This window comes from Amia ocellicauda, chromosome 3 (genome assembly GCF_036373705.1).
Source record: "Amia ocellicauda isolate fAmiCal2 chromosome 3, fAmiCal2.hap1, whole genome shotgun sequence".
Taxonomy (NCBI): domain Eukaryota; kingdom Metazoa; phylum Chordata; class Actinopteri; order Amiiformes; family Amiidae; genus Amia; species Amia ocellicauda.
Genome location: NC_089852.1, coordinates 45,709,955 through 45,782,043, shown reverse-complemented (window position 1 = coordinate 45,782,043; position 72,089 = coordinate 45,709,955). Strand labels below are relative to the sequence as shown.

The window sequence follows — 72,089 nt, the reverse complement described above, 5'->3', positions numbered from 1 at the left end:
ACCTACCATTAAAATTATAGACTGATCATTTCTTTGTCAGTGGGCAAACGTACAAAATCAGCAGGGGATCAAATACTTTTTTTTCCCTCACTGTAAAAACCACCAAGAAAAAATAAACATCCACTCATAGAAAACTTTGATATCAAGCATGTAGATTATTGCAATTATTTCTGATGCATTTTCTTCAAAATATTGGAAACCAAATATTATCGTAATGAATTCTTGTAACTATGTGTAGCGTTATGATGGGTTATTTTGATAAGGGCATTTTAGCTCTGAGCTGAAGCACTGATCCAAAGAATACCTCTCCCCCCAAAGTTATCAGATTTCCTTAAAGCGTGGGACTGGTTTACATCAAAGTGACAGTCTGGGAGGATAGCACCGAGAATAGGCCAAATAGTTTGGAATCCTGTTGTGAGATGTCTGGGGAAGGGGGCCTGTAGGTAATAAAAACTCTTTGAAATGGACGAGAGCCGAAATCCAGACACAGAGCTACGAACCCGGGCCAACCGGCATTTCCAAAAGATGGCATGGATTGACATCAGTCATAAATCAGGCCCCCTCCAATAGGACACTGGGGGCTGAAACCGAAATCCAATCTCAAAAACTCAAGAACCAATCACCTATTGATCCGACAGACGTATAAAGGACAGTGCACAGTCTCTCTCTCTCTCTCTCTCACCTGAACCAGAAACTCGCTGCCACAGCTCAACCTGTAGCTCTGTTGCCCGAACCGGAACCAGAAACCAACCAAGTCTTTGCCAGCAACAGAAGAGTTAAACTGGGAGAAGGAGATTGAGCCGTACGAAGAATTCTTTTAAAGGATTTTATTAAATAAAGAACTTTACAGACTGCGCATGCCCGCCTGTGCCCACCTGATCAGTGGAGTTTTACAGCTGGACAATTGACTAAGTCGACTGTATACGAAAGTGTTCAGTCATTTAAATAGCTATTTGAGTCTTAAGAAACTTGACCGTTGGAACGAACAGGGCCCTGCTTTCCTCAAAGACTTTGTCTTCAAGTAACTATGGTGGAAACCCTGCTTACAAAGAAGATTTTGTGCACAACCTTGGAGCCTTCAAACCAGTGGAAAATCTGTTTGGAAAAGACTCTACATTCGCGAAACCCCAACTTCCAGGTGCATCGACTGAGTGGAACTTCTTGGACAAAGCCGAACCGGACTGCCTTTGTTCCAAACCACACGGACCTCGTGCCGTGTGCTGTTATCTGAGCCCGAAGACAGAGAGGCCTCTCTGCGACAAAGTTCAGATAAGTTTAACAGTTTGGAGTTTGTGATTCATGACATTTGAGAAATCAATTAGAAATGTTAATCTGTGATTCATAACTCTAGAATGTGTAATATCATTTAGTTTTCTTAAATATAAATGTGTGTTGCATTAAACTGTTTTGTTGATAATGTTAGAAATAAAATCTGTCAACGCTGAGAAATATCTTCTCATTCCTGTTTATCTGTTTAGTCTGAAATTGACACAAGTTAATAGACACCAGATTATAGGTGGCCCTGCCTATCCTTAATCATTGAATAATTGTCAGTTAAGGGAAATTGTGGTAACAAGTAATGATAGGATCTTTCTCGGCACCTAAACGAGAATGAGACTGATATATATATAACGAGAAGTTACCTGACATAAATACTAACCTGCGTAGTTATTTAATGTCTGACTAACAATACTAATGAGAGACTCACCTTCGTCTTACTAACCAGTATTGTAGTCAATGTGTTTATAACCTTTTTTGTTAACGATTTGTGTGTTATCATATGCGATCCCATGGTCTTTGATTTGGTCACGGAAGTGATTTGTCTTTGATTTGTTGATCTAGAGTTGAATTTTAATTAGTTTTTCCCTTTTGTATAATTAGTGTAGTGCTACATTTAGTCTTTGTTTTTGAATCAATTTGACAATTTATGTCTTTGGAATTGGTGTCTGCGTCCAATTATTACAGAAATTGAGTTCTACAAGCTTCCAGGATTCGTGATAAGGTGATGCTATAAATTCACTTCTTTAATTGAAATGTATAAGTGTACCTTACGCTACATATGATAGTACAAATTAGTCTACAATGTCACATTTAAAGTGTTGAAAGTTTGTGAAAAATTAACCTTAATGCAATATTTGTAATGCTTTACATTATGCTTTATAAAATGGTGCATCAAATGATGATACAGTCTCTGTCAATAATCCACTCAGTGGTGACAGTCTACTACTGGCTAAAATCATTTACCAGTTGTGTGTCCTGAGGCCAGTTGTACTAACAGGATCAGAAAACAGGATCGGATCATGAAAAAGCATTGCACGAAGCAGATCAAGATCCGGCTCTGCTGATTAGATTTTTTGATCTGATTATTAAGCAGCGTGTGCAGCAAGCAGTTTCCTATTGACATGAACCGGCTTGTCAGTCTCTGGTGTGGCTATTTACCACTCTAATGACACAATCATAAACCTTTCACAAAATTATACTGTGCTATTGCTGATTACTTATTAATTAAATAAGCTTAGCTGTTCACTACATTTCCGAATGCATGTTAATGTCATTTTGCTTATCATTGCCACTGGATCCGACATGATCATTTGTAGTCTGTCACCCAAAAAGTTTTCCGTCAAGGACAGAGCACATTGGATCCGTTAAAACCTCACAAAGTACACAGCCTTTGCAGTTTCTTGCACTGGTGTTTGTTTCTTTAAGTAGAAAATTATATAATAATAATTAGCCAATCAATTTTATTTATAACACGCTTTTCTCATATCCAATAGTCAGTCAAAACAGACAAGATCAAACAGGCAACACAACAATAGCCACTCAAGAGTATTAAAAAAAAAAAACAACTTGCAACTAAGAGTAAGAGAGATCCTTAAAATATATTTTTTTTTAAAAGGTGGGTTTTAAGAAATTTCTTAAAAGTATGGAGTGTAGGGGTGCTTCTCAAAGTTTTTCCCAGCCATGGAGTTGCTACAGTAGTTTGCAACGGGGGTGCTGGAGAAACAAGAGTTTTACATAATTTTTTACAAGAATGTAAATAAATATAACCCTAACCGCACACAAACTACACCTCCCCATAAAGACACAAAAGCAGAATTCATGGTTCAACATTATATTGTTTATTTGAAAGTGCAAATCTTTGTAAATAATGTAAGTCACATTTTCGTTCATTTCGTTTTCATGCTTAACCAGACTTGTCTACATCGATAACGTTACCTACTATTTGCTGAAACCTGACGGCTGCAAAATATCTCAGTGGTAAACGCAGCTTCAAACATTTTGGTAACGCATAACTGCACTTCGATGTAGGTCCTAAAACAGGATCAATTATAACTGTGAGGTTAAATATGCTTCATGCTGTTAATCTATTCAGGTTTCATACGTCTTCCTCCCAAAAAACCTCTACAAGCTTTTGCCTGTCTTTAAATACTTGCGGTCTGTGTGTTTGACGCTGGCGAACTAGATGAAGTATACAGAGTTCTTGCATTTTAAAAAGTCGGAACAAGCTCTGATCCTGCTCAAAAGCAGGATCATTTTTGAGCTCTGAGCTCAGATTGAGCCCAGATTTGTTTACACAACTGAGATCAAGATCAAGATCGGATCTAGATCCTGGAACTGATCCCGTTAGTACAACCCACCTCTAGAATGCTTTGTCACAACATGGGTCAGGTAGGGGTGATGTGGTGGATTTACCATCTTAATTCCAGCTTTATCAATTTACTTATATAATTTCTACAGGTCTATTAAAATAAACAGTGAAATAGGATCACAACTTTTATAATTACAGGTCAGAGAAAATCAATGAGAGGAAACAAGTCTGCAATGAACTCCTCAAACTCCCAATAATACATTAGTCAGGCATCTGTTCTTTTACATCAACGGCTTTTCCAACATCCCACATGTGAAGTACTATTACATTTTCCTTTGCTTTGTTTATGCTGTAACTGTATTAGGAAATGTCTTCATCATGTTCATTATATACATGGAGCAAAGTCTTCATACTCCTAAGTACATTGCTTTGTTTAATTTAGCTATAGCTGACGTGTGGCAGCACAGCACTTATTCCTAAATTAATTGACTCCTTTCTCTTTGATTCATCACTTATGAAGCCTGTTTGGCCAACATTTTTTTGTGCACTTCTTTAAATTCATGCAGTCACTTACTCTTCTTGTTCTGGCCTATGACAGGTTTGTTGCAATGTGCTTTCCACTGCAATATCATGTCATTATGACTAATACTGTGATGATTGTGATTCTAGCTATACTGTAGATTTGCACTGCAGGGCTGTTAATGACAGCTGTGAGTTTGATTACTAGACTTTCCTTTTGTTCATCCATTGTGATAAAGTTATTTTTGTGATCACAGACCTACTTATCGTCTCTCCTGTAATGACAATTCCCTACGTAATATAATTGCAAATTTCTGTATCATAATATTACTTTCTGGACCATTAGTTTTGATTCTCTTATCTTACTTGTGTATAATTTGTGGTGTTACAAATTGCATCAAGGGAGGGGTGCCTTAAAGCAATGAAAACCTGCACCTCCCATTTAATTTTAGTTGCAGTGTTTTATCTTCCAATATCTACCACATACATTGCTGCAATAACTTCCACTATCTACCCAAATGCCAGGATAATAAATACATCTGTCTTCCACCATTCCACCCACATTGAACCCAATTATTTACACATTAAAGACAGAGGAGATTATGGAGGCAATTAAAACAATTTACAAAAGAAATAGGATATCTGGAACCAATAAACATATCACCTAAAATAAAATAACTATCTTAAAACAGCTTGTAAAATATATACTTGCATGCACCCAATTGCACTATATATTACTAGTAATTGAACAGACAAAATGCTAAGACTTCATTATAGTATCCATTATAAACAATATATTAACATGTTATTAATTGTTATATACAATTATTGCAAATTATAAATATATTACTTTTTTGCTATATGTTATATATTTAATAGCATAGTTTATAACAGGTATTATAACATTACATTTACATGCTGACATCAATCTATTATCATTATTTGCTCACTTATTTAGCAATCAACCAGTTGGACACATGGGCAACATCTCCATCCATATTTAAGTACAGGCCAGGTGATGTGGCTAATTTTTCCAGTTCTTCTTGTTGTTTGAAGTTTGTCAAGGCTGCCAGTGTGCTTAGGCTTAAAAGACACTTTAGTTGTCTGGAACAAAACTGGAGACTTTGTGAGTCCAATATGACACAAAAACATCAGGGGAAAAAATAATAATACAACCACAAACAAGATTGAACAACCTGTTCAAAGTACAACTGTTAAGAGACTCTTCAGAACAAATCAATATATATTGTGATAGATTTTAGTTAATTGATGACTCTAAAATCATCCCGGATAGACAGAATCTTTGGGATCCTCATTATAGATAACATTTGCATACCTTACGTCCTGCTGAATGCACTTTATGTTTATAAACTGTACACTTCTGCTTAATTGTATCTTGTTGGTTTTGTCAAGACATACTATGCACATGGAAGAACGTGGGGATCTCTTGTTCACTTATTGCCATTAAAACACTTACCTTAAATGCCTTTTTGATCTTCCTATTTGCTAATAATTGTACAACAGTTATGCACTGTATAGCAGAGGCAGTTGGTGACTTTTTTGACAGAAGAGGCGCGTATCAGGGAAAAACAGACTGCAGGTTAATTACATTTAATAGTCTATGGGCCTGATATTCAAACTGTGCAAACCTTACGATTATCTAGCCCTAGATGTCTACTAGGATATACAAACATTCTATAATGGCCTTATTGAGACTTTATAGATCTATTAGGACATCTATGTTTAGTAGTAAATTACTTTAAGCACCAGCATTATTTCAGACCAGCTTTAATCCAGCATACTCCTGTGCCAACCTTCAACCCCATGTATGCACAGCACCCCCCAGAAGACAGAGGATCAGTGGGTGTCCTGAATCCAGCGGTAGTTTTTGGATGAATTTAAAGGTAGAGGTACAGTAACTGGTCTAGCAATACCACTCAGTTTCCACTCAGTATTCTGCTCTGCCCTTCTTTTTAATGCTACACATGTGTACTGCGGTCTTACCTACATAGGGCAGTAATAGTATCCTAATAGTAGTCGCAATCACGTTCTTTCTACGGCACACTGGTAGTTGGTTAAAGCCATGCATATATGAATTAATCTAATGGAGCATCATTTCCTATTAATTAGGAATGAAGGGGTTAATACATATAAGGTGTTTATTGCTTACATTTACAGAATTTGTTCAATTAATAGACTAATTTATAAATTACTTTAGTAACACTGACAAATGCATTTATAAAGTTATAATTAAATATTTTGTAATGTGCTTTATAAACTAGAAATAATGGCATTAATGAAAGTATATTTTCATGTTTGTAACTTATTTGTTCATTCCTAATAAATTAGTTCTTCATTACCTATTAAGGCTTCATAAAGTATTTATATTGGGACCTTATTGTAAAGTGCTACGAATATGCATTATATTATTATTATGATTATTATGTTTATTTTAACGTTTTGGTATTCTAATTAAACTGTTAATTCTTAGTGTAGCAGTGCCTCAGTTACATAATCGGACAAGCCGCCTGTATAGCCATTGAATATTGCCACCACCAATCAATAAATCTGGTTACTTGGAAAAAACTCAAGTCAAGCAGAGACTTTCTTCAGAAGTCGTACCTTTTAATATTTTCATGGCTTTACAGAAATATATATTAAACAAATCACACCATCTACTGTGTTTTCTCTTTTCCTACATACATGCTCAACCACCTCTATCAGTAAATAAACTTCACATCTCTCTGGAGTACAATCAGTTAGTGTACAGATCATTCTACACTGCTTCCCCCATGTTGATTGCTGTGTAGGGCATTGTTGACTTATGTTTATAAAAGGCTGTGGTCTTAGACCTCTAAAAAAGGGATTTGAACCACTGGCAGAGATATAAGAGCAAGAGCAAGCTGAGAAAAATGTTGTACTTAATATTGTTCTTGTTTTAACAGAAAAAATAGGTGGCATTTATTACAAATTTACAGCACTTAATCTGACCTGTGTATGGCTATAATTATATTTTGGTGAGTATCAGAGACATGCTTTACTGTTCTATTTCCTTTGGCATTTAAATCTGGAATGACAAGAATAATATTTAATATTCTTAAAAAGCAATTATGTATGTGAAAGATGGACAAAACCTCAAATACTTGCTTCAGAATTAAAAAAAAATACCTCAGTTTCACAAACACCACATATTGTATTCATTTTGTATTCTCTTCCTTCCTCTTTTTAAGTAGTGCAGTTTCTATTACCCTTGAGTTTAAGAGTTTAAGAAAGGAGCGCTGTCCTTATGCATCAATGTGGATGCTGTTTAGCAGACTGAGAAAAATACAACCAAACAGGAAAACCATTTCCTGATCTTATTCAAATTTATTAAAGATATGTTCCAGACAAAAAAACTATTCTCTGTTAAAATTAGTACAATTACGGGTCAGAGAAAACCCTGTGAAGAAGTCGTCTGCCATGAGTTCCTTCAGTTCAATAGTTTCTCCAAATGCTACAATTGTTCGACCTCCATTCTTTTTTCTCAGTGGCTTTTCCAATATTCCACATGTGAAGTACTATTACATTTTCATGTGTTTTGTTTATGCTGTAACTGTATTAGGGAACTCCTTCATCATGCTCATTATATACTTTGAGAGAAGTCTTCACACTGCTGTTGTTTTTCATTTAGCTCTAGTGGACATGTTTGGCAGCACAGCTCTTATTCCAAAGTTTATTGACACTTTTCTCTTTCATAATCAGTTAATTGCTTATGAAGCCTGCTTAGCCAATATGTTTTTTGTACACTGTTTTACTTTCATGCAGTCACTTACTCTTGTTGTTCTAGCTTATGACAGATTCATTGCCATATGTTTTCCACTGAAATATCATGTCATTATTACTTATGTTGCAATGGTTGTGATTCTAGCAGTGCTGTGGACTCTGACAGCAGGACTAGGAATTGTAGCTGTAGCTTTCTTGTCCAGGCTTTCGTTCTGTAAATCATTTGTGATTAACAGCTTTTACTGTGATTATGGACCCATGTATCGTATGGCCTGTAACGACAATTCTGCAAATTATATAATTTCAATGATCGCTATCACAATATTGCTTGTTGTTCCATTGATTCTGATTGTAGCAACATATGTCTGCATAATATTTGCACTGTTAAAAATTGCATCTACAGAGGAACAATTAAGAGCAATGAAAACCTGCACCTCCCATCTTATTGTAGTGGCACTGTTCTATCTTCCAATAGCTATCATCTATATTGCTGCTATTGTCACCATTGTTCATCCAAATGTCAGGATAATAAGTACATCTCTGTCTTACACCATTCCTCCAATGCTGAATCCTATCATTTATACGTTGAAGACAGAGGAGATTATTCAAGCAATTAAAAAGCTTTTCAACAGAGTCAAGGTATTTAAATGAGAAATTAAAAATATCAATGAAAACATTTTAAAGGACCGATATAATTGTTGGTTTATACTTTGTTTCCTTACCTCAGGATTACTGTATATTAGTTTCCATTCCATCACACAGAAGAAAATAAACAAACTAATTCCCCTGCTATAAACGTTAACAACTACACAGGTTGCTAATCTCAATGGACCTGTGCAGGTGTGAGTCTTATTTAGTCTTCAGCACTGGTAATCTGGAATATGTAGTAAACTTCAAAAGAGCTGGGAGATATGTATTTATTATTTAGTCTTATTTATTTAGTCATAACAATTTAGTTTATTGGTTGCAATTAATTATATTTATAATAAACAAATGTATTAACACTAGAGTGAAATTGTATAAAGTCTTAACATATGTGAATAAGACACCATTTGTCAATATCATACAATTACTCATTGTGAAATGTGGGTTAATACCAATGTCAGTGGTTTAAAAAGGAACTCCAGTGAAATTCATATTTTTTCAGGTTACTCTATACAAGTGAAAACATATTCTGTGTAGTTATTTTTCTGTCTGAATTCTGGTACATATAATGAGCTGGCCATTAAAAACTCACTCCACAGTATATGTTTCTACTGATAGAATAACCTGAGAAAATACTGATTTTCAGTGGAGTTCCCCTTAATGATTTACTACATTCCATTGATCTAACCCCTGATTAAAATGATTTCAATGTATTATCTTCTTTTCGTATGTGACATTCACCTTTTATGAATTTGTATGTGTATATCTTTTGGTTAAAAATATATGTTTTGGAAAATTCATAATTGTCAATATGATCTGTGAAATCCTGGACAGCTCATTAGAAACTGAAAAGGACCAGATCAGCTATGTCTGATCAAGATATTTAAATTATTATTTTACTACTTAATGCAAACATATTAACATAATGTAAACAAGCTATGATAAATACATGTATATTATTGGTGTGTGTTTCATTATTCACTTCACTATTGATTGTGTTGGTTTATTTATAACTTTATACATTTACATGTCCTATAAAATAAATTCAGTAGCGAAATAAGGTAAGAACTTCTATAATTACAGATCAGAGACACAAAGGAAAACAAGTCTGGCAAGAATTCCCCAAATTCTAATTTCTCACAATGCTACATTTGTTTGACTTCAATTTGTTCAATAGAAACGTCTCGAAATTGTAGGAAATGGACCACTATGGCAACTAAACTGTCTGAAACTAAGGGCCAGATTAAATCAAAACTTTGACCCACCCGCTAATAGCAAATTACAAACCTGTACATCATAGTGGTTACATTTATGATTAGAAGAAAGTGTCATCTTATTAAAAATGAAGGCGCAACTGAGTACAGATCTGTAGATTTCTATTAGCGGGTGGGTCAAAGTTTTGATTTAATCTGGCCCTAAATCATGTTTATTGAGTTAGAAAACTATAGTGTTCCAAAATCAGAAAATCAGCTTCCAGATTTAGCGACAGTTAAATGCTCAACTGTAAATTCAATAGAATTAAACAAATTGAAATAAATCAACACATGCTGTTTGCAGCTACTAGACAGCAAATCAAGAGGAAAGACACAATTGGTCCACAGTTTTAACTTCGGCAGGATTCCAAAGTCACTCAGAACCAGCCAGTGAAAGTGTTGCATTGTTTGAGCTCCAGCCAATCCGATCCCTGCCAGCTTGATTGAAGCCCCGCCTGCAACAACAAGTTCTGAGGAAATACTACAGGGACTGTTCAGTCCATATCAATTAAAACAATGTCTAATGACACAATAGTAATAAAATGAGCAAATATATATTTTACCCAAATAAAAATTATATTTTTCTATACATGTATGTTGTTTTTTCATTCAAATTTAATTTAACTATTTGTCTCAGTAGGTTACTGGACAACATATCAGAATATCAAGGTAAATATAGGTTTTTAAGTTTATTATTTTTAAAAAAGGAATGGTTTTCTAAATTACAAAATACTTGGAATGGCTCTTCTAGGATAGCTTGTAACCAGCCTGAAATTAATTTAAAAAAAATACAATAATTAACTGCAAGTAGGCCTACATAATATGTGTATGTATAAAAATGTTGTTTTGTAAATAAACAACCCTAAACATTTCTAAAACTTTAAAGAAATACATAAATAATGATGTGCAAAAATAGCATAATATAATGTCAAATTTCTGTAGTTATAAAATATTGATGTTTTAACATTTCAGTGTTAGAATCTACAACTGATTAGAAATCTACTCTTAGAACTATCATTAAATAAATAAAATGTAATAATAAAACACAATTGTACAATACAGGTCATGTATACATGGTTCAGTTTTAGTTTATCTTTATTTTATGTTAACGTTCAGTTTGAAAAATGTAAACTGACAGTATTATAATGAAATCTAAAATGCCATAAACAATCATAATCGCATTACTATAAGGTTTATAATGCACAGATCTGGACTGAATAGGGGCAGGATTAAATCAAAAATGTTCGCGCTGCGAGTTGCTTGCAGAAGCATTAGCGGAATGTCTGTGAATGGAAATCCTGCTGCTAAAGTATCGCGGTATTAAATCACCTGATTTGCGCTGCAAAACAACCTTCTCGCAGCTCCTTTCCTGCACAATGCGAGAGAATAAAACACAGCTTTCACAGTTGCTACTACAACACTACACCACTGTACTCAGCGCTTTCATTTTTAGTTAGACGCTACTCTATTTTAATTTTTAATGTAAATCCCATGATGTATAGTTGTGTAGTTTGCTATTAGCAGCTGGTTAAAATTGTAGTTAATCCCGCCCAACAATACAGTGGGAGTGTGAAGAACCCAGTCTTGATGCATAGATGATAAAATGTATTTATTTAACATGCCAGGCCTGGAAGGGGCCCAACATGGAAGCTTAACACCTCAGTGGGGACTCAATGTTTACAAACATGAATGCAGTTTTATAGGAAGATGACGTAGAATGTTGTGGCCGTTCATCCAATCAAAAGCTTCAAAAGGTGCAAGCTCTGCAAAGTTTGTAGGACACTCTTCCAAAGGGAGGGAGTCATCATGGAAGCAGATGTCTTCCTGTTATGGTATACAAACTGCCCGATCTCACAGTTTCTTTTTAACAATGGACAATGAGGTAATCAATTACTATAATGTAATCTTCAGCCTTGAGAGAAGAACAGGAAACCACAAACAAACACTAAACAAACTGGTATCTGTGGGCTATTTATCTGTTTGGGTTCTCCTCTTATCATAATAAACAGAAGTCAAAGTGGAAAGGAGAATGTCCAGAGGATATGCCCTAAAAACTGCCTGTTGCTAGTTTGACAAACCTGCTTTGCTCAGTCTGCATATTATTATCAATATAAAACATAATACAGCTTAAATAAAACATTAATATTGGCTCTTCAGGGTGGTTACAGTTTCGCTGTATTAAATCAAGAAAATATCTGCGAGAAAACCCGCTGACAATGCGCTGCGCTGCTCTAGCTTTAGACACTGCGGATTGTCTGAAGCCTGTGCGGTTGAGGCGCAGTTGGAGAGAAAGCGCAGCTCCGGCTTCATTCACAGCCAGATGTTCAACATACATTAGATGTTGCTTATTTTTCGTGCACAGAGAGAAAATATGTTGATATTGAATGTCATTTTATATTGTGTTTTGTTCAGCAATGTGTCAGTGTTCGTTTCATTTCGGTTTCATGACTTAAGTCGTTTATTCTGCTCTTGCTTTCTTCCTCTCATGTCTTAACAATTGATTCCTTCTTATCCTTCTTTCGTGGGAAAAGTGCTACTATCGAGTGCATATTACACCTCACTCGTACTACAATGATGTATATTCAGCCTATACCCTATATAAAGGTGATGTTTCCATGCTTGATACATTTGGATACAGCGCACTCACACGGACTGAATGTGGATTTTTATGGATCATGTTGTAGCCGATGTTGGACAGTACAGTATTTCTACAGGTCATCTCTCTCTCTATAGGCTGCTCGGGGATGTTTCTCATCTGACAGTTATAGGGGCTGGAAAACGGTGTTTCTACAGTCGCGTAATGGGTTCTCCGTTGCTTCGTACGTCTTTGATCGTAATATTTTTAGGGGGGCTGACAGAAAATATAGGGGGGCTGAAGCCCCACAGAATAGGGTCTAGCGATGCCCAGGGGCTATATGTATATTTGGGAATGAAGGCGACATTTAAGACACGAACACTACATCGAATTACACTGTCAGCAAATGTATAATTGCTATGATGAATATATACAGAAAAAGGTAAAGCATCTGGAGACTCTGGATGACATTTATAATATTGTTACAGGCATATATGGTTGTCTAACTTGCAAGCCAGTACACATACACGTGTATGACGCTTATGCACTACACTTTTGGTGGTTAAAAAACCCACACCAAAAAAAAAAAAAAAAAAAAGCATTTCACAATGTAGGGCAAACATTTAGGATTGGAAGAAAATATTATTCTAGAAAAATATGAACTGTCTGAACAATCAGTTATCTAGTAGCAGGTAGCCAACGTTATGCCTTTATCCTAGACACAGTAGCCTATATAACACGGAAATGATAACGATACACTACTGTGCTGCTCTGCACCGTTACATTGACACACAATACAGAAAGAAGGTTTCCATGTTAATAGCAATTGCCACTAATTGGTCGATTAAATTGCCAAAAGACCCTGTAAATGTAATGTAATGTTTCATAGGTTTTTGAAGGTGAGATATTATGGCCAATTTAATATATAAATAAGTCTATATATATAACTATAGTGTATAAAGGGTTAAAATAAAACCGTTAATTTTAAAAGATGCATTAGTAAAATGCAATCTTCATTGGGTGTTTAAAATGTGGCGTGATGCCTAGTTTCTTTCTATTGGCTATGGATGTATGGGATCATGTGTTAATTGTTGGAACCTGTATGTGGAAGATATATAAGCTATAGATTCTTCTGGAAGAGCGCGGTAGAATGGTAGCTGTGAATGGTATACACTACGCCCTGCTGATGTCTTGAAGTCCAAATAAAGCAGTTTGTTCTTTTGGAACTTTTTGTCTTTTTTCTTTTATTTATATCTGTTACATACACAACAGATTTTGGAAACGAGGATTGGATCTATTTATCTTACCATCAATACGCACAAGGGCTTGTTTAGGTACAATAGGTTACCGTATGGAGTTGCCAGTGCACCTGCCATTTTTCAGAGAATTATGGACAAGGTGTTACAAGGTCTGGATGGTGTAATTTGGACGATTTCCTAGTAACGGGTGGTACTACCAAACAACACTTAGAAAATCTTAAAGAAGTACTAATCAGGTTACAGAAATACAAGCTAAAGGAAAGGGCAAATGTGCATTTTTTCAGGATATTGTGTGTTACTTGGGTCTTGACTCTGAGGGTATTCACCCCATGAAGGAGAAGACAGAAGACATAGAGAATACACCAGTACCTGGAAATGTCACAGAGCTCAGGCCATTCTTGGCTTTGTTAAACTACTATGGCAAGTTCATAAAAAAGCTGTCTACTATAATTCAGCCTCTGACAGAGTTACTTCAGAAAAATGCAATTTGGGTGTGGTCAGCAAAATGTCAATGAGCATTTGAGGAGGCAAAGTTTCCTCTAAGGTGCTAGTGCATTACAACTTGATGCAAAGTGCTAAAAAATCAAGGCGTCACCACAGAACATGGCCATTCTTATGTCCAATAGTTTCCAGCAGTTAGACTAATGAAAATGAAGTCTAATCAAATGAATAACAAGACAGCCTCCTAGTCTTAACATGGCTACAGCCAGAAGAACAGCATCGTGGAGAAAAAGCCCAGCATCCACAGTGGAGGTTTCAGTCCAGTCCTGTTTCTTCTGTCTTCTTGCAGCTGCGCAGCTGGTCTGCACAGGCGTGTAGCATGCTCTCCATGGGAAACCTGTGTGTGCGTGAGCAGACTGTGTCATGCGTGTCAGTGTGATAGGTTATAAAATGTCTTTCTATGTTTGTTTTACCATCATCAACTTCTCATAGTTTCTTTTAATTAATTAATGTCTAAAATATAAAAAGGAGGAGGAGCCTAAAACAGCCCCGATGTCCAGCCCGCGTGTGAACTATGATGTGAAAATTGGCCCGAAGCCCGGCCCGAGGGGTGTAAATAAGTCGGGGCCCGTCAGGCTCGGGCTGAAATGCAGGGCTCTAGTCACAATCTAGAACAAACTCCCCAGCAATGTGGTAGAAGCTGAAAATTTGGGAACATTTAAAGTCAGACTGGATAGGATCCTTAGATCACTCAGATATTAATGGACACCAAACGAGCACAATAGGTAGAATGGCCTCCTCTCATTTGTAAACTTTCTTATGTTCTTATGTATTTATTTAACATGGAAGGCCTGGGAGGCCCTGACATGGAAGCTCTCCACCTGAGTGGTGGCCCTTGGAATGTTCATGGTTGTCTTCCTGGGGGAAGGTGAGGGAATGCAGAAACCAGATGGCTTCCTTTGATATACTGGGAGAGGTCTGGTCCCATGGTCATCTTTAACAACTGTTAATCAACAACCATGATGTGACCTCTCCAGCCTTAAGATAAGCCACATAAAATCTTGAAGCAAATGCTGGGAGGGACTTCTGCAGCGTCAGCACTCGTAAAAACAGCCTTGCTAACATTTACTTGCTTGACAATTAATACAATTGACTCCTTTGACATATTAGTATTTCAAACATTAATTAATATAAAACATTATACAGTTTATACAAAACATTAATACCATCTCTTCAGGTACCATTACAACATAAAAACGTAACCGAATCAACGTCATGTTTTTCAATGCAGCTTGGTTTTTTACCTGCACTCTGATTTCCTGGAATTCAGTAGAGAAATTCAGCATTAAAACAAACTGGTGGAAGCTGTTTTTGGTGATCTAAATGTTAGACAGTACTTGGCAGGATGTAGGGAACTACATATGTTTAATTGTGACAGAGCCTCTTTTGAGAGGTTTGTCAAGGAAGGAGCATGTTCTTGAGATTATTATTATTATTATTATTTTTATTTCTTGGCAGACGCCCTTATCCAGGGTGACTTACAACATAAGTGCAAACAAAGTGCAAAAATACAGAGAAGTACAAGGCATCAATTATTACAAATTCAACTTAGCTAAAACATAGCAATTCAAAATAATACATTTTACAAATTACAATTTACACAAGTACAGTAAGAGATTTCCTACATCCTGGACGGTGAAAGCTAACTGCTGTCAAGATCTAGGGTTACAGACGAGGGCTACAGGAAAGGGAGCAAGGAGGAAAACAATCAAGAACGCGAGGAGCATAATAAAGCTGAAGTGCTATCTAGCAGGGATAGAGGACTAATATTACAAGTGATGTCAGAAGAGATGAGTCTTGAGTAAGCACCGAGATGAATGACAGATATCAAGAACTTGTCCGCAAACTGAAGGCATGGCAGGCAGATGGCCATAGTTTTGTTAGAGGAGATGTTCAGTTGTTCGATAATGTAGAAGTGAGTGTGGAGCCTGTCCTTTAGAAACTTACGGAGGGGACAACTGCAGATTTTGACAGCATGACTGTGCAGGTAGTGGAGTTAATTCTAGCTAGTCTTGTTAAAGTGTCCTGCAGGATGTTAGCTGATCACCTAGAGCATGCTGAGTATGCTGAGGTATCAGCAGAGTTGCACAGTAAGCTGCAGTCTGCTCCAAAAACCAATGCCATCTGTGAGAGGGATTTGGGGATTTTTGACCAGTTGTTGAGAGAGAAGACGACAGGAAATGCTTTTCCTTATTTTGTAATCTGACAAAAATAGGTCAAATTACATGAAGGTAGAGCTACATTACCTTTAACAAATGTGATATTTGTTATTCTTCTTTCAGAAAAATTGAAATAAAGTGTTGATTAAATGAAATGTTTCCATGGTTGATTTTTATTTTCTGGGAAGAATTCCCTACTGTTTTTAATGTATGCATTTGTGTTTAATATTTTCTGAACTGTTTGAAATTGCATTGTAAGCTGTTTACAATGTGGTATTTCTAAAACACTGATATAATTGTTTTGTTAGTGGTATATGAAAACAGCCTTTCATTGTGCCTGCAGTTATTTTTCTTGGTACTTGATCACGTTACAGAAATGTGCTGCAAACATATTGCAGTTCGCCTGGAAATAGATGTGCAGTTTTAACAGGACACAATGATGACCAATAGTAAACCGATTTATTGATCAGTTTAAAAAATGAACTTGCATTTGCAGTTCACATTACTGAAAATAGATATGCACTGAATATAATATTATACATTATATTTTACTTTCTCATCTAATTTAATTACTATACTGTAGGAACGTTTTATTGTATAAATCAGTATTTTTGTTGCAATACTATCAACACTATGAATCAATACAGTACAGTTCAAACCATAATGCAATTACAAGTTCCAAATTACGCAAGTGTATAGGAAAATATTCAGTAAACACCAAATATATGTCCTACATCCTAGATTATAAAAATGTATCAGTTACTATGGCAATGCCAACAAATTCGGTTCCATTGCATCCAGTCAATCAATTAGGCAGAAAGCTAATGTGAGAGATAGATCTCATCTGGAGGACAGGTGGCGATAATGGCAATATAGATTAAAGGCAATGAATGTGATAATAAGAAAATTAAGTATTGTGTGTACTTTAGAACATTTGTATTGCACTATTATCAAATTATCAATAATCCCATCCGTAATTTTAAAGAAAAATGTTATTAAGAGTTGAAGCATGTTCAGTTTATATTAAATAAGATGGAATGGATGGAATGGCTAAAAAATAACTAGCGGTACACAACAGAGGTTTTGTTATTATTATTCATATGCTTTCATTGCACTGACTCATATCATTATCAACATATCAGTCTGTCTCTGGAGTAAAGCTCGTTTCACCAATCAGCTCATTGCACACAGCATTTCCCCTGCTGATGGCAATACAGCACACTACAGAGTCATGTGTATAAAGGACACTGGTCTGATGCTACAAATGCAGACAGAAGCTGAAGAACTGAGATAGATCAGGCAGTGTTGAGAGAGAGCTGTCCCTCCAGCAGCATTTAATTGTCTAATTATATTTAGGTGAGTATTACACATACATTTGGGCATTTGTGTTTGTCTTTAAAACTGTATTGAATACTACTAATAATTAAAAAACACATCTAATACAGAGATGATGCAGGCATATGAAAACCAAAAAAATAAGAAACTCATAGAAAACTTGGATATCAAGCATGTGGATTATTATAATGATTTTTGATGCATTTTTCTCATACATATTGGAAAGCATACATGATCTTAATGAATTACTGTAATTATGATATTATGAATTAGTCTAAAATGACATTTAAAGTTTAGAAAGTGTGAAAAAAAAGATGAATACAATATATTATGTTAAATGCTTCACATTATTCTTACTAGAATGGTGCATCAAATTATTATGGTAAAATATGATCTCTGTCAATAATACATAGACCCACTCAGTGGTGACAGCGTAAATCACCTACCAATTATAACAATGTGTCCTGGAATGCTTTGTCAAAACATGTAGGGGTGCTGTGGTGGATTTACTATCTTATGCCCAGCTTTATCAGTACCTTTATATACCTATTCTCTGTTAAAATGAATAGTGAACACAACTTGTATAATTGCAGGTCAGAGAAAAACAACAAGAGGAAACAAGTCTGCAATGAACTCCCTGAATTCAACAGTTTCTCCCAATGCTACATTCGTCAAGCCTCTGTTGTTTTACATCAATGGCTTTTCCAACATCCCACATGTGAAGTACTATTACATTTTCCTGTATTGCATTTATGCTGTAACTGTATTAGGAAATGTCTTCATCATGTTCATTATATACATGGAGCGAAACCTTCACACTCCTAAGTACATTGCTGTGTTTAATTTAGCTACAGTTGATATTAGTGGCAGCAAAGCACTTATTCCTAAATTAATCGACACCTTTCTATTTGATTCTCAATTTATTGCTTATGAAGCCTGCTTGGCCAACATGTTTTTTGTGCACTTCTTTACATTCATGCAGTTGCTTACTCTTCTTGTTCTGGCCTATGACAGGTTTGTTGCAATATGCTTTCCACTGCAATATCATGTCATTACGACTAATACTGTGATGATTGTGATTCTAGCTATAGTGTGGATTTGCACTGCAGGGCTGTTAATCACAGCTGTGAGTTTGATTACTAGACTTTCCTTTTGTGCATCCATTGTGATAAACAGTTATTTTTGTGACCACGGACCTACTTATCGACTGGCCTGTAATGACAATTCCCCAAGTGATGTCATTGCAAAACTCTGTTTCACAATATTACTTTTTGGACCATTAGTTTTGATTTTGTTATCTTATTTGCGTTGTTAAAAACTGCATCAAGGGAGGGGCGCCTCAAAGCAATGAAAACCTGCACCTCACATTTAATCTTAGTACTGTTTTACCTTCCAATATCTGCCACCTACATTGCTGCAATAACTTCGACTATCCACCCAAATACCAGGATAATAAATACATCCTTGTCTTCCACCATTCCACCCATGCTGAATCCGATCATTTACACATTAAAGACAGAGGAAATGATGGAGGCAATTAAAAAGCTTTACAAAAGAAATAAGATATTTTCTGCTCCAGTGAATCCATGAACACTTTTTCTTCAGAGTAAAAATGAAATACTTATTTAACTTGTTAAATATATACTTGCATGCACCCCATTGAGTTATGTATTAGTTATGTTTTTGTTAAAAGAAAAAAAATATTGTACACAATCCTTGCAATTAATGTCACCTATTCCAATGAAACGGTTTGAAAATTACAAAATTGTGAATTATGACGAGCTTGGTGAATTTTAACTGGAGAGTTGGAGATTATTCACTATTAATATTTGTATGGTGGTTATTCTTCACATTATATATATATATATATATATATATATATATATATATATAATCAAGATTTTGCCACCTGTATAACACTGAAAATGTGTACTTGTGTTCGTCTGGTGAATGTATCATCCATCCATCCATCAATTTTTGAAACCACTGTGTATGCATCATGTGTTGCTTAATATTAGTTTGTTTGTATTTGTGCCAGACTTTACTGACAGGCATGAGAATATGACTATCACGTATTGATCAATCAACCAGTTGGACACATGGGCAACATTTCCATCCATATTTAAGGACAGGCCAGGTGATAATGCTAACTTTTCCAGTTCTTGTTGTTTGAAGTTTGTCAAGTAGCCAGTGTGCTTAGGCTTGATTCAACTGAGAAATATAGAATTCTACTAAAATAAAAATTGGAAAATGCTTTAGTTGTCTGGAACTAAACTGGAGACACTGTGAGTCCAATATTAAACAAAAACACAAAACAATACAACCACAAACAAGATTGAAGGGCCTGTGAATAGTACAACTGTTGAGAGACTCTTCAGAACAAAGCAAAATATATTATGATAGACTTTAGTTAATTGATAATTCTGTAAAATCATAATTAAAAATAACATTGGCCTACAGTACTTCCTGTTGCATGCACTTCATGACCACAATGACAGGAAAAATAAATAACAAAACAGCCTGTTTATAAACTATAAACCTCTGCTCAATTATACCTTGCTGGACTTGTCAATACATACTATGTACAAGGAAGAAGATGAAGATTTAATAGCCCCCTCTGGGGCACCTCATTCCCCACTGTAGATTCCAGACAAGGCACAACCCACCCCAGAGGCATCCCACCATGGAGGGCTAACAGTGCACCCAGACCCCAAAGTCTGACGAGCCATTGCTACCCAAGGGTTGTTGATGTTCCAACCCCCCGTCCCTGAGGGCCAGCGAGAGGCCCCCACCAGAGGAAACACTTTCTGATCTTCTTGCTACTATAACAAACTAGATTGCCTGGAGTATTTACCATTACTAATTTACTGCAATTATAAGTCACAAACATTTAATGCAGACTTAAAAAATGGCTTTTTGAGACATTGCTTAACTTGAGATGTATTAGTTCTAGACTAGGGAGTCACAGACTAAGGTAAATAAGGACTAACCACCTTATCTTTGTGAAGCCTGATTAGATTAATGATGTGCACTTGGTGCTGATTTGAGGATTCTTCAAAAACCAGGGATGGAACCTTAAGAAACATAAGTATTGTGTGGAACTGGAGTAAATCACCCAACCAAACAATGGACAAAGGTAAAAGAAAACGTTCAAACACTTAAAAAAACCTCTTGAAGCAAATTGTGTCAAACCACCCAATTATTGAGAAAAAACAGCATGATTCATCAACAGAAAACAAGAAAAATTATCCCTGGACTACCTTTTGTAATGAATTAAACTCAAATGAAAATGTAAGCAAAAGGACACTCCAACAACTTCAGGTAAGATACTGTATTCATTGTTGGCCCACTTTTATAAATCAGTCACTTTTAAATGTTTGTTTTCTTGTGTAACACAACACAGTGGGACCTAAATATATTTGTGATCCAGAAATGTAACAGAATTACTAATATCATCTTTTTAAGATCCTGTGGAAAAACATAAAATGACACTTAAAGAAGACAAATGCTCGTAGGGAGCGTTTCAATACTGGTGGTGGATCCCCAGAAAGAACAGAGACCAGAGATTGATAGCCAGCAACCCCTGGAAAGTATCCCAGATGATGATCATTTGGACAGTTCAGATGGGTCGCTGTTCCAATCCTCATTTGGTAGGACACACATTCAGCATGTGCCATCCTCAGACTGCAGGGAATATGTAATGTTGTCAGTCATCTCTTGCACTCCCATAACAAAAAATATGTAATGAATTAAACTCTTGGAAGAAGTATTGTTTTCTAATGCAGAAATATAATATTTTTCAGATGATCACCAGAGCTTGGAGGGCCTGAGACAGGATGAAGGTCAGCCCACTACATCTGCAGCAGCCAGGAGGGATGGTGTCACTAATCCGGGCCAGAGGACAAGGACAAAGATGCTGACCATACAGTGGGGGAAAAAAGTATTTGATCCCCTGCTGATTTTGTACGTTTGCCCACTGACAAAGAAATGATCAGTCTATAATTTTAATGGTAAGTGTATTTTAACAGTGAGAGACAGAATAACAGCAAAATAATCCAGAAAAACGCATTTCAAAAAAGATATAGTTGATTTGCATGTTACACATACACTTACACTACAGTCACAAAACGAGATACTGGCTATTTTGTACTGAATATCTGAGCTGGGAGACGCACCTCTTTCTGTGAAGTGCTGCTCTGTAGGGTTGTCTCCTGGCCCCACAATCCCGGGACCTTTTGAGACAGGACGGGATTTACAATTAGCTGCTATATTGAAATAAATAAATGTGTTGATTATCCCTACACCTTTGCTCAAATTAATCCGGTTGCTGAATAATGAAATTGCAACAAACAAGTCATTCTGATGATCAGTTTAACATCCTGCCTCCAAACAGTAAAACAATCTTACTGATTGGGAGAGTAATTGCATGTTATGGCAATTTAATACAGCATGAACAAACAGAAAATACAACACTTTAAAGTATTAGTGTCTGCATATGATCAAAGGAAATGTTATAATGATTAATAATAATGAAATACATGAAAAGTAATATATTGTAGCCATTTTATCATACCATTGTTTGCTATGCATGATAAATAAGCACATTTTTTAATTTGAGTGAAGGCGTACAGTACGAGCTAAGTCATTATCAGGTTCATTTCTGTCAGTTAAGGATTCTCAATCTCAAAGTGTCCCGGGATTACAACAGCGGCCCACTGTATATTAATACAATAAAATGTGTATACTGTAAATAGTTTAATGAAATGAAAGGATTGTAAGAGAATTTGATTTGCTTCGTTTTTCAGTCAATCTAAATAAATACTCATTGGTCAATTGGTTTCTCTTTTAAGATTCTTTGTTGAGGGAACATAAGAACATAAGAAAGTTTACAAATGAGAGGAGGCCATTCAACCCATCATGCTCGTTTGGTTTCCATTAATAACTAAGTGATCCAAGGATATTACCAAAAATGCTGCAGGGTCCTCTACTAATAAAAATAAATAAGAAGGAATTGTTTGCATAGGTTACAGACCACCACTTATATCATCATTTGTTCTGTGTGGTGAATCACATTGTGTAACAAACGCCGCCCCAGGGACTTTTTTCCTACACACATCCTCAACCACCTCTATCCGTAAATTAACTACACATTTCTCTGGAGGACAATCACCTAGTGTACAGATCATGTAACACTGCGTCCCCCATGTTGATTGCTGTGTAGGGCATTGTTGACTTATGTTTATAAATGGCTGTTGTCTTACAGCGCTACAAAAGGGAATCGAACCACTGGCAGAAATATAAGTGCAAGAACAAAGTGAGAACAATGTTCGTTTTAACTGAAAAAAATAGACAATAGACTTAAATATTATTTAAGATGAAAATTAAGAAGACTATTTTCTGCCCTTATTCATCACCATGATTCCTATATAGCAAACTGAGAAAAATACAACCAAACAGGAAAACCATTGCCTGATCTTTTTGCAACAACCTGATCTTAATAAAATTAAAGTTTTCTCTGGAAAATATCACTATTGTCTATTAAAATGAGTAAAAAAGTAGACTCATGACTCTTACAATTACAGGTCAGAGAAAACGTTGTGAAGAAGTCTGCCATGAGCTCCTTCAGTTCAGCAGTTTCTCCAAATGCTACGATTGTTCGACCTCCGTTCTTTTTTCTCAGTGGCTTTTCAGAAATTCCACATGTGAAGTACTATTACATTTTCATGTGTTTTGTTTATGCTGTAACTGTATTAGGAAACTCCTTCATCATGCTCATTATATATATGGACAGAAGTCTTCACACCCCTAAGTATGTTATTGTTTTTCATTTAGCTCTAGTGGACATGTTTGGCAGCACAGCTCTTATTCCAAAGTTTATTGATACCTTTCTCTTTGATAATCAGTTCATTGCTTTTGAAGCCTGCTTAGTCAATATGCTTTTTGTACAGTGCTTTACTTTCATGCAGTCACTTACTCTTGTTGTTTTAGCTTATGACAGATTCATTGCCATATGCTTTCTACTGAAATATCACATCATTATTACTAATGTTGCAATGGTTGTGATTCTAGCAGTGCTGTGGACTCTGACAGCAGGACTAGGAATTGTAGCTGTAGCTTTCTTGTCCAGGCTTTCATTCTGTAAATCAGTTGTGATTAACAGCTATTACTGTGATTATGGACCCATGTATCGTTTGGCCTGTAACAACAACTCTGCAAATTACATAATTTCAATGATCGCTATCACAATGTTGCTTGTTGTTCCATTGGTTCTCATTGTAGCAACTTATGGCTGCATAATATTTGCACTGTTAAAAATTGCATCTGCAGAGGAACAATTAAGAGCAATTAAAACCTGTACCTCTCATTTTATTGTAGTGGCACTGTTCTATCTTCCAATATGTGCTATCTATATTGCTGGAAATGTGACTATTGTTCATCCAAATGTCAGGATAATAAGTACATCTCTGTCTTGCACCATTGCCCCAATGCTGAACCCTATAATTTATACATTAAAGACAGAGGAGATTATTAAAGAAATTAAAAAGCTTTTCAAAAGAGTCAAGGTAATTAAACCAGAAGTGAATCAATATCAATGAGAATATTTTAAATGACTAATATATTAGTTGGTGTTTATACAATGTATCCTTTGTTCAGGAATACTTTATATTACTTTTCATTCCATCACTTAGAAGAAAATACATGAACTACTTTCCCTGCTATAAACTTTAACAACTACACAGGTTGCTACTCTTAATGTTAATGTGTGGTTAGATGAGTGTATATCCAGATGACCTGTGCAGGGGTGAATCTTATTTACTCTTAAGTACTGGTAGTCTGCACTATGTAGTAAACTTCAAAAGAGCTGGGAGATTTAAGTATTCATGGTACTTTAATTTATTGGATTCAAAACTTTTTAGTAATAAGAAATAAACATGTTTATTTATATTGAAGTGTAATAGTACCAGGATAATAATACTACATTTCATTATTTTAACCACAAATTAAAATGAGTTCAATGTATTCTTATATTTTAGAGGATGGTCTGCATGTAACTTTCACTTTTTATGAATTTGTTTGTTTGTGTATTTTTTTGGTTAAAACGATATATTTTGAAAATATTGTAATCGTTAATTATACATTGATTGATCGAGGTTGAATGGCCCCCTCTCATTTGTAAACTTTATATTCTTTCTAATATGTTCCATGATCTGTGACATGGACCAGATCAGCTATGTTTGATCAACATTTTGAAATTGTTTTATATATTTTTTACTTACTTAGCTATAATAAAGACATTTGTATTGGTATCGTGTTCCATTATTCACTGCACTAATGATTGTGTTTATTTGTAACTTTACGTGTACATGTTCTGTAAAATAAATCCAGTAGTGAAATAAGGTTAAGACTTCTATAATTAAAGATCAGAGCAACAATGACAAACAAGTCTGTCAAGAATTTTCCAAAATGGAAAACTGTCTACAGTGTACCAATACACAACGATTTTACATAATTAGATCTGAACTTCTCTGTGTTTGATAGAACATCAAATAGTAATCAGGTTGTTCTGAACAAAACAAGCCTATTTGCAAAGAAATGTGATCTGGGCAACAAGGAATCAAGTAATTTGTGTTTGAGAATGAAACGCGCTGGTAGCCAATAGAATAAGCTTTCAAACGATGTGTGCATTGTAGGAATACAGTGTAAACTCTATGCACAGGAGCTTCACGTAACACTGTCAAATAATGCTTAAGAGGGTGTAGTAACACAGTATATAACTCTGAAATGTACATTATTTTTCAGTTTTTGGTAACCTAAACTTTTTTTTTTTAAATCTCTGGCAGTTTACCACCTACATTTGTACCATTTCAGGCTATTCTCTGGATTTACTGCTTACATTTCAGTAAAAACTGGAAAAATGGGGGTGTTCTAAAACTTTTGACCGGTAGTGTAGCAGTTTATTTATTTTCAAGATTTTACAACCCATTTCAGGAAATTATAATGAACTTGCAGAGATAGTACGGAGCTCTGCACTAAGTTGTGTAGTAGCTTGTAGTTCTGTACTATCTTGGGATCATCCCCAGCTGCTTACTAAGTGGCAAAGGTAAAAAGAAGAAGAACAAAGTTGGAGGACTAAAGACTACAGTTATCTTTCAAATCGGAATCATTGCCCAAGGGGGAGGGGTTTCAGCGCACTTCCGTTGGAACCCAATCAAAACATCTCTATATCAAAGCTGCCATTGTCCCAGGTCGGCTGGCTGCATAAACAGTGTTGTTCACTCACCGATTCACCACATTTATCTGTCTTTTTAGTTAGTTATTAACTAACAGCATTCTGTGCTGTCTGCGCCCCGGAGGTACGGCCTGTGCTTCGTTTTCAGTTTCACTTTAAAAATACACCATGCAGGGCTTAATTGTTTTAATATGACTAAACAAATTATAATTAGACTAATCGGTGTGTTGGTTTTTGTCCACAGGGCTTTTCCTCCACAGCGAGAGCGTCTGCAGCAGCAGTAAACCCGATCCCCAGCCAGAGTGGAGAGGTCATCTGCCCTGTCTGTTTGCTGACCACAGGTGCAAATTTGGACCCTGACCCTGCTACGGCACACCTCAGGTCTCAGTCATGTACAGAACTTCGCCACCATGTCCTAAGACCCTCCACGTTAGCGAGTGACAGTAGGGGCTTAAGGGATCAGAGTTCCACCTCTCCCTGAATCCCCCTGTAGAGCTTGTCTCTCTGTCACCCTTCTCCTGGCTGTGCTGGTCAGGCCAGGCTGCTCCTGTGGTAAGCGAGGTACATTGCCTTACGAGGCCACCCGGTATAGTATTATTGCATTGTGTTGCAGTGGTGCATCCGTCTTGACTGTACAGTTAGGGAAAAAAGTATTTGATCCCCTGCTGATTTTGTACGTTTGCCCACTGACAAAGAAATGATCAGTATAATTTTAATGGTAGGTGTATTTTAACAGTGAGAGACAGAATAACAACAACAAAATACAGAAAAACGCATTTCAAAAAAGATATAGTTGATTTGCATGTTAATGAGGGAAATAAGTATTTGACCCCTTCGACTTAGTACTTGGTGTCAAAACCCTTGTTGGCAATCACAGAGGTCAGACGTTTCTTGTAGTTGGCCACCAGGTTTGCACACATCTCAGGAGGGATTTTGTCCCACTCCTCTTTGCAGATCCTCTCCAAGTTATTAAGGTTTCGGGGCTGACGTTTGGCAACTCGAACCTTCAGCTCCCTCCACAGATTTTCTATAGGATTAAGGTCTGGAGACTGGCTAGGCCACTCCAGGACCTTAATGTGCCACTCCTTTGTTGCCTTGGCTGTGTGTTTTGGGTCATTGTCATCCTGGAATACCCATCCATGACCCATTTTCAATGCCCTGGCTGAGGGAAGGAGGTTCTCACCCAAGATTTGACGGTACATGGCCTCGTCCATCGTCCCTTTGATGCGGTGCAGTTGTCCTGTCCCCTTAGCAGAAAAACACCCCCAAAGCATAATGTTTCCACCTCCATGTTTGACGGTGGGGATGGTGTTCCTGGGGTCATTCCTCCTCCTCCAAACACGGCGAGTTGAGTTGATGCCAAAGAGCTTGATTTTGGTCTCATCTGACCACAACACTTTCACCCAGTTCTCCTCTGAATCATTCAGATGTTCACTGGCAAACTTCAGACGGGCTTGTACATGTGCTTTCTTGAGCAGGGGGACCTTGCGGGTGCTGCATTATTTCAGTCCTTCACGGCATAGTGTGTTACCAATTGTTTTCTTGGTGACTATGGTCCCAGCTACCTTGAGATCATTAACAAGATCCTCCCACGTAGTTCTGGGCTGATTCCTCACTGTTCTCATGATCATTGAAACTCCACGAGGTGAGATCTTGCATGGAGCCCCAGACTGAGGGAGACTGACAGTTATTTCGTGTTTCTTCCATTTGTGAATAATAAACTGTTGTCACCTTCTCACCAAGCTGCTTGGCGATGGTCTTGTAGCCCATTCCAGCCTTGTGTAGGTCTACAATCTTGTCCCTGACATCCTTGGACAGCTCTTTGGTCTTGGCCAAGGTGGAGTTTGGAATCTGATTGATTGATTGCTTCTGTGGACAGGTGTCTTTTATACAGGTAACGAGCTGAGATTAGGAGCACTCCATTTAAGAGAGTGCTCCTAATCTCAGCTCATTACCTGTATAAAAGACACCTGGGAGCCAGAAATCTTGCTGATTGATAGGGGATCAAATACTTATTTCCCTCATTAACATGCAATTCAACTTTTGTGAAATATGTTTTTCTGGATTTTTTTGTTGTTATTCTGTCTCTCACTGTTAAAATACACCTACCATTAAAATTATAGACTGATCATTTCTTTGTCAGTGGGAAATGGACAAAATCAGCAGGGGATCAAATACTTTTTTTCCCTCACTGTAAATACACTGCTCAAAAAAATTAAGGGAACACCACCTTATGGCCTTCATGTGCCTGTATGCACTTCTGACAATGTCTGGTCATGCTCCTGATGAGACGGCGGATGGTAACCTGGGGGATCTCCTCTCAGACTTGTATCAGGGCATAAGTGAGGTCCTGGACAGTCTGTGGCGCTACGTGACGGTGTCGGATGCACTGACACATAACGTCCCAAAGGTTCTCAATTGGATTCAGGTCTGGGGAACATGAGGGCCAGTCAATGGCATCAATGCCTTCATCATCCAGGAACTGCCTACACACTGTGGCCACATCAGGCCGGGCATTGTTGTGCACCAGGAGGAACCCAGGGCCCACTGCACCAGGATAAGTTCTGATGATGGGTCTGAGGATTTCATCCCGGTACCTAACAGCAGTCAGGGTACCGTTGGCTAGCGTGTGGAGGTCTGTGTTACCCTCCAAGGATATGCCTCCCCAGACCATCACTGACCCACCGCCAAAGCGGTCATGCTGGATGATGTTGCAGGCTGCATATCGTTCACCACTGCGTCTCCAGTCTCTTTCACGTCTGTCACATGTGCTCAGTGTGAACCTGCTCTCATCTGTGAAGAGAATGGAGTGCTAATGGCGGACCTGCCAATTCTGGTGTTCTCTGGCGAATGCCAATCGAACTGCTCGGTGCTGGGCTGTGAGCACAGGTCCCACTAGATGACGTCGGGCCCTCATGCCACCTTCATGGAGTCTGTTTCTGACAGTTTGGTCATAAACATTGCACACCAGTAGCCTGCTGGAGGTCATTTTGTAGGGCTCTGGCAGTGCTCCTCCTATTCCTCCTCGCACAAAGGAACAGATACCGGTCCTGCTGCTGGGTTGATGCCCTTCTACGGCCCTGTCCAGCTCTCCTCGTGTAACGGCCCGTCTCTTGGTATCTCCTCCATGCTCTTGAGACTGTACTGGGAGATACAGCAAACCATTGTTACGCTGGGAAGCAATAAAACGCTTCCTTCACTTGAATGATGACAACAGCAATCAAGTTCCTGCTCTACACCTTGACTACGACAATATGTTTTGTATGACCATTGCTAAGTGCTCTTCTAGAGAGCTTTCAAATCATTATGATGAATGAAAAGCCCTGTGTAGCAAATTGTGCCATTCAAAGGCAAGAATTCGATCAAACAGTACAACCCGAAGAAGAAGAAACATTGGTAATATAAAATATTTGTTCTGTCACACAGCAATGGTGTAGTGTACAACTTTGATATTTACAAGGGTTCATTTCTACCAGTTGTTTGAATGCCTGATGTCTGATGATCAACATAGTCCTCTAACTTTCTTCAGTTGTACCACATAATCTGTCCCACAAAACATACTATGACAACTGGTTTTGTAGTATAGCTTTTCAAGTGGAACAGGAGAAGAGAAAAAATCACAGTATGTTCATTCATGTCAGACAGTGAGATGAAGAAGAAAGGGGGGAACATTGCAGGAGAAATAAGTGACTGTCAAAAGCATAAATCTAAGAGGAGTAAAATTGTTCGACAACTGGACAGTCACAATTATCAGTATGTTTGCTGCTGCCTACCCAACTTCTACAGTTCAGAGATGGGACAGGAAGAGGAAAGAAGGTTTTGAAAATGACTTGGCCCAGTGTTGTAATGGTGTACAAAAAGTTAATGGGTGGGGTGGACCTCCTAGATTCACTTTTTGCATTGTACAGGATCAAAATTAGATTTTCAGCTTATCTTCTACATGCTGGACCTTACCGTTGTAGTCCCCAAGAAGGAACACAAAAGTCTCAGTGATTTTAAATCTGAGGTAGCAGCCTGTCTTTCTGTTGCGAAGAATACGCCAAAGCGCAAGGGAAGTCCAAGCTCTAGTGTAGAGGAGAGGTTTGCAGAAAAAAGGAGAAAAGGGCCTGCAATGGCAATACCCTGAGCTTAAATCCATCAGGATGAGACAGCAGATTGGCCTGTCTTTGTCGAAAACCCAGGCTGTAAGGGACTGGTCAAAGTCCAATGCCAAAAGTGCAGTGCGAACAGAGCCAAGGTGTATCTCTGTTTTACCCCCAAGAAGAACTGTTTTATGGAGTTCCACACACAGTGATCTGGATAAAAGAGAACAGAATGTTAGGACTGATTTAAATCTGTCCAGAGTGGTACTGCATTTCATGAATTAATGCATTTTGTTTCTCAGATTATAGTTTTTTTGTTCTATCATTGAACAATGCTCCAGGTAACATACCTACAATTATTTTCTAAATATACACCTTTTGAATGAAAAAATCAAATCACAATTGAACCAGGGGTACACAACATAGTTTTTGTTGTTATTATTATTAATTATTATTATTATTATTATTAAATATGCATATGCTATCACTGTACCCACATCAACATATCAGTCTATCTCTTGAGAACAGCTCGTATCACCAATCAGCTCATTTCACACAACATTTCCCCCGCTGATGGCAATACAGCACACTACAGAGTCATGTGTATAAAGGACACTGGTCTGATGCTACAAATGCAGACACAAGCTGAAGAACTGAGAGAGATCAGACAGTGTTGAGAGAGAGCTGTCCCTCCGGCACCATTTCATTGTCTAATTATATTTATGTGAGTATTACACATACATTCATACATTTGGGCATTTGTGTTTGTTATAGACTTAAAAACTATATTGAAAAAAAAATACATATGATAGAAAGATGATGCAGGCATATGAAAATCACCAAGAAAAAATAAACATCCACTCATAGAAAACTTTGATATAAAGCATGTGGATTATTATAATTATTTCTTATGCATTTTCTTGAAAATATTGGAAAGCAAATATTATCATAATTCATTCTTGTAACTATGATAGTACTAATTAGTCTACAATGACACATTTAAAGTGTTGAAAGTTTGTGAAAAATGTACCTTAATGCAATATTTTAAATGCTTCACATTGTGCTTTCTAAAATGGTGCATCAAATGATGATGGTAAAATACAGTCTCTGTCAATAATCCACTCAGTGGTGACCAGTGGGGCCAGTATCAGAAAACAGGATGAGCAGGAAACAGGAAAACAGTGAGCCTGGATCCGGATCATGAAAAAGCATTGTACGAAGCAGATCAAGATCCGACTCCGCTGATCCGATTTTTTGACCCAATTATTAAGCAGTGTGTGTGGTAACTAAGCAGTTTCCTATTGACGTGAACCGGCTCGTCAGTCTTTGTGCGGCTACTTGAACATCTACTGCTCAAATGACATAATGTCAGTCATAATCCTTTCAGAAAACTATACTGTGCTATTGCTGATGACTTCATTAATTAAATAAGCTTAGCTGTTCACAACATTTCCTAATGCATGTTAATGTCAGTCTGCTTATCATTGCCACAGGATCCAACATGTCCGAAAAGTTTTCTGTCAAGGATAGGGATATTGGATCCGTTAAAACCTCACAAAGTACACAACCTTTTCAGTTTCTTGCAATGGACAGAACAAGCTCAAATCCTGCTCAAAAGCAGGATCATTTTTGAGCTCAGTTCTGAGCACAGATTGAGCCCTGATTCGTTTAGTACAACACAATTGAGATCAAGATCCAGATCAGATCCCAGATCTGGGATATGATCCCGTTGGTACAACCCACCTTTGGAATGCCTTGTCACAACATTGGTCAGGTAGGGGTGCTGTGGTGGATTTAGCATCTTATTTCCAGCTTTATCAATTGACTTATATCATTTCTACATGTACCTATGGTCTATTAAAATGAACAGTGAAATAGGGTCACAACTTTTATAATTACAGGTCAGAGAAAAACGAGAGGAAACACGTCTGCAATGAACTCCTCAAATTCAGCAGTTTCTTCCAATGCTATATTTGTCAGGCCTCTGTTCTTTTACATCAGTGGCTTTTCCAACATCCCACATGTGAACTACTATTACATTTTCTTGTGCTGTGTTTATGTGGTAACTGTACTAGGAAATGTATTCATCATGTTAATTATTTACAATGAGCAAAGTCTTCACACTCCTAAGTACATTGCTGTGTTTAATTTAGCTGTAGTTGACATGTGTGGCAGCACAGCACTTATTCCTAAATTAATCGACACCTTTCTATTTGATTCTCAATTTATTGCTTATGAAGCCTGCTTGGCCAACATGTTTTTTGTGCACTTCTTTACTTTCATGCAGTCGCTTACTCTTCTTGTTCTGGCCTATGACAGGTTTGTTGCAATATGCTTTCCACTGCAATATCATGTCATTATGACTAATACTGTGATGATTGTGATTCTAGCAATAGTGTGGATTTGCACTGCAGGGCTGTTAATCACAGCTGTGAGTTTGATTACTAGACTTTCCTTTTGTTCATCCATTGTGATAAACAGTTATTTTTGTGACCACGGACCTACTTATCGTCTCTCCTGTAATGACAATTCCCCAAGTAATACAATTGCAAATTTCTGTATCACAATATTACTTTTTGGACAATTAGTTTTGAATCTCTTATCTTACTTGTGTATAATATTTGCGGTCTTAAACATTGCATCAAGGGAGGGGCGCCTCAAAGCAATGAAAACCTGCACCTCACATTTAATTTTAGTGGCAGTGTTTTACCTTCCAATATCTGCCACATATATTGCTGCAATAACTTCCACTATCCAACCAAATGCCAGGATAATAAATACATCCTTGTCTTCCACCATTCCACCCATGCTGAATCCGATCATTTACACATTAAAGACAGAGGAGATTATGGAGGCAATTAAAAAACTTTACAAAAAAAATAGAATATTTTCAACTCCAGTGAATCCGTAAATGCTTTTTCTTCACAGTAAAAATGAAACACCTATCTTAAAACAGCTTGTTAAATATATACTTGCATGCACCCTATTGCATTATATTTTACTAGTAATTTATTTAAACAGAATTAATTTTAAAAATCTATTATAAACAATATATTAACATGTTATTAATTTTTATGTACAAGTATTACAAATGATAAATATATTACTGTTTTTTGCTATAATATTATATTTAATAACATACTTTATAAGAGGTATTATAACACAACATTTACATGCCGACATCAATCTATTATCATAATTTGCCATGCCATTTATTATCTGCTATAAAACATATTATAATGCTATTTAATTACATATACTATAAGAAAACTACTTTATAAGTTATAGCTGTACCTACACTCACCTAAAGGATTATTAGGAACACCTGTTCAATTTCTCATTAATGCAATTATCTAACCAACCAATCACATGGCAGTTGCTTCAATGCATTTAGGGGTGTGGTCCTGGTCAAGACAATCTCCTGAACTCCAAACTGAATGTCTGAATGGGAAAGAAAGGTGATTTAAGCAATTTTGAGCGTGGCATGGTTGTTGGTGCCAGATGGGCCGGTCTGAATATTTCACAATCTGCTCAGTTACTGGGATTTTCACCCACAACCATTTCTAGGGTTTACAAAGAATGGTGTGAAAAGGGAAAAACATCCAGTATGCGGCAGTCCTGTGGGCGAAAATGCCTTGTTGATGCTAGAGGTCAGAGGAGAATGGGCCGACTGATTCAAGCTGATAGAAGAGCAACTTTGACTGAAATAACCACTCGTTACAACCGAGCTATGCAGCAAAGCATTTGTGAAGCCACAACACGTACAACCTTGAGGCGGATGGGCTACAACAGCAGAAGACCCCACCGGGTACCACTCATCTCCACTACAAATAGGAAAAAGAGGCTACAATTTGCACAAGCTCACCAAAATTGGACAATTGAAGACTGGAAAAATGTTGCCTGGTCTGATGAGTCTCGATTTCTGTTGAGACATTCAGATGGTAGAGTCAGAATTTGGTGTTAACAGAATGAGAACATGGATCCATCATGCCTTGTTACCACTGTGCAGGCTGGTGGTGGTGGTGTAATGGTGTGGGGGATGTTTTCTTGGCACACTTTAGGCCCCTTAGTGCCAATTGGGCATCGTTTAAATGCCATGGCCTACCTGAGCATTGTTTCTGACCATGTCCATCCCTTTATGACCACCATGTACCCATCCTCTGATGGCTACTTCCAGCAGGATAATGCACCATGTCACAAAGGTCGAATCATTTCAAATTGGTTTCTTGAACATGACAATGAGTTCACTGTACTAAACTGGCCCCCACAGTCACCAGATCTCAACCCAATAGAGCATCTTTGGGATGTGGTGGAACGGGAGCTTCGTGCCCTGGATGTGCATCCCACAAATCTCCATCAACTGCAAGATGCTATCCTATCAATATGGGCCAACATTTCTAAAGAATGCTTTCAGCACCTTGTTAAATCAATGCCACGTAGAATTAAGGCAGTTCTGAAGGCGAAAGGGGGTCAAACACAGTATTAGTATGGTGTTCCTAATAATCCTTTAGGTGAGTGTATAAGGTAAACTTATCAGTAGCATTTATTGTTATAATAGTATAATGTACAGTAGCAAATATTTATAACAAGATGGTTAATAACATGTTAATAGATTGTTTATATAGATAATTAAAATATTTTTTTACAAAACTAAACAAATACACAATCCTTGCAATTAATGCCAACTATTCCAAATAAACTGGTTGAAAATGAAAATTATTAAATTATGAAGTATGATTTGCTGGGCAATTTTTTTTTATTTTATTATTATAATTATTATTATTATCAATGTGATTATTATATAGTTATTATATCATATTATTTTGCCACCTGTGTGACACTGAAAATTAATTTTTGCTAGTTTGGTGTATGTATAATGTTTTGCTTAACCCTCCTGTTGTGTTCTGGTCGAATTGGACCAATTTACAAGTTTTCTCTCTGAAAAGTGTAGTTCATTTAATCTGATTGTCATAAGGTTTCATGACTTTGTCCACACAGGGCATCTGAACACACAAAATAAATGTTTATTATTTTCATAACTATTTGGGTGTTGTATTTAACTTTTGTACACCTGTGGTGTTCCAGGTCAAAAATTACCTGTCATTGGAAATTAATAGGTGAGACTACAATCAGAGTTCAGGCACATGCCCATTGATCAGATGGACACACTTCCTCTCCCAGGACTCACACATGCATGTGTGTTTGAGCACATACACACACACACACACACACACACACACAAACACACCTCACTCCCCTTCTTGGCTTCCATGGCATGGCTTTCACCAATAGAATCTTTCCCCCACAGGAACCACACCTGTTGTCATTCTCACAAACAATCACAACATAGGAATGGGAATTTGTCCTGGTCTTCATCCCCACCTGAGAGGAGAGGTCTGCTGTTGGCTGATAATGTTATCAGGATGACCCCAGGGTCATTGAGATACGCCATATCCTGGGTTGATGACATAAAATCCTGCTTCGAACTGTTCCTGAGAGAGTCAATCAAAACTATAGTGATAAACATGACCAACTTGGAGGGGAGATGCATTCAGAAAGACAACTGGAAGGTGGTAGACCGGACAAACGTCCAAGCATATGTGGGTCTCTTGGTTTTATCTGGTGTGTACAGATCCAGAAATTAATCTAGCACCAGTTTATGGAATGCAGAGTCTGGTCAGGCAATTTTTCTTGACACAATGTCACTCCAGACATTTCACGTGTTGTCATGGGTGATTCGCTTCGACAACCATGATACATGACCCGGCCACCATAAATAAGACAAGCCGGCAGCGATCAGAGAGGTTTGGCACAAGTGGGTGGAGCGCCTGTCACTCATCTATAACCCAGATCCAGACATCACAGTGGATGAGCGGCTGGTCGCTTTTAGGGGACGCTGCCCATTCAAGCAGTATATGCCAAGCAAACCGTCTAAATATGGAATAAAGATATGGAAAAGTTATGCCTGGCACATGCAGGTTTACACTGCTGACAATGTTCCCGAAAGGTAACAGGGTAAGTGGGTAGTTCTTGAAATGACTGCAGGTCTCCAGGGGCATAACATAACATGTGACAATTTCTTCACCTCATATGCTCCTGGTCAGGAGCTGCTCCAAAAAAAATGACCATGGTGGGGATGGTCAGAAGGAACAAGCCTGAGTTGCCTCCTGCCTTAATTACTACCAAGGACAGGGATCATTTTCCCTCTAAATTTGCCTTCACCGATACACACACTCTTGTGTCCTACTGCCCGAAGAAAAAGAAGAATGTGCTCCTGATGACAACTCTGCACAGGGATGCTGCTGTGAGTACCAGGGAGGACAAGAAGCCCAATGCTGTCCTGGATTACAACAGGAACAAAGGGGGAGTTGACAACCTTGATAAGGTATGTTTTATCTTTTTATCTTTCAAGTCTCATGTACTTTTATTCTATTTACCAGATTGTTTTATCTGCACCATAAAAATAAGACATGTTGTTGTTTGGCGAAATGCTCACTGAATTTCTATTCATTTGAATATGTAAATATGTATTAGATGTGATACATTAAAACAATGCTTTGATGCAATTTTTCATATGTTACTATGTTATTTACTGATAGTTGCACTTTCGCAGGTTACTGGCACATACTCCTGTAAGAGGCCCATGGTGGTGTTCTTTAACATCATCGAAGTGTCGGCTTACAATGCGTTTGTGGCGCGGATGGAGGTGAATCCAGGCTGGAAGCAGAGGAAATTCTTCAAGAGGAGAGTATTCCTAGAAGAGTTGGGGAAAGCCATGGTGGCATCCCTCATTCAAAGGCGCCAACACCTTCCTTGAACACCATCCTCTGCTGGATTGGTGAGAGATATACAAGGGCCAGAAGCAAGATCTATGGCCACTAGAGACAGAAGAGACAAAAGGAAGAGGTGCAATCTGTATGCACCAAGACATGTCAAAACGAGCATTACGTGCCATAAATGCAGTGCATATATGTGCAAGGCACATGCAACAACCACCACGTATTGTCCAACATGAGCATGAGAACACACAAAATGTAACCACCATTGATTGACAGATTGTGAACATTTTAATGTTTTTGTTATTGTTAGTAATACTGTTATTGTTACTGTTGTTCTTTAATGTGCTCAGACATTAATTTTGTAATATGGTAAAGTTTTCATGTGTAGTTTCATGTCTGTCCTTTCTTTACTAATAAACTCATACTGGTCAGTTTTGACTGGGAACACAACAGCTGTTATTTTGTGCCACTATTTAAAAATGTGAAATGGTTTCAAAACAAATGTTCTTGTTAAACTTTGACACAAAGTAGCCTGTGATAAATAGCACAATATGTTTTATCTGAGTATTTGTTATAGTCAAAATAATACATTATGCCTTTGTTACTCAAAAACGAGTTGTATGAGCTCAGGTCAATGAGACCTACAGGCCATACATAGCAAACAGAAGTTAAAAACTTGTAATGTTCACAAGAACTTTAAAATTTAAACTTTAAAAATATTGAACACAGAATTAAGTAATATGAAACGAACACAACACAAGGGTTAATATTAGTGAGTTTTGTTTTGTATTTGTGACAGATTGATATGAATAAATGGCTCACTTATTTGTGGTGGAATGCAAATATAGATTGACAGACAGGAAGGACATCCTATCATTACATTCGGACCGAATGCAATGAGTGGTCGATCCTTTTTTAGTCCTGTCCCTTCCACAGAAGATATATATATTTTTACATTTAAACCACTTAAATTATTGATTGCTATCAGGATGTGAAGAGACTTTCAACCAGTATAACAAAAAATGTTTCTGGAAAAGATTGCATACCCTACCTTTAAGACTTAATAGATCTATCGGGACATCCGTGGTTAGTAGTAAATTACTTTAAGCACCAGCATTATTTCAGACCAGCTTTAATCCAGCTTACTCCTGTGCCAACCTTCACCCCCGTGTATGCACAGCACCCCCCAGAAGATCAGTGGGTGTCCTGAATCCAGCAGTAGTTTATGGATGAATTTAAAGATAGAGGTAACTGGTCTAGCAATACCACTCTGTTTCCCTTATTCTGCTCTGCTCTTGTTTTTAATTCTAAGCATGTGTGTTTCGGTCTTTCCTACATAAGGCACTAGTCGCAATCACATTCTTTCTACGGCACACTGGTAGTTGATTAAAGCCATTGAAGACTCTGTATAGGATGTTGAAGAAAGTGTTTTGTGATAATTATATAATGTTTTATATTAATACTAGCATTAGAAGTAGTTTTGTATACAGACTGAGCAGATTAGTAAAGGGTCAACAAGGTCGATTTGTTAGAAACTCCTGTCAGTAATGAAAGATTACACAGTGCTGAAATAGCCTACAGATGTCTGCTGAGAATTTGTTTATGACTTAAGCGTTTCTCAAGATAGGCAGAAATTGTTTCTGTTAATGAGCGATTGACACTAGGTAAATGACGACCGTGGGTGCACATCAAAGACGGACATCTGCTTTGGATCCATCACCTCTTCACAGGAGGACAGATCGTAAAACGGACCCGGACCTGTATCTTCTGATTGGATGAATGGCCATAAGATGTTACGTCATTTTTCCTATAAAGCTGTACTCATGTTTGTAAACATTAAGTCTCACTGAAGGAATTTTCCTGACGTGGAGCTTCCGAGCCGGCTTGATTAAAGTTCTATTTGCTTTATCTCCACGACTTCTCCACTTATTTCCCACACGGTTCTACAGCCATGCATATATTAATTAATCTAATTTCATTTCATTTCATTTCAACACTGGGCTAAAATAAAATGTCAAGAGCAACAGTACAATAAAAACTTAATAAATAAACTAGAAATAATGGCATTAATGAAGTATCTGTTCATGTTTGTAACTTATTTGTTCATTCTTTATCAGTTAGTTCTTCTTTACCTATTAAGGCTTCATAAAGCATTTATATGGGGACCTTATTGTAAAGTGCTATGAATATGCATTATATTATTATTATGATTATTGTGTTTATTTTAACGTTTTGGTATTCTAATTAAACTGTTAATTCTTAGTGTAGCAGTGCCTCAGTTACATAATCGGACAAGCCGCCTGTATAGCCATTGAATATTGCCACCACCAATCAATAAATCTGGTTACTTGGAAAAAACTCAAGTCAAATAGAGACTCTCTTCAGAAGTTGTACTTTTTAATATTTTCATGGTTTTACAAAAAATATATTAAACAAATCTTACAATCTACTGTGTCGTCTCTTTTCCTACATACATGCTCAACCACCTCTATCAGTAAATTAACTTCACATCTCTCTGGAGTACAATCAGTTAGTGTACAGATCATTCTACACTGCTTCCCCCATGTTGATTGCTGTGTAGGGCATTGTTGACTTATGTTTATAAAAGGCTGTGGTCTTAGACCTCTAAAAAGGGATTCAAACCACTGGCAGAGATATAACAGCAAGAACAAGCTGAGAAAAAAAAAGTACTTTATACTGTTCTTGCTTTAACAGAAAAAAATAGGCGGCATTTATTACAACATTACGGCACTTAATCTGACCTGTGTATGGCTATAATTATATCTTGGTGAGTATCAGAAACATGCTTTAATGTTCTATTTCTTTTGGCATTTAAATCTGAAATGACAAGAATAATACTGAATATTCTTAAAAAACAATGATGTATGTGAAAGATGGACAAAACCTAAAATACTTGCTTCAGAATAAAGAAAAGACCTCAGTTTCACAAACACCATTTTGTATTCTCTTCCTTCCTCTTTTTAAGTAGTGCAGTTTCTATTACCCTTGAGTTTAAGTAATGAATGTGTGATGCTTTCAATGAAAGGAATCCATTAATTTTCCTTGAACTAATTTGCCTTTGTTCCTTTTTATGTAAAACAGGCTGGGGATGAAGAATACATTATTATGCAGTGGATGTTTGTATTATTTAAGTTGAAATTTAAGAAAGGTGTGCTGTCCTTATGCATCAATGTGAGAAACTGAGAAAAATACAACCAAACCATTTCCTGATCTTATTACAACAACCTGATCTTATTCAAATTTATTAAAGATATGTTCCAGAAATAATTCTTGTTAAAATTAGTACAATTACAAGTCAGAGAAAACACTGTGAAGAAGTCGTCTGCCATGAGTTCCTTCAGTTCAATAGTTTCTCCAAATGCTACAATTGTTCGACCTCCATTCTTTTTTGTCAGTGGCTTTTCCAATATTCCACATGTGAAGTACTATTACATTTTCATGTGTTTTGTTTATGCTGTAACTGTATTAGGAAACTCCTTCATCATGCTCATTATATATATGGACAGAAGTCTTCACACTGCTAAGTATGTTATTGTTTTTCATTTAGCTCTAGTGGACATGTTTGGCAGCACAGCTCTTATTCCAAAGTTTATTGACACTTTTCTCTTTGATAATCAGTTAATTGCTTATGAAGCCTGCTTAGCCAATATGTTTTTTGTACACTGTTTTACTTTTATGCAGTCACTTACTCTTGTTGTTCTAGCTTATGACAGATTCATTGCTATATGCTTTCCACTGAAATATCATGTCATTATTACTAATGTTGCAATGGTTGTGATTCTAGCAGTGCTGTGGATTCTGTCAGCAGGGCTGGTAATTGCAGCTGTAGCTTTCTTGTCTAGGCTTTCGTTCTGTAAATCATTTGTGATTAACAGCTTTTACTGTGATTATGGACCCATGTATCGTATGGCCTGTAATGACAATTCTGCAAATTATATAATTTCAATGGTCGCTATCACAATATTGCTTGTTGTTCCATTGATTCTGATTGTAGCAACTTATGTCTGCATAATATTTGCTCTGTTAAAAATTGCTTCTGCAGAGGAACGATTAAGAGCGATGAAAACCTGCACCTCCCATCTTATTGTAGTGGCACTGTTCTATCTTCCAATAGCTATCATCTATATTGCTGCTATTGTCACCATTGTTCATCCAAATGTCAGGATAATAAGTACATCTCTGTCTTACACCATTCCTCCAATGCTGAACCCTATCATTTATACGTTAAAGACAGATGATATTATTCAAGCAATTAAAAAGCTTTTCAACAGAGTCAAGGTAATTAAACCAGAAATTAATCAATATCAATGAAAACATCTTAAAGGACTGATATCATTGTTGGTTTATACTTTTTATCCTTGACTCAGGATTACTGTATATTAGTTTCCATTCCATCACACAGAAGAAAATAAATAAACTCATTCCCCTGCTATAAATGTTAACAACTATACAGGTTGCTACTCTCAGTGTTTTTTTTGTTTTTTTTTTGTAGTAAGATGAGTGTATATCCATTGCATGACATGTGGGTTTGTGGGCAGTGACAGTTACTGGTTTCCCAGAGTGCTGTCTTGAGATCAATTTTCTGACCCTTGTAATGTTCATGGTAGTCTTCCTCAGGAGAGGTGTGGGATCCAAAGAACAGATGTCTTCCTTTGATACAGTGAGGGAAAAAAGTATTTGATCCCCTGCTGATTTTGTACATTTGCCCACTGACAAAGAAATGATCAGTCTATAATTTTAATGGTAGGTGTATTAACAGTGAGAGACAGAATAACAACAAAAAAATCCAGAAAAACGCATTTCAAAAAAGTTATACATTGATTTGCATGTTAATGAGTGAAATAAGTATTTGATCCCCTATCAATCAGCAAGATTTCTGGCTCACAGGTGTCTGGTGTCTCCCTTTAAAAGAGTGCTCCTAATCTCAGCTCGTTACCTGTATAAAAGACACCTGTCCACAGAAGCAATCAATCAATCAGATTCCAAACTCTCCACTATGGCCTAGACCAAAGAGCTGTCCAAGGATGTCAGGGACAAGATTGTAGACCTACACAAGGCTGGAATGGGCTACAAGACCATCGCCAAGCAGCTTGGTGAGAAGGTGACAACAGTTGGTGCGATTATTGGCAAATGAAAGAAACACAAAATAACTGTCAGTCTCCCTCGGTCTGGGGCTCCATGCAAGATCTCACCATCATGAGAACGGTGAGGAATCAGCCCAGAACTACACGGGAGGATCTTGTTCATGATATCAAGGCAGCTGGGACCATAGTCACCAAGAAAACAATTGGTAGCACACTACGCCGTGAAGGACTGAAATCCTGCAGCGCCCACAAGGTCCCCCTGCTCAAGAAAGCACATGTACAGGCCCGTCTGAAGTTTGCCAACATCTGAATGATTCAGAGGAGAACTGGGTGAAAGTGTTGTGGTCAGATGAGACCAAAATCGAGCTCTTTGGCATCAACTCAACTCACCATGTTTGGAGAAGGAGGAATGACCCCAGGAACACCATCCCCACCGTCAAACATGGAGGTGGAAACATTATGCTTTGGGGGTGTTTTTCTGCTAAGGGGACAGGACAACTGCACCGCATCAAAGGGACGATGGAAGGGGCCATGTACCGTCAAATCTTGGGTGAGAACCTCCTTCCCTCAGCCAGGGCATTGGAAATGGGTCGTGGATGGGTATTCCAGCATGACAATGACCCAAAACACACAGCCAAGGCAACAAAGGAGTGGCTCAAGAAGAAGCACATTAAGGTCCTGGAGTGGCCTAGCCAGTCTCCAGACCTTAATCCCATAGAAAATCTGCGGAGGGAACTGAAGGTTCAATTGCCAAACGTCAGCCTCGAAACCTTAATGACTTGGAGAGGATCTGCAAAATGGGACAAAATCCCTCCTGAGATGTGTGCAAACCTGGTGGCCAACTACAAGAAACGTCTGACCTCTGTGATTGCCAACAAGGGTTTTGGCACCAAGTCGAAGGGGTCAAATACTTATTTCCCTCATTAACATGCAAATCAATTTATAACTTTTTTGAAATGCGTTTTTCTGGATTTTTTTGTTGTTATTCTGTCTCTCACTGTTAAAATACACCTACCATTAAAATTATAGACTGATCATTTCTTTGTCAGTGGGCAAATGTACAAAATCAGCAGGGGATCAAATACTTTTCTCCCTCACTGTATACTGGGAAAGGTCCAATCCCACGAATCTTATTTTAACAACTGTCAATCAATCATTAACAAAGACAGTTCCTGCCAACCTGGGGAAGCAAGTCCACAAATAGACTTTTAAGAAACAGCTGTGGGCCCTCTCCTTTTATTATTGACAAGAATAGTCTAGTCTAGATCAGGGGTAGTCAATTATTTTGTGTCAGGGTCCACATTTCTTGGTAAAGGTATAGTCAAGGTCCAGACATGGTGGTGGGGTGGGGGGGGTGTCACACCTTCAAATTACCCTTTCCAACACACACACAATTCTGTGAATTAGTAATTTACCCTGTTGCTTATATTTAGTACATTAATTTGACAAAGTACAAAAATAAAATGTTTAAATAAATGTATATATTAGTATTAAAACGGTTTCAGACCACTTTAATTTGAATTTGTTAAAGATTATTTTAGATAAACATAATAGAAACTTTGAAGCATTTTGTGTCTTATTAGATTCAAGTATTTACCATTTCCCTTTGTCCCACTGTGCACTGCACAAAATTAGTGTTGAAGAATGATGATTGAGTAATTCAGGGTGGGGGGTTCTCCCCCAGAAGATTTTAACAACTGGAGACCTGGAATGTGTGATTCGGAGTCATTTCGAAGTCAAAAAACAGCTCAAAATCTCCATGAAATCAGGGAGATATGGACTCAGACATATCTTTGCTTCACAACCACAGATCACCAGTGAAAAACACATATCAACCAACATTATATATGCAAACTAGACGCGGTTTCTGGTGCTTGTCAATCACAGATCTATTTAGATCTGTAATTGAAATGGGTGAGGATGCACAATTCTCGATTTGTGCGCCTGCCAGAAATATGCATCTGCATTGGAAATCATTTGTTTCCACTGCTGACGTAGGAGTTTCTAGTTGAACACAAACTGGCACCGTGACCCCCGGTCGTGTGTGCTCACTTTTATATTTTAGAGGCAAGGTTGACACATGTCCACACGACAAACGATGTGCGATCTGCGAGCAATCAACTCACTGACTAACTAAAGGGAACACTAGCTCTATACAGGACATCCCATATTAATAGGTAACATCCTATTGGCTAATAACCAGGAATTTCTGTGACTAGGTTCCACGCAACAACAAAAGTACAACAAACCTCCGTAAAATTACATTAAAAAATAATAATAAAAAAATATTATAAAAAAGTAATTAAAATTATTTTTGCGGTCCAGTCAAAAGCCTCTGGCGGTCTGGATTTGGCCCACGGGTCCGCCTGTTGACTACCCCTGGTCTAGAGGACATGCCCTAAACAACTTGCAAAGTGGTTGTTGCTAGCTTAATACATTTAATTTGCTTGGTCTGCATATTATTATTAATATAAAACATAATACAGTTTATATAAAACATTAATAACGGCTCTCCAGAAGGAAAAGTGGTGAACCAGTGACAGGTTCATGGGCGGCCAAGGCTCAGTGATGCACATGGGGAGCGAAGGCTGGCCCGTGTGGTCCGATCCAACAGACTAGCTACTGTAGCTCAAATTGCTGAAAAAGTTAATGCTGGTTCTGATAGAAAGGTGTCAGAACACACAGTGCATCGCAGTTTGTTGCATATGGAGCTGCGTAGCCGCAGACCAGTCAGGGTGCCCATGCTGACTCCTGTCCACTGCCGAAAGCGACTACAATGGGCACGTGAGCATCAGAACTGGACCACAGAGCAATGGAAGAAGGTGGCCTGGTCTGATGAATCACGAGTTCAAGGTGTTGACTTGGCCTCCAAATTCCCCAGATCTCAATCCAATCGAGCATCTGTGGGATGTGCTGGACAAACAAGTCCGATCCATGGAGGCCCCACCTCGCAACTTACAGGACTTAAAGGATCTGCTGCTAACGTCTTGGTGCCAGATACCACAGCACACCTTCAGAGGTCTAGTGGAGTCCATGCCTCAACGGGTCAGGGCTGTTTTGGCGGCAAAAGGGGAACCTACACAATATTAGGCAGGTGGTCATAATGTTATGGATGACTGGTGTAAGTGAATATGACACCATTTGTCAATATCATACAATTACTCATTGTGAGATGTGGTTTAATACCAATGTCAGTGGTTTAAAGGGGAACTCCAGCGAAAATCCATATTTTTTCAAGTTATTCTATCAGTAAAAACATTTTCTGTGTAGTTATTTTTCTATCCCTGATTTCTGGTACATATAAGTAGCTGGCCATTAAAAAAAACCCTTACGGAAATATAATGTATGCAGAATATATTTTTCATATTACACTATTGGAAAAAAACTATATATTTTAATATATCTGTTTCAATACACTGTCATATATTCCTGGAAAATATATTACAATATATTGTAATATACTGCAATATATTTTTAAATATGTAAATTATTTCCGTTTTCGTATATTGCGATATATAATATATTTTAAATACATTATGAAAACATCAAAACATATTTTTACATATCTGTTACAATATATTGTTGTATCGTCCTGGAACATATAATAGTTTATAATATACTACAAAATATTTTAAAATATATAAATTATTGCTGTGTTTGTATATTGAGTTATATTTTACAAAACATATCAAATTCAGGTTAAAATTAGCTTTATTGGCATGAACAGAGTCCTCTACAATTCAACAGAGTAATACAATAACTTCATAATATAAACAGGGATGTGAAAAAACAAACATGGAATTAAGCAATATATAAGAAATACATTTTCAAAACATCAAAATATATTTTAATATATTTTACAATATATTGTCTTTTTCCCATATGGAAATGAAATATATTGCAATATATTATTAAAATATGTGGACATATCATCCAATATAATTTAAAATATATTTAGTTCAAAATACATTTTCCTAAATTATATCTAAAATGCATTTAAGAATATATATACATTAATATATTTCACCAAATGTATTTGTAATTTTTACAAAATATATTTCACAAAATATATTATTTCCAATTTCAATAAAACATATTTATAACATTGCATTGTAGTGAAATGCCAGAGTCTCAAATTCTTATTGTAGTTATTGGAGGTCTTTATTATCTATTAGCCATTGTCTAATTTGACTGAACAAAGTAGGGGCCCAAGTGGGTAGTAGCTGGTTAGGCTGGGCTCAGCTGGGCTTGGGCTTTAGACAGGGGCCAATATCTGCAACTCTACAGACCTATGTAGCATTATGATGGGTGTATTTTGATAAGAGCATTTTAGCTCTGAGCTGAAGCACTGATCTAAGGAAGACCTCTCCCCCCAAAGTTATCAGATTTCCTTAAAGTGTGGGACTGGTTTACATCAAAGTGAGTCTTGGGAGGATAGCACCGAGAATAGGCCAAATAGTTTGGAATCCTGCTGTGAGATGTCTGGGGAAGGAGGCCTGTAGGTAATAAAAACTCTTTGAAATGGACGAGAGCCAAAATCCCGACACAGAGCTACGAACCCGGGCCAACCAGCATATCAAAAGATGGCATGGATTGACATCAGTCATAAATCAAGCCCCCCTCCAATAGAACACTGGGGGCTGAAACCGAAATCCAATCTCAAAAACTCAAGAACCAATCACCTATTGATCTGACAGGTGTACAAAGGTGTACTCTCTCTCTCTCTCTCTCTCTCTCTCTCTCTCACCTGAACCAGAAACTCACTGCCACAGCTCAACCTGTAGCTCTGTTGCCCGAACCGGAACCAGAAACCAACCAAGTCTTTGCCGGCAACAGAAGAGTTAACTTGGGAGAAGGAGATTGAGCCGTACGAAGAATTCTTTTAAAGGACTTTATTAAATAAAGAACTTTACAGACTGCGCTGCCCACCTGTGCCCACCTGATCTGTGGAGTTTTACAGCTGGACAATTGACTAAGTCGACTGTATACGAAAGTGTCAGTCATTTAAATAGCTATTGAGTCTTAAGAAACTCGACCCTTGGAACCGAACAGGGCCCTGCTTTCCTCAAAGAGCTTCAAACCAGTGGAAAATCTGTTTGGAAAAGACTCTGTTTCGTGAAACCGCAACTTCCAGGTGCATCGACTGAGTGGAAGTTCTTGGACAAAGCCGAACCGGACTGCCTTTGTTCCAAACCACACGGACCTTGTGCCGTGTGCTGTTATCTGAGCCCGAAGCCAGAGAGGCCTCTCTGCGACAAAGTTCAGATAAGTTTAACAGTTTGGAGTTTGTGTTTCATGACATTTGAGAATTCAATTACAAATGTTAATCTGTGATTCATAACTCTAGAATGTGTAATATCATTTAGTTTTCTTAAAAATAAATGTGTGTTGCATTAAACTGTTTTGTTGATAATTTTAGAAATAAAATCTGTCAACGCCGAGAAATATCTTCTCATTCCTGTTTAACTGTTTAGTCTGAAATTGACACACGTTAATAGACGTTAGATTATTGGTGGCCCTGCCTATCCTTAATTATTGAATAATAATCAGTTAAGGGAAATTGTGGTAACAAGTAATGATAGGATCTTCCTTGGCACCTAAACATAAATGAGACTGATATATATATATATATATATATATATATAACGAGAAGTTACCTGACATAAATACTAACCTGCGTAGTTATTTAATGTCTGACTAACAATACTAATGAGAGACTCACCTTCGTCTTACTAACCGGTATTGTAGTCAATGTGTTTATAACCTTTTTTGTTTAACGATTTGTGTGTTATCATATGCGATCCCATGGTCTTTGATTTGGTCACGGAAGTGATTTGTCTTTGATTTGTTGATCTAGAGTTGAATTTGTATTAGTTTTCCCTTTTGTATAATTAGTGTAGTGCTACATTTTATCTTTGTTTTTAATACATTTGACAATTTATATCTTTGGAATTGGTGTCTGCGTCCAATTATTACAGAAATTGAGTTCTACAAGATTCCAGGATTCGTGATAAGGTGATACTATAAATTCACTTCTTTAATTGAAATTTATAATTATGCCTTACGCTACACCTGTATCTGCCAACTGGAATCTTCACTGCAGCTCAATTTGAAATAATGAAATACATATTGAACTAAATTAGTGAATAATGCTTTTAAAAATTAAGGGTGCCAAAACTTCAGTCTCAACTGTATATATACCAGTATACATATATATATGACCTCTAGCGATCTATCCATTTATCCATCTAGTAATCTATAATGAGTTTGAGCAGTATAGGCTCCGATATGCTCTGTTGTCAATCAAGTTTGAAACCCTTGATACTCGGAGCTGATTGGAGGAGAGGGAGAGCGACGCGGCAGAGGGAGGCGTGGAGAAGGTTTGAATGAGTTGAGCGGGAAGATGCAGATTTGGATAAATGTTGCGAACAACGGAAATGTCAGTTACGTAAAATGTCTTCCTGAGCGTTAAGAACTAAACTACGAGATTTTAGACAGACAAGGATTAAAGACTTGTTGCTGATGTGTGTTTTTTGGGATTGAGTCGCCGGCACCAGTGTTTGTCTTGTTGAGTTTAAAGCAATGGCGATCAGGACCAGAGTTTCCACTGAAACCAGAGCAAGATGCCGATGGAGACGTCAGACAGGTATGAGACATGAAATCCAGTGTTTCCTATGTGTGTGTAACTCTGGGCTGTTTTTGTTTTGCGCTTACAGTTATTCTAATTATATGGTAGTTGTACAGGTGATCAATCATTCAAAAACTGATATATTCTGATGAAGATGGCATGTATTTCAAACATTATTATTAGTATTATCTCTGTGTTTTCATCCCTAGTGATTTTTCAGTGGAACAAATCCAGGTAAAATGCATAGTTTCGACTTGTCTAGTGTCAATACTTTATTTGTGTAAACATCACATACATTATTTTGTATTTACCCCACCATTGATGATAATAATGCTAATAATTTAATTATCTCATTACTGATTGATTTATTTTCTCAGATGCAACCAAAGAAATGTCCGGGCACTAAACAAGGGGACATCAGGAAGACGCGACGAGCGCCATCACCGCTGAAGGAGAAGGAGGACACAGCCCTTCATCTGCACACTGTGTTTCAGTGTTAATGGTCCAGTGGCGGAGGCGCTCATGTGCCGTTTTTATACAATCGCATGCGTTTAATTTCCACTGGACTGTGCGCGTCTAGAGGTCTCTGTCTATTGCCGCAATTCATTCATCTTCTGCAAGTATATATATGGTTTTATATTATTATTGATCGTTTTTTATTGTTAGTTGTGCTAGTTGTTAATTTGTAGTTGATGTAGTTTTTAGGAAAAGCTATACAGTGCTGTGACGGGATACGTTCAGATACTGCTGAAGCAGCAGTGAAGCAGCGTTTGCAGCGCCAGATCCGTCACAATACTGCGCCCTGTAGCGCTGTCTGTCAAGTTTATTATATTGAACATTTCAATAAATGGCACAGAGCAAGCCGGTGATGACACAGGTTTTAATTTTGACTGAGGGCAGGATTAAATAAAAAATGTTGGCGCTACGAGTCGCTCGCAGAAGCATTAGCGCATGTCTGCGAATGGAAATCGTGCTGCTAAACTATCGCGGTATTAAATCTGACCCCACCAGCGCCGCAAAACGACCTTCTCGCAGCTCCTTTCCTGCACAGTGCGAGAGAATAAAACACAGCTTTCACAGCCGCTACTACAACACTACACCACTGTACTCAGCGCTTTCATTTTTAGTTACATGCTTCTTTTTAAAGTAAATCCCATGATGTACAGTTGTGTCGTTTGCTATTAGCGGCTGGTTAAAGTTGTAGTTTATCCCACCCAACAATACAGTGGGAGTGGTTACATTTTCGCTGCATTAAATCAAGAAAATATCTGCGAGAAAACCCGCTGACAATGCGCTGCGCTGCTCTAGCTTTAGACACTGCGGATTGTCTGAAGCCTGTGCGGTTGAGGCGCAGTTGGAGAGAAACCGCAGCTCCGGCTTCATTCACAGCCAGATGTTCAACATACATTAGATGTTGCTTATTTTTCGTGCACAGAGAAAATATTTTGATATTGAATGTCATTTTATATTGTGTTTTGTTCAGCAATGTGTCAGTGTTCGTTTCATTTCGGTTTCATGACTTAAGTCGTTTATTCTGCTCTTGCTTTCTTCCTCTCATGTCTTAACAATTGATTCCTTCTTATCCTTCTTTCGTGGGAAAAGTGCTACTATCGAGTGCATATTACACCTCACTCGTACTACAATGATGTATATTCAGCCTATACCCTATATAAAGGTGATGTTTCCATGCTTGATACATTTGGATACAGCGCACTCACACGGACTGAATGTGGATTTTTATGGATCATGTTGTAGCCGATGTTGGACAGTACAGTATTTCTACAGGTCATCTCTCTCTATAGGCTGCTCGGGGATGTTTCTCATCTGACAGTTATAAGGGCTGGAAAACGGTGTTTCTACAGTCGCGTAATGGGTTCTCCGTTGCTTCGTACGTCTTTGATCGTAATATTTTTAGGGGGGCTGACAGAAAATATAGGGGGGCTGAAGCCCCACAGAATAGGGTCTAGCGATGCCCAGGGGCTATATGTATATTTGGGAATGAAGGCGACATTTAAGACACGAACACTACATCGAATTACACTGTCAGCAAATGTATAATTGCTATGATGAATATGTACAGAAAAAGGTAAAGCATCTGGAGACTCTGGATGACATTTATAATATTGTTACAGGCATATATGGTTGTCTAACTTGCAAGCGTTATGCCTTTATCCTAGACACAGCAGCCTATATAACACGGACATGATAACGATACACTACTGTACTGTTCTGCACCGTTACATTGACACACAATACAGAAAGAACCTTATAATGTTAACAGCAATTGCCACTAATGTTGATTTAATTGCCACAAGAACCTCAAAACTATATACAATTATATTACATTGTCATATTACAATGTATACAGTAAAGAGTATTTATATGGATCAGTGGCGTAGAAAGGAAAATGAGGGCGAGGCATAATGAGGGATTCACGACGGGGGTCTGGGGGTCCTCCACCAGAAAATGTAGAAAATTAAATACCTGAAATGAGCGATTCTGAGTCATTTCGGAGTCGAACAATTTATATCAATATCTCCATGAACTATATATTTGCTTCACAACCACATATCACAATGAGACACATCCAGTGAACAATCACACATCAACCGAGATTATACTGGCAAACTAGGGGCCAGATTGAATCAAGTCTTTGACCCCCCGATAATAAAAAACTACAGAACTGGACTCATGCGGCTTCATTCAGTTGATCGTTTATTAATTAATGTCACCACTATGATGTTCATTTTGTAGTTTTGTATTAGCCAGTGGGTCAGTTTTTATTGAATGCACCTTGGCACATAGTATTATTATTATTATTAGTTTATTTCTTTATTTATTGTAAGGCACCCTTATCCAGGGCGTCTTACAAAACAGCAATACAAAGTGCACAAGACAAGTAAACGCTGATGTAAAGCGGCCCTGAATAAGAGACTTGCATTGTTCTGGTTCACATAACCGAATACATCAGCATTGATCCACCGGCTAATACATAACGCCTGGATAAGGTTGTCTGCGAAGACATACAAAAATGAAAATACACAGCTGTCATCAAGGGCGGCTTTTGTTTTTATTGTATTACTTTTTCTTCTACTCATATATGTAACCGCTACACAGTACAGGTTTGTAATTGTGTTTTGGCGGGTAGAATCAAGCTTTCTGTACCTTCATGCGCCATTGTGGGGCCGGATAAAATCAAAACTGACCCGCTAATAGCAAACTACACACCTGTACATCACAGCGGTTACATTTCTGATTAGAAAAACTCTTAATGAAAATGCGGCCGCAGCTCAGTACAGTTGTGTAGTTTGCTATTCGCGGGCGTCACAGTTGTGATTTCTCTGCTTTATTGACGCGTCGCTCTTCTCGCAGCCCGTCCTGCTCTCGCGCCCCCCGCTGTCACTCAAATTGCAGACACTGTGATTTGCTCCGCTGTCTCTCCAGTTACAGACACTGTGATTGGCTCCGCTGTCTCTCCAGTTACAGACACTGTGATTGGCTCCGCTGTCTCTCCAGTTTCAGACACTGTGATTGCCTCCTCTGTGTCTCCAGTTTCAGACACTGAGATTGGCTCCGCTGTCTCTCCAGTTTCAGACACTGTGATTGGCTCCGCTGTCTCTCCAGTTTCAGACACTGTGATTGGCTCCGCTGTCTCTCCAGTTTCAGGCACGGTGATTGGCTCGCGCTTTCTCTCGCGCTGCCCGCCCTCCCCAGAAGCCCCGCCAGAAACACAGACTCCTCCCAGTGCGCAGGTCCGCACATTTCAGATTTAATTCAGCGAGGAGCTGAGCTGCGAGATCCCTTCCTGAGACTCTTCCGCACTTTGCGAACATTTTTTATTTAATCAATAAAACAGTATTTTTTATTTAATCCTGCCCTGAGTTTTAGCTGATAGTTAGTGTTCATTGTTTATTATTATTATAGCGTTTCAGTGTATTTTCATTTGCGTTCATTTCGTATTATTTGTATGTGTTTTGTTTATTTGCATTTTAGTGTATTGTTTGTTTTTATTACAAAAACATTATTATAAAGTGTACTATTGTAAACTAAATAGTTATGTATATCACATTTGCATTGTTTTATTTGCTCTAACAAAAGTGTTTTTCTCTCTTTAAATGGAAATGTACACGGGAGCATAAAGGGATAATGAAAAACACATTTTGCTTTTTTTTCTGTTCATTATATTTACATTTACATTTTTAAAGCAATGTCAGGTGTTTAATAATTATCATTATTTTCAAAATCTGGTACCTGGTAAGGGTTTTCATTTTTTCATCTGGAGTTGAAGTGGTTAAGAGGACAATCAAGGTGTATGTTTATTTAAAAGTATGTTAACAATATATTTAGAAGTTTTGAAAAATATATAAAGTATTATGTGTTTCAGTATATAAAGTGGGCATAATTCACATTTATATTTTTAAAGTATCTTAATGTATTTCAAAATATAAAAAACTGCAATTTACATATTTTAAAGTATATTATAAGATACTGTAATATATTTTCCAGAAAAGACAATATATTGTAATATATATTAAATTATATTTTGATGTTTTGATAATGTGTTTCTTATATATTGTTTAATTCTGTGTTTGTATTTTCACATCCCTGTTTATATTTTGATGTTATTGTATTACTCTTTTGTATTGTACATACTCTTGTATTGTAGAGGACTCTGTTCATGCCAATAAAGCAAAATCTAACTTGAGTTTGATATGTTTTGTAAAATATATCTCAATATACAAACACAGCAATAATTTATATATTTTAAAATATATTGTAATATATTATAAGCTATTATTGTCACAGTTCCCTAGCCCTGACCTTCTTCCCCCACTAGAGGCCACAAATAATCCCTCGCCTTTTCCTGCTCCCTTCACTACTTTCCTTTTTTCGCTCTGTCAATTAACACTCCATTTTTGGTGGAGTTCCTCTTTAATTATGTATTCACAATACTTTACTACATTCCATTGATCTAACCCCTAATTAAAATTATTTCAACTCATTATCTTATGTTCGTATGTGACTTTCACCTTTAATTAATTTGTTTGTATGTGTATATGTTTTGGTTAAAAATATATGTTTTGGAAAATTCATAATTGTCAATATGATCTGTGAAATCCTGGACAGCTCATTAGAAACTGAAAAGGACCAGATCAGCTATGTTTGATCAAGATATTTAAATTGTTATTTTATTATTACTTAATGCAAACATATAAACTTAATGTAAACAAGCTATGATACATGCATTGATGTTATTGGTGTGTGTTCCATTGTTCACTTCACTATTGATTGTGTTGGTTTATTTATAACTTTACATTTACATGTCCTATAAAATAAATTCAGTAGTGAAATAAGGTAAGAACTTCTATAATTACAGATCTGAGACACAAAGGAAAACAAGTCTGGCAAGAATTCCACAAATTCTAGTTTCTCACAATGCTACATTTGTTTGACTTAAATTTGTTCAATAGAAACGTCTTGAAATTGTAGGAAATAGACCACTATGGCAACTAAACTGTCTGAAACTAAGTAATGATTATTGAGTTAGAAAACTATAGTGTTCCAACAGCCAATCAGCTTCCAGATTTAGTGACGGTTAAATGTTCAACTGTAAATTCAATAGAATTAAACACATTTAAATAAATCAACACATGCTGTTTGCAGCTACTAGACAGCAAATCAAGAGGACAGACACAATTCACGGTTTTAACTTCGGCAGGATTCTAAAGTCACTCTGCCTCAGAACCAGCCAGTGAAAGTGCTGCATTGTTTGAGCTCCAGCCAATCCGATCCCTGCCAGCTTGATTGAAGCCCCGCCTGCAACAACAACTTCCTAGGGAATACCACAGGGACTGTTCAGTTACTCTAACATTTATCTGGCAATGTTTATATAAATTAAAACAATGTCTAATGACACAATAGTAATAAAATGAACAAAGATATATTTTACCCAAATAAAACTTATATTTTCCCATATGTGTATGTTGTTTTTTCATTCAAATTTCATGGGGAACTATTTTTCTCAGTAGGTTACTGGACAACATATTAGCATATCAAGGTAAATATAGGTTTATATAAGTAAATATAAGTTCATTATCTTAAAAAAAAAGGTTTTCTAAATTACAAAATACCTGGAATGGCTCTTCTAGGATTGCATGTAACCAGTCAATTATTATTATTATTTTTTACAATACTTAATATGGGCCTACATAATATGTGTATGTATAAAAATGTTGTTTTGTAAATAAACAACCCTAAACATTTCTAAAACTTTAAAGAAATACATAAATAATGATGTGCAAAAATAGCCTAATATAATGTCAAATTACTGTAGTTATTAAAATATAGTTTTCTCATTTCAGTGTTAGAATGTACAACTGATCAGAAATCTACTCTTAGAACTATCATTAAATAAATTAAATGTAATACATACACAATTGTATGATATAGGTCATTTATACATGGTTCAATTTTGGTTCATCTTTATTTTCTGTTAATGTTAAGTTTAAAAAAAATAAACTGACAGTATTAAAGTGAAATCTAAAATTCCATAAACAATCACAATTGCATTACTATAAGGTTTATAATGCACAGATCCAGACTGAATAGATAATTTGGTAGCAGAAAAAATAACACATTCTATTAACAAGTTTAAGACCAGCATTGATGTCTTCCTGTCCGTCCTAGTAAAATCTTTCAGAGAAGCTGTTAAGAAAAGGTCAAATACCACCTGCATATTACCGATGTAGATTTGAAGTGTGCGGGAGTCCATTGCACTTTCTCCCCCAGACACAGTGGGTTAGTTTGGTGCTTGAGGCCTTCTATCTGACAACTAAAGAAAACATCTTTTGAGATACGAGAGGATAAAAAATTACTTGAAGGTGTGTTCCTTCACAATGAAGGAACGATTTTTTATTTTTAATAAGGGATTAATAAATAAAATGAATGAACAAGTCCAACAAGGACTAAATACTAAAAAAGTATTGTTTAAAAAAAAACGTTTTAATAATTTATTTTGTAATTTTTTTGTATTATTATTTTTAGAAAAGTGGTGTGTTCCTTGTAAGGGCTAGACTGAACATTATGCAATTTTAGATACTGCAGGATTAAATGAAGGAGATTTTAGAAATTAGCAGCCAATTCGGCCAGATTTTAGGCAACCAGAAATTTGTGAATATTTGAAAGTAACTCGAATACCCGTGTTAACAGAGCTCTGTGAAAGATCCGTCTGACCTCAGAATGGAGAAGGAGTGTAGTGTGCTCTGCTCCCATTGCTTCACTGAATTCACTGAGTTTCTCTGTTACTCAGCCTTTTTCAACATAGATTATTTCTATAATTTCAAAATATTATATCTCTTAAACCCAGGACACACCAGCGTGTCGCATCGCTTTGCATCACTCAGTCACTCAACAAGTCAGGATGAAATATAAACATACTCTGTGAAGTGGTGTGTATTAATAGTTCTCATCATTAATACACAGTACATATGTGGTGTGTAGCCTACACTTATAATAGCCTATTCATGGGTTTCACAGCAAACAGAAAAAAGGCCACCTCATGCTACATTTTCACAGGCAGAGGAGTTGGCACTAGCGAACAATAGAGGAAGGCCCATAATGGAGGGGGTCGAGGGGGCAGTCAGTTCTGACCCTGATATCAGCTCAATGTCCACCCTTTATGTATAGGGTAATATCATATCAATTGTTTTGATTGTCCAGTTTAAAATAATTGAACGTCCAAATGCATGTCTTATGTACAGTTGGGGGGAATACTATTGATCTGCTCCAGCCACCAGCATGCCCCTCATCTGACTCTCAGTTAGAGGTAAGTGTGGAAATAATTGAGGAGTTCTGTGGATTTATCAATGCTGATATGTTGACACAATTTAACAGCTTTTCTCTTACATTTTTTTTTCAGGAGGACTTAGGTGAGAAGACCATGTCAGCCATGTCTAACACACACATCCAGGTTGAACCATTTAATCATTTGTACTTTTATGTCTATTTGACAGTGACTAACATAGGCTAATACTAGGCTATGTATGGCAAATTGTCATGAGCTGATATTTCCTGTCACACATCTATTGAATGAGAATGAACCCTCAACAGAACAAAGCTTTATATTATTGTCTTTCAGGACTGGCATCGGCAGCTGGCATGGTGCTCTTTCTTTTCTAATAGTGGCAATGTTATGGAGCACCACACATGCTACCACCACCTCACATGCCCGCTCCAGACGCACCCGCAAGCCTTGCAGGCAAGCAAAACGTGCTTTGATGACCCCAAATGTTATCTCTATCCTGACCCTTGTGTTTTTGTGAGCCACGTTATATTTTATTTGTTCCCTTGTTTGTGGGTCAGGATAGGTGGTCATCAGGTAATGGAGACATGAGTAGCCTCTGTCCAGAAGCAGCAGGACATTAAAAAGGGCTTTGAAGAACAGAAAGAAATTGTCACAATACAGCATGCTGTGTGAAATATAGGGTGGTGGTTGTCTTACCTGTAGATTCCAGAGAAATGCGTGAATCATGCATCGACCCAGGCCACCTAGCCTCCAGACTGGTCACCATTAAATGGTGATCACATGTCATCTGACAAAGGATTTCAGACCATTTTAAGATACCACAATTGTAAGAAAATCACCACCTAATGTGTCTTTAATTGTATTGAATATAAGTAGAAATTTTAAGTACAACATAACGTAGGGTAGCCTACGTGTCAGATCAAATACGATATGATAAAATGACTTCCTATTCACATAATCCCCCTCATGTTCTCCCAGGGGTGCTTTAATGGGGATATGCATACAGTCAATCTCACCAATCACCCTCGGGATTCCTATGGAAAAAATTGTGTTCTGTATATAGGCCCAGCCTATGCATATTAAAAATAGACCAAGTATTTTTACATTGCAAATTACCTGTGATTGTATAAAAAGCCTCTTTGATCTGTAGAACAATTAAATGCCCAGGGAACATAAGAAATGCATCCAGTAATTTAGTAAGAGCAAGTCACACCTTGCGAGCTGCAAGGCAGACAGTATTCTTGCTCAGATGTTCAGCATCACCGATGGAATAATGTCCGCTGGCAAAATATCACAAAACAAGGCACACTGTTCAACAGTGAGGGCATTACTCTGATGAGTGGCATTGAAGATGTCTGGCCCTAGAAGCCGGCAAAGATACTGAATTCCCTCAGATGAGAATTGATATCTTTCATAGAAAACATCATCGGGGTAAGCTAGAGGAGTTGCATGGTCACTGAACACCCTCGCCCGGCAGAGTGAGCCTCTCACAATCCGTGCGCCAATGTCGATTGGGTCTTCCAAATGTGCCGGGATTTTTCCCCACAAGATTGTGGGCAAAGGTTCGGTGCTTATACAGGGCAACATCGAGTTATCCATGAAGATAAGAACTGCTCAGAGCAGTTTAAAGATGCAGCGTAAATTGCCATGACAGCATACCTCGGGTAAAACGTATCCACCTTTCATAGTACAGGTTAATCGGGAAGTTACACCCGATGTCACAAAGTTACTCCTGAAGTTACCTGGATAAGCCAGTTACGTCGCTTTGTAGTCTGGTCTGTCCCAGTGGGCCCCTGCAGGTACTGGTCCCAGTTACTCAGCTGATGTGCAGTTAGGTGGTTGTCGTCGGTCCTTGTGGGAAGTTCCTGTGTTGGGGATTGGTTTGTAAAGTTTCTTGTGATGGGTGTGAGGATATCCAGACCCTTGTGCAGTTTTGCTTCCAGATTCCTCAACTTTAGTTTTAAGTCCATAGTTTCCCCATGTAGAATTTCTATTTGGGTTGTTTTACTTTGCACATCAGATTCTATTGGATCAAGTTCAGCACCCGAAGCTGAAATTTTGGAATTCTGTTTTTCAAAGTAGAATTATTTTTCTTGCAATAGTCTCTCTTTAATTTGTAATTCCTGGGTGGATTTCCACCATCCACATTGTGCAGCATATCCTATTGCTGCAAGGTGAGCTGCCTCTCCCTGTGGAGTTCATCCTGGGGCTGTGCTGTATTTCCCAGGCGTGGTCCAGCTGGTGGGCTACCAGGTCAGTGCTGGTCTGAGTCGCCCATTGCTGAAGATAGGACCATTCGTTGGATCCTCGGGATGCAGTAGTTTTAAACATGCGGAAAATATCTAGTTGTACTGCCATTTTGTGTGCTTGCAATATCTTAGGTCTGGGTGTATTGTAGTGCTTGAGTGTGTGAGTGCGAATTTGTCTGTGGTGCTGGAGAGAAAAAGTGTACACTGGAAAGGTGCTCCTTTTTCAATGGGTTCAGCCTGCTTGTGGGTTTAGCAGTAGGCAGGTATTGTAGGGCTGTGGCAGGCAGTGCAGTGTGCAGCAGGGATGGGAAGGATAGTTCAGGGATGTTGCAGACAGGACAGGAATTACAGTAGAGAGTTGGCGATAATTGAATCCTCTTGCTTCAGATTCAAATGAGTCTCTCAATTGTCTGTGTTTCACTCGATGTGGAAATACACACTATTCAGCTTTAGAAGAGTTGACAAAAGAGAGACTGTTAAATGCAGTTTTGTAACTACCTCCTTTGAAGGAAATAGTTACACTGTAGTTGTCAGGGTGATGTTGTTTTATAGAAAATGGAAAAAGGCTAATAGGCATTAAAGTACCTCAGGTAGGCATAAAAGTTCTATGCTTTCGCTATAGTAATATAGGAGTAATCATTGTTTAGTTTTATTGTCATTTCGATGTGGGAGAAATAAAATGAAATGAAAAATCAAGTAGAGAACAGGAATGCTATATGTTCTGAATTCCTATTCAGTTTAGTCGACACCGTTTCTGTAAACATGTGCATCACTCTTAGCTGTGCTGTTACTGTCCACTAAAGAGGCTGATTTTGTCTTCTCCTAAGCATTAAGCATTTAGCTAACAATTCCTACATCTGACTTAGGTCTAGACCTTCATTAAGTTCAGAGTAAGAGAAACCAAAACATCTATCTGAGGTTTTACAGGACTGCAGATTCTGGAGCAATGGTCCTTAAGGTGCTGGAGAAAAAATCTGGCACTTCTGTGGGAATGATGGGAAAACAGCTCTCACTTTTATAGTTAGAGCACACGTGTGCAGTGGGCATCAAACATCATCTGAGTGGATATCTTCTCTGTGCTTCAGTGTCAGCTTGAAAGAGAGACACTGGAGGTTTAAAACAATAGTATTGTTTACATTATGCAAAATGTCAAAAATACAATACACTAAACAAGAGGATTGTTATAAATTTTGTAGTTTACGTAGTTAATGTTTACGTTTGCTGTTTTTGATTGGATAAAAATGTATTTTTATTGTGACTTCCTTCTGTTAGAAATTGTTTAGGTTATGTAGTCATTAAATATGCAAGATAGAACACTCTACCCAGTGAAGAATGTGAGGTCACTGTGAGCTAAATCTGTAACCACTCAGAGAATACCATGACATGCCATACACACCACACATAGGCAGCTGGATACAAACTAACAACAGCACTGTGGATGCACAGAGACCATGAAATTAAATATTAACAGTTTCTAAAGCATGCTTACTTACTATATAGTGGTGCAGTTTAGCACTGTACAATGAAGGCAGATTGAACCCATAAGAAGCCACTGTAAAATCATAGTAAAACCATGTTAACAGTGGTGAACTGCTATGGTAAATTTACCAACACACACTTGCTTAAGAGCATCCTTAGAGTGTAGTGGGATTGTCATGTGTTTGGGGCTGTGTGGCTCAGGCAATTGGGGTTTTTGAATCCAACTGAGGTCAAGCCACACACAGCAGCTGGATACAAACTAACAACAGCACTGGGAATGCACAGAGAAACAATAGTCCCAAGACCATGAATCGTGGGGCAGAGAGCAGACAGGGTGCCTCTGGAGTGATGACATCCACTGCTGGTCTCTGAGGGCTGAGAGTGCGCTCAATAGAAGGGGGGGCCTGGGAGTGTCAGCAGCCTGGGTGATGCTTCAATCAAGAAGTATTTGCAGACATTAATTTAGCCTTTGTCTTTGTTTTTGAGTGTGAAGGTTCACAATTCCATGCAATAATATTTAGTTTGCAATACTGTATTAAGCACATGCAGATGTTTGTGTGGAATGGATATCAAGGACTCCTATTCATAAGGAGGACTTGAGGGAGATGGTATAAGGGAAATGATAAGTGGGTGGATGGATATGCTAACAGAAGAGAGGAATTCCCAGCACATGATCCTTTCAGAGGTTTCAAGGGAGGAAGAGGTTTATAATTACAACTTAATATTGACTTCACTGTCACTCTTTCACAATATTTGGATGACAAACCTCTATAGATTTTGATGTCATGCTCACATTCTAAAAACAAATTCTCAGAGGTCAGAATTACAGTTATGATTATGATATTCCTACATGTTTTACATTTACTGCAAATTATAGTTTCATTATCGTATAATGAGAGCTCTTGTGTATAGAGCAAAATAAATACTTCTCAGCTCTCATATCCACGAAGCCAGAATACGAGAAAGACACGTAAGTAGCTACATTAAACTTAAGCAAGACGACTGAGCACCATTATTTCAGTCACATATGGTACAAATGGTTTTCATTCTAAATCTCTAATCATTTAATAAGTGGAATGAAAAAGGTAGGGTTATAACAAATGTTACTTTATAAAGAAAACATTCACAAACTAAAGAACATGATTTTTTTTTAAATATATTTTGGCACAGTGAAGCCTATATATTTATATTAATATACTATGCATTCTATGTAACCTTAATTTATGTTTGCATGAGCATGTTATTATATTTACATAAACTGTATTTTTCTTATAAGATGCTATAAAACTGTTTCACAGAATAATAAACAGTCCACTGAAGTACATTGTAGGGTTGAAGCATGACAGAAATACTTTCTTCTTTTCTTTTCCATCTGTGTCATGTTTACACTGCTCTTTCTCTTACAGAATCTGAGTACAGTAATTGTGGATCATGCCATTTACAAACCTTACAGCTGAAGCCATAACAGAATTTTACATCACTGGTTTCAGTGGGACTCAGAATCCAAAGGCAGTTGGATGCATCATTTTGATAATTTATTTACTGATTTTATTGGGCAGCAGCGCAAACATCTACATCATCGCAAGGGACAAGCGTCTGCACACCCCAATGTACTTCTTCATTTGCAGTCTCTCTGTTGTAGACATCATCCACAGCACCAGTACGAGCCCAGCAATGATCCTGGTCCTGATAGCTGACATCACTGCAATCTCTTACAGGTCCTGTATTACTCAGATGACTCTTTACAACTTAGCTTTTGCAATGGAGAAGTTTACTCTTAGCCTGATGGCCTATGATCGGTTGGTTGCAATCTCCAATCCTTTGAGATATCACAGTATCCTCACAAAGACTCGTATAGTGCTGTTAACTGTAGCATCATGGGTGCTGGGTTTTGCCTTTACTGCAGTTCTTACAGGAATAGCTGACAGACTTCCTTACTGCCGTACAACTCTTAAATATGCTTTCTGTGACTATGGAGCTATGGTTAGAGCAGCTTGTGTCAATCCTGATGAATATTTTGTGGTATCAACTGTTCTTGTCTTCTTCATTTTATTTGGTTCCTTTGCTTTGATTTGTATATCCTACCTTAAGATAATCTTCACTGTGCTTAAAATTGCCCCCTCAGAAGACAGGAAAAAGATGTACAGCACTTGTTTAAACCACTTAATAGTAGTTGCTTCTGTTTTTACTCTTCCATTTGTCATTAGTATTGTAACCCGCATAGGTTTGGTGTTGAGCCTCACAGAACGTAACGTATTAATTATTTTGTATTCTCTGGGCCCCTGCTTGGTAAATCCCTTTGTGTACTGCTTCAGAACAAAGGAAATACGAATTCAGCTTTTCAGAATATTCAAGGCTATTACACCCCAAGAATAACTGTCGGTCATTCAAAATCTAAATTTTCTAAAAATTTTAATTACTTCTCATAAGGGGAAAATGCTTTTAATAGTCAAACTGATCAAACACAATTCATACTTTTCATATATGTTGCATGTTAATATTCTTATTTAATTAGACATGCATAGCCAATGTCAAAATAGGCAAACTTTGTTTTGTTCATAAAACTTTATTCAGGTCACTTCATCAAATCATTTCCAAGGATTCTGTCATTATTTACTATAGTTCTCATTCACTTCATGGATACATTTCAGTTTAAAAAAATTCAACTAGAAACCAGTTGCAGAGCAAACCTGCTGCAATGTGTCTTTCTGTAGTGGCAATTCACAAGGTAAACATTTTGTCATGTGTCCTTAGGGAGAATGTGCAGAACAGTGCCATAATATCCTAATAGAAATATATTTTGCATCATCATAGGGAGATTATCAGTACTGGTCTCAGATGTAATGTTAGCCTGGTGTGAATTAGTGTTGGCTAAGCACCGGCTCCGGTCCCAGAGCAGAGTTGGAGCTGGCAGTGCTGGAGTCGGAGCTGAGGTCACGGAGCTGCCCAACTCTCTCCCCCTCCATTAAACTCTTCCAGATATTAAGTCAATATATTTTGAATTAACAAAATATGTAACTTCATAGGTGGGTCATTCTTCCACTAGTGTGCCTTTTGGGGGTCTGAGCCATATTTTAGATAAAATAACTGATTATTTTCAAACTAATTTATATATCATTAATGTTTAAGTAATTCATATTCATAATAACTCGTAAAAACAAACTAAATAGAATTTAAAGTAAAAAATCTGAAACAAATTAAAGGAATAATCAGTATTCAGTATTCAGTATTCTGTCCCTATTTAGATTTTAAGATTAATTAAGTCCTTTAAGGACTAATGTATCTCACCATTATTACAAAATACAGCTTGGTGCATTGTTTTTCAAGTATAAATCTGCAGAATAAATGTATATTTATTATTATAAATTGATCTATTTAGTATTGTCCCTGATTCCACTGTTGACTCTTTTATCAGAGATAAACAACTCTGCACAATACTGAATTTGTGCACAAATCACATAATCTGCAGCATGTGACATCATATTAAAGGAGTATCTAAGCAGTTTTTCATTTTTTTTTTTTCTAAATTGTCAGGGTTCATAAGGTACTTTATAAATGTCAACTATGCTATGCAAATGTATGAAGAAAACAAATATATATATCGAAAAATATTGTTTAATAAACTAAAAAAAGCCTTCATTAGAAGCACACTTTGTTATGTAAGTCAACCCTGCTACCGGTCAACACTGTTTCATTTTGACAAAATATAGTTTTAACAGGAATTCATGGCTTTTAATTTACAGGTTTTCTGCTGTTAAGCTGGGCAAATGTGCTTCTGATACAAAAGGTTTATTTCCCAAAATACATACTGATGTTTTTTTTTTTTTTTTTAACAAGGTCCAAAAGGCACCCTATTGGAAGAATGACCCAGCTTTTGTTGTGTGTTGGGGGGTTCTCACACCAGCTATTAGTACATAATACATTGTTTTTTTATTAATTGTGATTCTTATTTAATCAGTTCAAGAAGTGATTCTATAATCTCAGTGCACATCTCTTATACACCACTTGCAAAAGGAGAAGTCTATTTTTGATTGACACTTTTAAGTATCTCCAAAATAATTACATTTTAACCAAATTCTATAACTGCCTAAATTCATATAATTTTACATCAATCTGTTATCTGAAATGTCCTTACTTTTGATTGGCCAGAAGTTGGTTCTCAGAGAGTTATGGTCATATGCTGGAGCTACCTGGATTGCCTGGATTGATTTATTGTACTGTCTGGTAAAGGAATCGATGCGCAACAGCAAACTCGAATGCTGTTGTGGAATTTCTGTTTATGCACACCTGGTACCCAACCTATCTGTAATTGTTAATGGAGAGTCCAGTTTGATTTTAGGAAATTTCAATTTTCCCTCTTCAGTTTCTCCTTTTGGACACCTGAAGATAGAGATAAAGCATTTTGTTTATTTGCGGAGATTGCCTTTACCACGTTTTACTTAAACCCACTCCCTTCTGTCTGATCCTTGTTCTCCTCATGTTAGCAGAGCATCAGCTTGGTGGGTGTCATTCTCTCGTCATACCACAGACATGTTGTGGACCATTGCAGCCATTGTGAACTCCAACAGTATTTTCTTTTGCCGTTTCAAGATGTGTTTCACAAAGCAAAGAACGACCAGAGATACTATCAGCACTATTGCTGCACAGACAAAGGGTATGTGTCCTGCCACATTCCACCAGTCTCCAAGTCAATCCCAACATTGCCCCCTAGTACACACATTTTCCAAAATAATCTTGCACTTGTCACCGGCCAGCAATCCTTGTGCTTGTGCTGTTGTGACCCTTGTTCCAAACTCATTCAGTTCCTCCTGCATATGACATAAAGGTGTCATTAATTGTGTGTGGTGTACTGTCTCCAGCCAGGCATGATCCTGGATGACGAGAGTACTTGCATTCATGTTGGCGGTAGGGTGGATTGTTAGATGGCCAATTTGTACAATTCTCATTGGTGAAAAACACACATTCAAAATCATTTTGCATGTTTCCACCCTCAACCCTAACTGTCATGCTTTCAGCAGAGGTTGCCACACATCAAGATCCATTTCTCATTTGTGCAGCCTTCCAAAATCCAAATATTATAGCAGTAAGTGTAATTTTCGAGAGTTGGTATTAGTAGGCTAGTATGAGTATTAAGTGGTCACACAAAATATTTGCATCAAATTCAATACACTCGGTGTTTTGCAAATACACAGTGTAACTACCTGTGGTGTTCACTACCCACACTTCATCTGAAACAACCACTTGTCTTTCCTTAAAGACTACAATAATTTTTACTCTAATGGTCTTACTTGTGGACTCATTCCCCAGCTTGTAGGGTAACACTGGGTCAATCCTAGCTCTATTCTATAAGATTTGTGGGTCAATCTCTCAGCATTCTCTTACTATTCAATTTAGGTATATTTAAAATATAATTTTTTGTCTGTGCTATTATATAAATCAAGTCCCACCCTGTGTCATCACCCGATAGTCTGATATATATATATATATATATATATATATATTTATATATATATATATATATATATATATATTTAAATAGTCCATTGTCCCACTGTTGTCATTGTTCTGTGAAGGGGCCCGGGGGCTTGATCCTTCAATACCTGCAACAAAAATAGTTAGTGCTGCCGGTGTCCTCAGAGTCAAAATATAGTTTGTGAAATCAAGTATGTGGCACCTCAGCGAAGGTGAATTATATTGATTGTTTGTATAGCTTAACTATTTCTGCAACTGCCTCCACTGCTTTTAGTTGGAGTGAATCTTGTTTCTGTTGGGGTCCTGGTACTCCCCCTGGTACGGGAACCATTTTATTGTTTAATTCTCCACACTCTTGTTGTGCAATGCCCACACCCCAGGCACTGACTTACAGATTTGACCTGTTGAGACTGTTTCACACCTGAAGCAAGAAAAGTTACTTGCCCCACTTTAGTGCATCTTATCTCTAATTTTAACAACTTATTACACTACCGGTCATAAGTTTTAGAACACCTAAATTTGTCCTGTTTTTATTGGAATTTACACAGCTTAATGTCTCAATGTACTCTGAAATTAAAGCATAGACCAAATAAACAATTGGAGATACAAATAAATAATTGAATTATTTTGTTTAACAAAAATGAATCGCTTAAGCTGACAAACTCTTCTGGTACCCACCAAATCCATGTGCTTCTCTTTAATTACACATGTACTCCTTACTGTTGTGTTGTTTGCCAATTGTTTGGTATCCCATGAAAGCTGAGACTCTCTGCATTCTAATGATGTGAAGCATTCTCTGGTGTGAAAAATTAGATTTTTATACCCTCCCCCCCTTGCATTTAGGCCCTGGAATGGGGGGTTGGGGGATACTTGGTCTGAGTAGGAATACAAAATCTCAGTAAATATTGACAATTATGACATATTCTGGAACCAGACAGTCTACTGATCAAAACAAGACCATGCACGTTTTGGTAGAAGCAACACACCCATAGAGAGCTCAAAATGTCAAGATGGAAAACAGTGTACTAAAACACAACAATTTTATATTTGATTTGTTTGATAGAACATCAAATAAATATATACCGGGTTAATCGGTAGGTTGTACTGAGAAAAACAAGCCAATTTGCAAAGAAATCCGATCACAACTGAGTGATCTGTGACCTTCGGAATGAGATCCCGCCCCCCCACCCTTGCAGAGCAGACTGCACGTTTACCCCCCCAGTGTTACTTCTGTGCACAGGAGCTGCACGTAACACTGCCAAATAATGCTTAAGAGGGTGTAGTAACACAGTATATAACTCTTAAAAGTACATAATTTTTTGTAACATAAACTTTATTTTTTACCTCTGGCAGTTTACCACTTACCTTTGTACCATTTCAGGTTATTCACTGGACTGAACTGCTTAAATTTCAATAAAAACTGGAAAAATTGGGGTGTTCTAAAACTTTTGACTGGTAGTGTACATTACTGTTATATCAATGCCTAGTATTAATTAAAGTATTACTGTGTATCACAACCACTTAAAGACCATTACACTTATTTTAACCCTTTGCAGTCCAATTATTTTGCAGCTGCTGCTGCTCATGTCCAATTTAATTTTGTGAAGAAAACATTTCAGACCATGTGTTGTTCAATAACTCACTTTTCTTGCAAAAAAAACCCAATGCACAAAGCAGTATTATTCCAAAGGACACCCTCAAATTTGAAAATAGTGCAAACATTTTGAAAAAAAAAAGCCTGTTATTAGTAATTTATTGACTATTATTCCAGGCATAAATGAATAAATAAAATGCAAAACGGTTAAAAAAAAGGTAATAAATTTACTTTAGAACTTTAGAAAAGCTACAAAGCATTTTACAGCACTTCACATACCTCTAACAAAGGTAAACACCAACAACAACAAAAAAAAAACATGAATACAAATATTTTACATCAATATTTACAACTATTTACATTTGGCGAGGTTTGAAAACAAAAAAAACGAAAGAGAAATATGTAAAATGCACAAAAATATGCAATAACAAACAATCATCTAAAAAGTATATGCAATGTGCAATTGTGTTGCAATGCTCAATGGTCTATCTGTGTTTTTTCCATGTATGATACTTCTTGAAGCATTCATCTTGGTGTAAGAAAGGCTTTCTGCTGCAGGTTTTGCATGAGTATACACTCACCTAAAGGATTATTAGGAACACCTGTTCAATTTCTCATTAATGCAATGATCTAACCAACCAATCACATGGCAGTTGCTTCAATGCATTTAGGGGTGTGGTCCTGGTCAAGACAATCTCCTGAACTCCAAACTGAATGTCTGAATGGGAAAGAAAGGTGATTTAAGCAATTTTGAGCGTGGCATGGTTGTTGGTGCCAGACGGGCCGGTCTGAGTATTTCACAATCTGCTCAGTTACTGGGATTTTCACGCACAACCATTTCTAGGGTTTACAAAGAATGGTGTGAAAAGGGAAAATCATCCAGTATGCGGCAGTCCTGTGGGCGAAAATGCCTTGTTGATGCTAGAGGTCAGAGGAGAATGGGCTGACTGATTCAAGCTGATAGAAGAGCAACTTTGACTGAAATAACCACTCGTTACAACCGAGGTATGCAGCAAAGCATTTGTGAAGCCACAACACGTACAACCTTGAGGCGGATGGGCTACAACAGCAGAAGACCCCACCGGGTACCACTCATCTCCACTACAAAAGAGGAAAAAGAGGCTACAATTTGCACAAGCTCACCAAAATTGGACAGTTGAAGACTGGAAAAATGTTGCCTGGTCTGATGAGTCTCGATTTCTGTTGAGACATTCAGATGGTAGAGTCAGAATTTGGTGTAAACAGAATGAGAACATGGATCCATCATGCCTTGTTACCACTGTGCAGGCTGGTGGTGGTGGTGTAATGGTGTGGGGGATGTTTTCTTGGCACACTTTAGGCTCCTTAGTGCCAATTGGGCATCGTTTAAATGCCATGGCCTACCTGAGCATTGTTTCTGACCATGTCCATCCCTTTATGACCACCATGTACCCATCCTCTGATGGCTACTTCCAGCAAGATAATGCACCATGTCACAAAGGTCGAATCATTTCAAATTGGTTTCTTGAACATGACAATGAGTTCACTGTACTAAACTGGCCCCCACAGTCACCAGATCTCAACCCAATAGAGCATCTTTGGGATGTGGTGGAACGGGAGCTTCGTGCCCTGGATGTGCATCCCACAAATCTCCAACAACTGCAAGATGCTATCCTATCAATATGGGCCAACATTTCTAAAGAATGCTTTCAGCACCTTGTTGAATCAATGCCACGTAGAATTAAGGCAGTTCTGAAGGCGAAAGGGGGTCAAACACAGTATTAGTATGGTGTTCCTAATAATCCTTTAGGTGAGTGTATAGTCTCATTTCTGCCTCCATCTAAATAACTATTTACGTCACTGTCTGCTTATTCTAACATCTGTAACAGTTGTGCAGATGTGCATGCTGTTTTCTGACTCCGTGATGCTGATGCGGTGATGTTTATCCTGCAATGACAGCATGCATCTCTCTCTCTATCACTTCCTGACTCCAGACTCTCTCAGTTTTGGGGCTTAGCCCATAAGTTTTGAGTGTTTTCCAACGTATCACAATGTTTCAAAGGCTGCTGAAGGCTGTGCTTGGCTTTTTCAGAAGAAAATCAGCTTTTTCTATGCAAAAGACGCGTTTAAAGACCGCAACAGCATTTTTACAATGTTGGATCCAGTCCGACATAGGACCACAAAGGGTTAATGAGTGCACGATTAATCTACCAATTAATCAACTAATGCCCATTGATTAACTGATCAAGTATTTTTATCGACTGACAGGCATATTTAAGTTGGTACCTTTGCCACTCACACTCTGTTAGTTCATTCATACCATTTATTTCACACATACTCACAACACCATTCACATTCAATGCTTGATCAAGCCCGTTAATCTTCAGTTAACACTGTGTGCCGTACTCCGTTACTAGACATCTCTTCTAATTACTGACCCCAACAGTTGTGAAATCTTTCCTACAGATTTATAGATTTACATAGACCTTGAAAATTTTATTAAAATGATGTAATTTTGTCTCGTCTTCCAGGAGAGAGGGGTGCTGAGGAGTCCAGCAGAGTGTGTGCTGTAGCGAGGGAGAGCCCAGTGGAAACTGGTGGAGACAGAGAAGATTCAGCTGGTGACTCTTGAGAGAAGTTTCCCTGGGCATGGTGGCAACACGAGAATGAGACACTTCAGGTAGTATGAGAATGGGTGGAAGAAGGCAATATCCACCAGGGAGGGTTTACCATTTGTGGCCATCAGAAGCCCGATGGATGCTGCTCGAGTGGTACCAGTTAAGGCTACATGAGAGGGTTCTGGTTCGCCAGAGACTAGGCTCGGTGATGGGAGACCAGGTATTACAGATTATAGCCCCTCAGGTGCGGGGGAAGAGAGGTATGGGTACAGTATCATGAGGTACTACAGCAGAGGTATTTTTGGTATGGAATGGAGGAGGACTAGAAGTGTTGGGCGGGGGAGTGCCCTAAGTGCTCCTGGGCAAAGGTGCGACCGGAAGCGGGAGCCCCCACAGTCTCCATTAAGACCTCCTATCCCCTAGTTACCCTAGACCACTTGTCATTGGGCTGTCCCGATTACTATTACCCATATGTGCTTATTATGGTGGATCCTTGGATCACTAAGGTATTATTTGACACCAAACAAGCACGAATGGCCTCCTCTCATTTGTACATGTTCTTATGTTCTTCTTATCTATTTTCACATTTCATGTAGGTGGTGCTGGTACAGGATCAGTTGGTGCCCACTACAGTAAAGGCACTGTGGAAGGCAGTAATACAACATTTTGACTGTCCTGAGCGCCTCCACAGTGACTGAGGGCCCAGTTTTTAGTCAAAACTTATGGCAGACCTGGCCAATATGTCTGGGGTAACAAAGAGCAGGACTGCTCCCTACCATCCCCAGGGCAACGGGGCCTGTGAAAGGCTCAGTCAGACCCTGCTCTCCCTACTGGAGGCTTTGGGGTAGGCCAAGCGCAGTAAGTGGCCTGAGCAGCTCCCCGAAATGACACATGCATACAATAACATTGTACACAAGACAACAGGTTATTCTCCATTTCACTTAATGTTTGGTCGGCAGGTGCGGCTCCCTGTTGATGTGGCCACCAGAGCTTTGTCATCTACTATACCCCAGACATTGGAGGAGTGGGTGGCCAGTCATCATAAGAGATTAAGTGCCACATATTTGAGTGCTACAGAGAAGGTGGGTCGGCGATAAGAGCGAGATGGTCTGCAACTTAATCGGGTCCCCGATCTCTGTGTGGTGTTGTCGAGATTGAGGGACGGGGGCCCAGTGTTTCAGATTCGGCCAGAGAGTAGGGAGGGTCCTATACATATGGTCCACCTTTGGCATTTGAGGTCATACCATATTGGGGAAAAGATGGAGAGAGAAAATATTCCCACCCCAGTAGTAATAGAGGGTGACCTTAGAGAACCGGCGACACCAGAACAGGCTTGATGGTAATTTCCTTTGTAGGCTCAGCTCATGTATCTTGCGCCCGTACCAGGACCTGTTCCTCCCCTGGACCTAGAGGTAGGTGGGGAGGGAAAACCTGGGGTAGAGGCTCCTGAGGTGGACGTAGCACCAGCGGTCCCTGTAGTAGAAAGGGTCTGGAGGTCACAGCGGGCCAACTTTGGGGTAAGACCCCAGCGATATAGGGAAAGGTGTGGCCCTTTGTAAATTAAAGGAGGATGTTCGGGACGACCATCGGTCCAGTGGGGGGGAGTGTCAAGAGTGGGGCGTGACTGGCCTTAATGATTTATTATTGAATTATTGTTTGTTGGGCTCCTTCTTCACTATTTATTATTTAGTGCACTACCCAGATAGCACAGGAAGTTGGGCCGACGTCGGCATATGGTTGGTATGGTTGGACAGCAGTGGAGGCCCGGAAAAGAACCAGGGAATGCAGGTTGTGCTTGATGTGACAGATGGACTGGGGGGGCACAATGTCACATGTGACAATTTCTTCACCTCTTATGAACTCAGCCAGCAGCTCCTGAAGAGGGAAGATCACCATGGTTGGCACAGTTATAAAGAACAAGTCTGAGCTCCCTCCTGCACTCCTCCCAATGAGGGGGAGAGAGGCCTTCTCATCAATTGGTTTATTGCTTCACTTGTATTATTTAAGTTAAAAGCCAACCATACGCCACATTCCCACATGGACTTCCCCACATCACCTTGATTACCATCACCTGCACCCCTGACCCTATTGTTCTGCCTAAAAAAGCAGGAAGCTCTGGTCACTAGGGAGACAGAGCCACACCAGCCACACCACACCAGCCAGACAAGAACACAGCACTGCACTTTGAGACGAAAGCACGTGCTGGAGGAAGGAGCGGGGGATTGGACAGTGAAGCAACAGATGCCTGGGACCTGTATTTTAAGAAGAGCTGAGGAAGCCGGTTAACAGAGTGGACCAGAGACGTGAGATTCGGAGGCCGTGGGAGAAAGATGGACCTGCCCAGCGTGGATAAGTACTTTGTTTCCCTGTCGATGGAAAAGAGAGTGAGACAATAATATATTGAAACACGGCACTAAAGGCACTTTATTTTGAACACCATGGAAAGTGGTACAAGACAATCCTTTTGGAAGCA

At 37.9% G+C, this 72,089-nt stretch overlaps 5 protein-coding genes and 3 pseudogenes across 5 annotated transcripts; 7 read left to right on the top strand and 1 right to left on the bottom strand.

The window, feature by feature from the left end:
- The first annotated feature begins 7,567 nt into the window (after nt 1-7,567).
- LOC136747205 (olfactory receptor 51F2-like) lies at nt 7,568-8,521 on the top strand. Its single transcript, XM_066700156.1, has one exon. It carries the CDS (start codon nt 7,568-7,570, stop codon nt 8,519-8,521), a length of 954 nt encoding a protein of 317 aa, XP_066556253.1.
- Nucleotides 8,522-18,222: 9,701 nt separating this feature from the next.
- LOC136747204 (olfactory receptor 51F2-like) lies at nt 18,223-19,187 on the top strand (annotated as a pseudogene).
- Nucleotides 19,188-23,209: 4,022 nt separating this feature from the next.
- LOC136747203 (olfactory receptor 1M1-like) lies at nt 23,210-26,246 on the top strand. Its single transcript, XM_066700155.1, has 2 exons — nt 23,210-24,160; nt 26,169-26,246. Exons 1-2 carry the CDS (start codon nt 23,210-23,212, stop codon nt 26,244-26,246), a joined length of 1,029 nt encoding a protein of 342 aa, XP_066556252.1.
- A 4,822-nt stretch (nt 26,247-31,068) lies between these two features.
- LOC136747202 (olfactory receptor 51F2-like) lies at nt 31,069-32,820 on the top strand. The gene is made up of 2 exons (XM_066700154.1): nt 31,069-31,090; nt 31,862-32,820. The coding sequence occupies exons 1-2, from the start codon at nt 31,069-31,071 to the stop codon at nt 32,818-32,820; spliced, it is 981 nt and encodes a 326-aa protein (XP_066556251.1).
- A 2,359-nt stretch (nt 32,821-35,179) lies between these two features.
- On the top strand, nt 35,180-37,898 carry LOC136747201 (piggyBac transposable element-derived protein 4-like; annotated as a pseudogene).
- Nucleotides 37,899-40,036: 2,138 nt separating this feature from the next.
- On the top strand, nt 40,037-41,020 carry LOC136747200 (olfactory receptor 51F2-like). The gene has a single exon (XM_066700153.1). It carries the CDS (start codon nt 40,037-40,039, stop codon nt 41,018-41,020), a length of 984 nt encoding a protein of 327 aa, XP_066556250.1.
- Nucleotides 41,021-56,474: 15,454 nt separating this feature from the next.
- LOC136747199 (putative nuclease HARBI1) lies at nt 56,475-57,812 on the bottom strand (annotated as a pseudogene).
- Nucleotides 57,813-61,384: 3,572 nt separating this feature from the next.
- Nucleotides 61,385-62,329, top strand: LOC136747198 (olfactory receptor 10G4-like). Its single transcript, XM_066700151.1, has one exon. It carries the CDS (start codon nt 61,385-61,387, stop codon nt 62,327-62,329), a length of 945 nt encoding a protein of 314 aa, XP_066556248.1.
- Nucleotides 62,330-72,089: the final 9,760 nt, after the last annotated feature.

Excerpts from the sequence above, each read along its gene's own strand:
- LOC136747205 (XM_066700156.1), top strand. The coding sequence starts at position 7,568 with ATGAGTTCCTTCAGTTCAATAGTTTCTCCAAATGCTACAATTGTTCGA.
- LOC136747202 (XM_066700154.1), top strand. The coding sequence starts at position 31,069 with ATGAGCAGGAAACAGGAAAACA. Across the intron at positions 31,091-31,861 it reads GAGCAGGAAACAGGAAAACA|CAGTTTCTTCCAATGCTATA; the intron begins GTGAGCCTGGAT and ends CCTCAAATTCAG.
- LOC136747203 (XM_066700155.1), top strand. The coding sequence starts at position 23,210 with ATGAGCTCCTTCAGTTCAGCAGTTTCTCCAAATGCTACGATTGTTCGA. Across the intron at positions 24,161-26,168 it reads AGCTTTTCAAAAGAGTCAAG|GTGCAAATTTGGACCCTGAC; the intron begins GTAATTAAACCA and ends TGCTGACCACAG.
- LOC136747198 (XM_066700151.1), top strand. The coding sequence starts at position 61,385 with ATGCCATTTACAAACCTTACAGCTGAAGCCATAACAGAATTTTACATC.
- LOC136747200 (XM_066700153.1), top strand. The coding sequence starts at position 40,037 with ATGAGTTCCTTCAGTTCAATAGTTTCTCCAAATGCTACAATTGTTCGA.